Genomic DNA, 64,688 nt, shown 5'->3' with positions numbered 1-64,688 from the left:
CTGAGGGCTAGCTTCTAGTATAGCTGCCATGAGGTTCTTCCAATACAGTGGAATAACTCTATTCTGAGTAGCCCAATGATTTAAAACCTGTCTTATATAGGGTGAATGTATCCCATAAGTCGCCTATAGGAACATTAAAAATAAACAATCTCTATAGGATTATAAGAGGTAACTTTAGGCAATAATAAGGAGTATCTTCATAAAATTTTAAATGGAGGATCCTTTTTTTATAGGTCCCAAGTGACATGTTAATGCAACTTGCCAGTTATTAACAGTGTGGAACAAGCAATTTACCTGTAATTTATTTCGTGGAAAAATAACTTTTGTAAGCTCTTTATCAGTAGGAGATCAATTTTTATGAGCTTTAACCTTAGTAACCACACTATCTAATAAGCTAACAACCCAATCTGTTTTAGGTATTACATTTTTACAGAATTTAACCAAGAATTTCTATAAAGGAACTTAAAGAGCTGAACCAAATTTTTAGCCAGAATAAACAGACCCAATAATATAGTTTAAAATCATGAATTTTGTTTTTAGTTCATTTACTATGATATTAAATGTTCATTTAAACATTAGACAACCAAGAGAAGATACCATTCTTTATACAATGAATGACTAATATCTCTGGGATTGACTTATTACCTTATGCCCTGACTGCAATTGTTTTGTTTTGTTTTTCACTAGAAGTTGGGTTTGTGTAAAATTTTTTCTTTCTCCCATGAAGGGACCATTGATAATGAGTTATCCCCACTATTAGGGAAAAATAAAAAACATCTCCCACAGAGATCTTTAATATTGAGTTATTCCTCCTCTAAGGGAAATATAAAATTTAAGTAAACAAACAACACAATTCTAAGCTCTTGGCCAGCTGTGCTGGCTCAGGCCTCAGCAGTGAGGCTGTCTGCTACCATTCTGTGTAATTCAGAAGCTGCAGCTCTGTACTGACAGACTGGTCTCTGAAAGAGCTCTGAGTTTTAGCTATCCTCAATTCCTTATATCAGAAAGAGCCATTTTTTTTCTTCTTCTGTTTTTTACTGGGAAGAGGCTTTTTTCTTTCCTTTATTTTTTGTTTATGGGGCCTTTTAATTTTTAGGCCTTGATTCAATATTTCCCCCCTTTTTACTGGGAAAATCCTTTTTTCTTGATTAAGCATGTCTCCCTTTTCTATCAGGAAATTTGTTTCCTTTCCTTCCCTCTTCTCTATTGGGAAGAGTTCCTTTTTTTTTATTTCCTTTCTTTCCCTCTTCTCTACTGGGAAGTTTCCTCCTTCTTTTTTATTCGTTGTCTTGGGAGCTCTTGTATTTTTGAATGTGCAGTTAACCTTTCAGTTTTATTTCTAAATCTGTTTCATCTAAAGAAAGAGGAGAGTCATCTCCAGTGTCTTGGCTCTCCTCACTTCCATTTTCCTCCGAAACAGCACTCATATCTTCCTATGAAGGAACATTCTCCTCGGCTGACTGACAATTTCTAGCCAAAGCATACTCCTTTTTACTTCCCTGTACTACCTCAGATCGAGTTTTAAGTGGCTCCTCACTCTGTAGCGGCTCCAGAGCATTTGAAATTAAATTACATAAAGACCAAATTTTAACGGTATGGGCTCTCCTTTCTGACGAGCTCTCAAAGCTCTCCACACTTGCTTCCATACCGTCAGTTTCAACTGGACATGAGAAATTGCCTGAAACCCATGGCCACGCCGTTTAACTAACACCCAAGCTCTGGAGGCTGTTTCTCTTTCTTTCTCCCCCCTTCCCCAGACAGGGGTTCTCTGTGTAGCCCTGGCTTTCCTGGATCTCACTCTGTAGACCAGGCTGGCCTCGAACTCACAGAGATCCGCCTGGCTCTGCCTCCCCAGTGCTGGGATTAAAGGCGAGCACCACCACTGCCAATCCTGGAGTCCTCTTACCCTGAGAGTGACTTCCTCCTGTCCTTAAGATGTCCAGATCCTCTGTCCTTCGAGTTCCATGATCCTCTGTCCTGCTTTAAGCCAGACGTTGGCATGCCAATATGCTGTCTATCGGGTATGAGTTCAAGTTCATGGGGTCTGTGGAATCGAGACACAGACGCACCTCAAGGATGATTCTAGTCTTTATTGGTTGCAGGGGGTCTGTCTCATGGACTGTCCCTATGAACTGGTCCACCCTGCAACCTGAAGTAGAAGCCTCTCCTTAAGGAAAAACTCTGTCCCTTTCTCTCTCCTTCCACTTGTCCTCCCATAAGGTGTACACGCCCCTTCTCTCCCTTCCTCTCTCCCTCTATCTCCCTCTTTCTGTCTCTCTGCTTCTTTATCTCTCTATTATAATAAACTCTCCATGTAGATGCAGTGTCTGGGTTATTACTGGCCACCTTGGCCACCATGCCTGTAGAGTGGATCGCCCAGTGGCTCACCTGGCCACTGCATCTGCCCAGCATGCCGGCATGTTTCCCTGCACTCATGGGATGCCCTTGGGGACCCCCTGCATAATAAATATAACAGCATACCTTCCCCAAAAGGTAAAGCTAAAGGCATTTCCTTTCTGATATCAGATTGCCCTGCTGCCAAGACTTGTGAACACCACGGCTTCCCTTGGTGATTTTTAACAGAATTAACTGAATCACAAATTGCCCTTGGATTTAGGTTTGCCCTTGATGAAAGCTTTACAGATTGTATGTGTCATCCTCCTGCCTCAACCTCTAAAGTTCTGGGATTACAGGTGTGGGACTCCACCTGCAGCTCCATGCCTTAAACTTTTAAAATTATTGGTATTGATAGAAATAAGTTCAGGGTTGAAAAGAAAGAGACCACCACTCCATTGAAAGTGTCTTGACAAGACAAAATTTTACTACTGTTCATGATGGCACACAAAGGCAGAGCAGCAGGCACACGGGGACAGGATGTTCACTCAGTTTTTATCCTACACAGGTGGTGACTGACTGTCTTTTTCCCATTGTCTGGTTTTTTTTTTATAAAGGTTCAAAGTTGGGGCTATAGAGTTGGCTCAGTGGTTGAGAGTTTAAGAATAATTGTTGCTCTTGCAGAGTTCAAGTTCAATTCAATTCCCAGCATCCTCATGGTGGCTCATAAACATCCCATCCACGGGATCTGATTCCCTCTTCTGACCTCTGTAGTACCAGACATACATATGGTACACATACACACATTCAGGCAAAACACTCATACACTAAAATAAATCTAAAAAAAGTTGTTTTAAGAGATGCTAAGGAAATTGGTCAGGAATCAGCTACTTAATTCACTTACATCCCAAGAATGCAACTGGGACTAGGTGTGTGAGTATGTGGAGGGGCTTAAAAACATTTGCATAAAGGTTTGTAACAAGGTGGGGGAGATAAAAAGATTGAAATTCCTTGTCCTAAACAAAGTTTTAGTTTTACACTGTTTGACTTGAAAGACTAATATTTAATGTTTCTTGCAGTATTATACACATGATATCCTTCCACCTAAAGTTGTATAATTTAATAATACATGCCTTGATAATTTCAGTATTTTTTAGACAGGGTCTCATGTCGTCCCAACTGGTATCAACTTCACTTAAAACTGAGGAATTCCTAAGCCTTTTGCTTCTATCTCTGAGATTGCAGGTGTTTACCACCACTTTCCCTGGCAAAAGTTGAGTTATTTTTGGTGGTGATGGTAGTTTTTTTTTTAAATTCTTTTTTAATAATTTATTTTTTATTTTATGAGCATTGACTGGTGTTTTGCCTGAATGTGCGTCTGTATGAAGGTGTCGAATTCCCCTGGAACTGGGTTTTGTTTTGTTTTGTGAATTGCCATGTGGTGCTGGGAATTGAACCCAAGACCTCTGCAAGAGCATCCAATGTTCTTAACTGGCGAACCATCTCTCCAGCCCCCTCACCCCCTTTTTTAATTCTTAAAACAGGGGTCCCACTCTTAGCCTTTGCTAGCCAGGAACTATGTAGCCCAGGCTGCCCTCAAATTCGTGTCAATCCTCTCTCCTAGGTCTCCCAAGTGCTAGGATTCCAAGCACATGCCACCATCTGTTCTGGGCTTTACTTCTGAATGTTCTGGTGCTACAGGGCTCGAGGGGGAGGGCGGGGGGCTCAGCAGTTAAGAGCCTGGCTCTTCAACCTCCCAGCACACAAAGGGCCGCTCACAACCACTGGTACCTCCAGTTCCAGTTAATGAGGGTCTGTCGCCCTCTTCTGGCCTCCTTGTGGCAATACACAGAAATACATGCCAGCAAAAATAAAATCTCAAAAAAAAAAAAAAAAAAAAACCCAGAAAATAAAGTACTGGTACTAAAGATATGACGTTTTCTTAGAAAGTTGTAGAATTTAGCAATATATTTTCTGGTCAATTTAATATATATAAAAATATAATTGTTGATTGATTGATTCATTCATTCATTTATATTGAGATAGGGTCTCATTTTGTAGCCATAGCTGGCCTGGAATTCACTGAGAACCACCTGCTTCTCCCTCCTGAGTTGCTAGGATTAAGGGCATGGTTGCCAGACACATATGGGTGTTTTTTAGGTTTATTTATTTTCATTTTATTTGTATATTTTTGTTTTGTTTTGCCTGCACTGATGTTTTTTTGTACTGCATGTATGCAAAGCCACCCATGAAGGCCAGAAGAGGGTGTAGGATCCCCTAGATCTGGAATCACAACCAGTTGTGAGCAATCATGTGAATGCTAGAAATGTAGGACAGCCAGGGTTGCATGGAGAAACCGTGTCTTGGAAAACAAAACAAAACAAAAACAAAATAGTTGGTTTTTTTTTTTTTTTTTTTTTTTTTTTTTAATTTTGAGATAGCTGGCTATGTTTTCTGGGCTTGTTTGGTTTTTTAAACTGGGATCTATTTATTGCTCATTGTACTTTTTTTTTTTTTTTAAACTGAGGATCGAACCCAGGGCCCTGCGCTTGCTAGGCAAGCGCTCTACCACTGAGCTAAATCCCCAACCCGGTACTTTTTATACGTAATTCATTTTTATTTTTTGTGCATTGGTGTTTGCCTGCATATAAGTCTGTGTGAAGGTGCTGGATCCCCTGGAACAAGAGTTACAGTCAGATGTGAGCTGCCATGTAGGTGCTGGGAATTGAATCCTGGTCCTCTGGAAGAACAGTGCTCTTCTGAACCATCTCTCGAGCCCGGATGGCTATGTTTTTGTTTGGTTTTTGTTTTTGTTTTGTTTGTTTGTTGTTGTTTGTTTTTGCTGGCTATAGTTTTTAAATAATACCTCTCATTTCTTCTTACAACCCCCCTCTGGTGGGGAGTCTTAGGAGGCGACATTATATACAGAAGAAAGAAATGGATTTGGAAGTGTGTAACAGGGAGGGGCCTGTTTCCACGCCTGTGGTCTTTCAGGGCGTCTCGGTCTGAGAGCATGACGTCGTCCTCTCCCCTCCCTTCCACTCCCTAGGTTCCTTGCCCCACCCCTTTTCTTGCACTCGCTCCTCCCAGTCCCTCGTCCCGCCACTCAGTCCTCTTCCTGCAGTGGCCGGGGTCAGTGCCATTTGGTGTCCCTGAGACGGGAATCGCAGCAGTGTGAGCCGGAGTATTTTCCCATCATGCCTCACGCCGGCGTCAGAGCCGCGGTTGCCTAGCTACGGGACGTGCCCGGAAGACGACTGGTGGGGCGGGACTTCCGGCGCTTCTCTTGCATCAGATTCTGGAAATAGTTTGTGGCGGCAGCCGGGGGTCGGGATTCCCAGAGATGGCAGGTTCCTCCGCGGAGCAGAGTGAGTTGTACCGGATGACTGTGGGGCTAGCATGACCCGAGTAGGCAGCGCCATGCTGGGGCTGTGGGGACAGCAATGACCCAAGGAAGCAGTGTCCAGACTAGGGATCTGAGGATAGCCATGGCTCAAATGGGCAGTGGCAGGGCAGGGCTCCGGGAACAGTGATGGCCCAGGTGAGCGGTGGCAGGCTAGGGATCTGGATTTGGCATGGGCTGGAGTGGGCAGTGGTGAACCAGGGATCTGGGGTTGACTGGAACTCAAGTGGGTAGTGGCCAGCCCAGGGTTCTGGGGTGACAGGTCCTTGGGTAAGACTGTGGAAGCAGCCATGACCCAAGTGGGCAGTGCCAGACCAAAGCTCTGGGAATAGCCAGGGTCTCAGTGGGCAGTGGCAAGCCACAGGACCTGGGGAGTGGCTGCCATGACTCCCTGAAGCTAGAGTACCTGCTTGGTGGGGACCTGACTCCTGTTCTATAAATCCATCCCTTCCTCAGCCTCAATTTCTTGATGGGTTAAGGCTAAGGTGCTCTTGGATACTCAGAGATGATCCTGTATCAAATAGCCTGTCTCCAGCTGGTGCCTGGATGAGATATCACCCCCCACTCTTCTGCCCTGGCTGGACTTTGGGGGTGAGGCAGAGGCCCAGATTGTTTTGGTCTTCTGCCCAAGCAGGTGGGTGGAAGGGCACCTGAGGTTGGTACTTAGGGAAGTAGGGCAGAGGAAGCAAGGGCTCCATGTACACATACATGAAAGAGTTTGGGGCTTTATGAAGGCTTTAATCGCCAGTGTGGCCACCACAGGGACCTGTCCAGTCAGAGCATCACTGTCTACTTTATTGCCAACTGGGAGGCTCCTTCGAGAGGCAGTCATTTATGTCACCCAAGGGGTGGCCCAAGGACCTGGGCCTTGGCAAATCTCAGAAGAGTAGTGTCTTTTCTCATTGTCTTTTCAGCAAGTGGGTTCTAGAAAGAACAGACTGTGGCCCAGATCCTGAAAGGTCAGAAGCAAGCCTTCAAAGGCAGAATGCTTGGTGTAGATTTTAGTCTCTGTTGTTCCTATGGCCTGGCTGGATTCTAGGCAGGTGGTTCAGACCACCTGAGTACCCAGTGATGTGGGTTACCCAGATGACATGGCTTCTCAGCCTATGCCTAGTGACAGTGCTACCTACCTTCATATTCCAGCATTCCACTCTACTGGCATGCCTAGATTCCAGCTGTTTCCGAGCAGACCTTAGAAGTCCACCTAGACTCCTGTAACACAGCAGCATGGCCAGCGGCTCCACCCTGAGCTGCTCAACAGGTCTGGGATCACAACTGTGCCCATACTCACAACAACAGGGAAGTGGTTCCTGCCTCAGAAGGTGGCGTAGGCATTGAATGAGTTTGTAGGAAGAGCTTGGAACAGTGCCTGGTATGTCAGAACCAGGTCTGTCAAAAATGAGACTCTTCGGCGTTTGTTTGTTTGTTTGTTTGTTTGTTTAGGATAGGGTTTTATATAGCCCAGGCTGGCCTTAATCTTGGTAAATGATCCTCCTGCCTTCATTTCCTGTGCAGGGATGACAGGTATTGTGACACCATGTCCAGCTTCCTCATTGGCTTTTAAATAAAAATGTATGTGGTGTGGTTTGAAGAGATTGACTCCTATAGGCTCATATATTTGAATGCTGGGGAAGAATTAAGAGGTCATTCTTGTTGGAAGAAGTGTGTCGCTGGTGGTGGGTTTTGAAGTTTCAAAAAGCCTTTGCCATCCCAGTTAGGCATCACTGCCTCCTGCTTGTGTCTCAAGATGTGAGCTTTCAGCTACTGCTCCAATGCCACGCCTGCCTGCCTGCTGCCATACTCCCCACCACGATGGTTATGGAATCTAGTCTTCTGGAACCATGAGCCCCAAATTAGAAACAAGAGATTAGAAATAAGATCTCCACAGAGATCATAAGGGAGATAGATGCACAAGTCCTTAGGGAAGATGATCCAAGAGTCAGAGCCTCCTTGAAAGTCAAGGAATAGCGGTAGTGGGTGTGGTGGCATGCACCTGTCATTCATAATTCTAGTGCTCCAGAGGCAGAAGTAAGAGGATCTCTGGGAATTCAAGACCAGCCTGGTCTACATAGCAGGTTGTAGGCCAGTCAGGGATACATAGTGAAACCTTGTGTCAAAGAACCAAAAAAGAAATAAAAAAGAAACTGGGGGGTGGGGGGATAGCCACTTGGAACATATCCAACAAAACTGTGTGTAGGTGCGTACCAGTAATTCTTACACTCTAGGAGATGAGGCGGGAGGATCACCAGTTTGAGACCAGGTTTGACTACATGAGATCCTGTCTCCAAACAACATAATACCCGTAAGGAATTAGAAACACACAATACAGAGATGGTCTTTAGTTGTGGCTTGGGAGCATTTGAGCAACTGCTTTTTCCTTCACGTTTCCTCAGAGAATGGCCCAAGCTCCAGGTACCATGGGGCAGGATGGGTGGGGAGCTCATGTCAGACACCCGATTTTTCCCACAGTTTAACCATACAGTCTTCATAATCATGCCATGATACGGCGCCCGTCTCAGCACAAGTCCCAGCACAGCTGTAACAGTGCCTGTGTTCTTTGTGATCCTTCCTGTGCAGATGAGCGCCCCAACGACCATCAAGGTGAAGTGCTTGAGTCTCTTGTTACCACAACTAGAGACAGGGCCAGGTATCCCTCGGTGCGGGGACTTCAGTTCCCATTGCAGTGACTCTTGCAGATTCTCTTAGAGAGGTCAGGTTGGCTCCAATTGCCAAGTATGTTAAAGTAGAAGAACAGAGCAAAATGGACCCATCTGAAGGCTGCAGATACTTGCTCATCTGTGCCCTCAAGTTCCCAGGATGTCGTTTATGGCAGTAGCCTCTGGTGAACAGTGAGCGTTTTCTGGTGTTTTGAGCAGCAGCTCCTAGTGGCAGTAGTAGATGGGAACCCCAGAGGGAGCATTGGGATAGGAGAAGCAAGAACAGCTAGAGAAGGCTGAGGGGTACTTTTGCTGGGAGGGAGCAAGCTGCAGGTATGGGTATTGTTGGGGCATCTGCAAGGTGAGGGCTTTGAGGGGCCTCTGCAGTAGTGGCGGTAACAGGCAGAGAGGGTCAGGAGCAGACTGTGGGTGTAATGTCAAGTGGAGGCTTACCCCTGCGAGCTTAGGGAGCTGCTCCTGGAGTGCTTTCTTCCAGTATACCGGGGAGAACTCAGGAAAGGGGTCAGAGGCAGGTGTGAATGCTGATGGGAGGGGCCAGGCTGGGTGCTGCCTGGCTGGCCTTCCACGTTAGGACTGTGGGTCGCTTGAAGTGAGGTGGCTTCTTCACTGTGCTGAGTACTAGCTCACTCTGCGGCTGTTTGGCAGACTCCATACACCGTGTCAGTTATTACCTGCCATCAGAGGGCTCTGCTCTTTGTGTGTTCAGGGGATGAGCTGCAGATCTACCTGGCGGTGACCTGTCCTATGGAGGCAGAGTAGTTTGGGCATGGTGTGTGAAGGCTCCTGGTGAGGCCAAGTTTGCAGAGTGGACCTGGGAGGAATTCTGTTGCCAGGCAATGAACAGCTGGAGATGGCCTCACCAGCTCCCCTGAGAGAGCTGACCTGTTCTAGACATTTCCTCCAGGTGTATCTGCACAGCTACCGTTACCAGAAGGACCACCTCACACATTCTCAGGTACCCTGCTCACATGGCTAGGCTTTGTTCCCCGACAGTGGTCTGAGCTGCTCTACACAGAGCCTTTGGGATCCTGTGGTCTGGCACATTCCTCCAGGGAGCCTCTGGAGTTCTTCAGTGATTACAGTCATCATCATAATACAGGAGCAATTACAGTAATGACAGCAAGGCGGGGCGGGGGGGGCGGGGGAGAGTTGACTTTTTGCCAGAGGTTTGTAAAGCATTCTGTAAGTATAATTGTACTTAGCACTGTAAGGCTTTACAAGGTGGGTGGTGTTAAGTGGTTCAGCCTGAAGAGGGCAGGTGCTCAGCCTGAAGGCTAGGCCCATCTCCCAGAGCATCCTGCAGCCTGTTCCTTCCCTGTGCCATTTCCTGACACTCTAAAGCATTGCAGTGGTCAGGGCAGTGTGGGGGCTTTACTCAGTAGGGGACTTGGTGGGGGCCTAGAGTAGAAAACAGAAGTGATGCGCACAAAGGCGGGCTGGGCGTGGCTCAGTGGTGCTCAGGGACTGTTAGACATGGTCTGCCTACCTCCCTGTGTGGCCTCTTCATCTGGGAAGAGATGTCCTGTTTGTCACCCAGGTGGCATGGAGGCAATGACAGGAGTGCAGTTGGAGGCCCTCCTTGTGGGGCAGTAGACACACAGCACGTCTAGCTCCTTCACCTGTGGCTGAGGGTCTGGAACAAGGCGCTGGTTTTCAAAGGCCACAGCTGGGTCCTGAGAGCTACATGCTTGAAGAAGGGAAGGAAACTGAAACTGGGCATGAGCTGGAAGAACTGGCCCTTGGGAGTCCCCAGCTCTCCGTGACACCTTTGCAGGGACAGGGGTCTGCCTGTTGCTTGGCGTTACTTGGCAGTTGGCAGGTCTGAGTGAAAAGTACCTTTCTTGTTCTTGGATCCCTGTGTCTTTGGGTAGTCTCCAGCCAAGCCATCCACTGGGGTGAAGGCTACGTATCCCCAATGCTGGCACTGTGTTGGGGTCCTTCCTGAGAAAGGCACAGTGATCCCCAAAGCTATAGCTAAAGCGCCAGCTCTCTGCCAGTCCTGCCCTCACAGCCTTGCCAAATGGTTGAAAATGTCCAGACTGAGTTCTGGATGCTGAGATCCCAAGGTGAGCAAAGCAGCTGGAGAGCAGCAGGCAGTGGGGGAGGGGCAGTGCACAGGGAGGAAGGGTGAGATGCCCTGGCAGCAGGCACTGAAGTGGTGAAGGACGTGAGGGGCTTGGCCATGCCTGGAGGTGCATATACCTCCCAAAAGATCTTCAGGTGCCATCCCTGGGCCAGCGTGAGGCCTGGCCTGTGATCCTGGTAAGGCAAGATGTATGGGAGACAGAGATAGACTCTCCTTCTCAGCAGGGAAGGCCATGCTGGTCTGCAGACCTGGTTTGTTAGACCTGCAGGTGAGAGGGGAGCTGGGCCCACACTGCTGTGCAGGGAACTGTGGTGAGGGGTCTGGGTCCAGGTGCTGGCGGGTGGAATGCTCTAGAAAGGGACACGGTTTGGACTGGTCTGAAGGGGATGATGAAGCTTTGGGCTCCTGTGGCCGCATAGAGCCTTGGCTATTTTTGAGTCCCCTGGAAAGGTGGTTCTGTGCGTTTGAGAGGAAGCAAAGCAGGTGGGGACCCATTGGTGCTCATCAGGTCACTTTCAGGAATGTCTGGAAAACCAGTGTTTAGCAGTGTCCTCTTTGAGAGTTGGAGGAGGCTTCCATCCTGGGCCTGGCATGGCCACTCCGCTGTAGCTTCGTGTTTCGTTCTCTGGACCTCTCTTGGGAAGAAACACATCTCTCTGTTTACACTCTGTTGTCTGGTGCAGGAGTGGTAGGCTTAGTCTGCCTGGGCTAGTCAGTGTGTGCCAGGAATAGGAGGGGAAGAATGGGTTAGAGGAGGGAGGCGCAGGCCCTGAGAGGTGTAGGATGGTTCGTGAGTTGTCATCTCCTGGCAGTAGTGGCCTGGGGAGCTTTCTGGGGTTTGGCAGAGTGAGAGGTCATCAGCATGTCCTTGCCCACCTGAGCCATCTGTCAGAGTAGGAAGGTGTCTGTGAGGGATGAGCCTAGGCCTTTCCTGTAGTTCCCTCAGCAAATGAAATCCATGGGACAGTCAGACTTGGATGCTGCTTGTTCATGTGCTGGGGCCGGGCTCCGTCTGGTGCTACCTATTTTGCTCTGCCCCAGCATAGGGAGGCAGGGCCTGGGGGCAGTGCCTGATCCTAACCTCTCCATTCAGAGATACATAGAGCCAGACATCTGGTAAAATGGTGAAATGTCTTCCCCACTGACTGCCGCCACAGGGGCAGGACCTGAGAACACCGTTCTGGTTCTATCCAGCAGAGGATATTTGCTATTTAAAGGGAACGTGAGGACTAGTGGCTCAGTGGGAACAGATTCAGGGCTTGTAGTATATCTTAGGGTTCCTATTGCTGTGATGAAATACCGTGACCAAAGCCACTTAGGGAAAGAAAGGGTTTATTTCAGCTTACAGCTCTGTATTGCTGAGGGAAGTCAGGGCAGGAACTCAAAACACAGTAGAAACCGGGAGGCAGTTGCTGATGCAGAGGCCATGGAGGGGTACTGCTTACTGGCTTGCTCAGCTTGCTTGCTTTTTATTAAATTTTTTCATTTATTTTACATCTTGACCACAGTTTCCCTCCCTCCTCTCCTCCCGTCCCCTCCATCCCCCTCCACCTCCCCACATCCACTCTTCTATTTCTGTTCAGAAGGGGCAGGCCTCCCATGGGTGTCAACAAAGCATGGCATATCAAGTTGAGGTCGGACTAAGCTTCCTCTCTGTATTAAGGGTGGGACTGGGCGGCAGAGTGGGTCTTGGGGGAACAGAATTCAGTGGGTAGTGGCAGTGGTGGTGCAGCCTGCAAGCAGGTCTCTCACTTGCTGGCTGCTCAGTTTGCTTTCTAACACACCCCAAGGCCACCTGCCTAGGGGTGGCACCACCACGATGGACTGGCTTTCAATCACTAAATCAGAGAATGTACCACAAGCTTGTTCATAGGCAGGTCTGGTGGTGGAATGTTCCCAACTGAGGTTCCCTTTTCCCAAATGACTAGCTTACACCAAGTTGACATAATAGCCTAGGTATGATGTAAATGTCCAACCATGATAAGAGTTTAGATTTCTGTCCCCCTGGTAGCCCAGGCAGAACCTTACCCTGGAGTCCTACATTCCCTCAGGGTTGTGGGTAGTGGGAGTCATGACTGTTGTACCCTTTGTATCAGGTGCCCCAGTGAAGGGGTCAGGTGGCCTCAGAGCAGTTCCTTCTGACAGCCCTGAGCACTCTCGAGTGGGCTTGGACAACCTGGGGATGTGGTATCTTGCTTCTGGAAGCCATGTTTGTTCTAGTATCTGCAGGCTTATGCATGCTGAGGGCTCTGCAGCTGCTACCCTCTCCCTGCATAGCATAAAAGTAGCCATTTCATTAATGAATTTGTTTATTTTGCGGTGCTGGGCATCAAATTAAGAGCCTTGTACTCGCTAAGTGAGTGCTCTGCCTCTGAACTACATCTGCCAGATATTTACCTGCCTCTGCCTCTGCCTCTGCTGGGATTAAAGGTGTACACCACCATGTCTGACCCAAAGTCAGCCATTTTAAAGTACACCATCCCTGGCATTTAGAGCACTCACGATACTGCAGACCACCACAATATATATGTCAGACCTTTCTGTAAGTTCCAGGAGGGAATCTGACCTGTTCCCCTGTCACCTTGCCTTCTTCCTCCTGCCAGCCACTGCTCTACATGCCCACCCTGTGGTCCTTCCTTTTCTGGATATCTGACATTCAGGAAAGGGCTTTGACACACACAACTCTCTGGCTCTTGTTCCTGGGCAGCTTTCTGTGCACATGCCTGGCATTCTGTGACCTCTTCCTTTTTCTGTCCAATGCTCTCTACCTGCCTGCTTGATGTTGCATCTCTCCTACCCACTTGCCTGACATCATGTGCCCTTCTGCCTGCTTTCCTGCCTGCCTGATGTCATGTCTTGCCTGCCATCTGGCCTGATGTCCTATGCCCTCTGTCTTTGCAGCTGCCGACTACAGGTCCATTCTGAGCATTAGTGACGAGGCAGCCAGGGTGCAGGCCCTGGACCAACACCTCAGCACGCGTAGCTATGTCCAGGGGTACTCCCTGTCCCAGGCAGATGTGGACGTGTTCAGGCAGCTCTCAGCCCCTCCTGATGACTCAAGGTTCTTCCACGTGGTTCGGTGGTTCAGACACATAGAAGCGCTCCTGGGTGGCCCCCAAGGCAGAGGCGAGCCCTGCAGGCTCCAACCAAGTGAGTAACAGCAGTGAACCTCTGCTCCAAGGTCAAGGGTATAAGGTGCTACAGGACAGTGGATATCCTACTGGAGACTCACCTCCATATTTCAGTCAAGTGTTCCCATGGGGAAGAAGCCATGCTTGCAGGGTCTGGTAGAGTGAAGTGATGTACCCAGAATGGCAGAGCTCAGAGCCACCGTGACCAGGGACCACTTTGGGGCCATGCTGCATGCTGCTACGGGCCTGTCTGGGGGTTCAGTTAATGTTTTGCTCATAGTGGCTCTTAGTTCTTGTCTCTAGTCCCATAGGTTATATATGTTTCTCTTCAGGTGCAATGTCACTAAATATTAGCGCTGTATTCATTGACACTGAACCTTTCAAAAACCAGACATAGGTCTCCTGTCTGTGGTTTAAAATGAAGTCAGCCATGCCTGTGGGTGCTGCTGGGCACAGTTGTTAGGATAGGGAGGCATGACTGGGGAGGCTCTGGCTTGGGACCCAAATGGTTTGTCACCTTGTTCTGACCATATGGAAATGTTCCCTTCTGTGGGTGCTCCCTCTAGTTCCTCATGGCTATAATACCCTTCTCCTTTAGGTGGAGAGGGCTGAGTGCTGACTTACGATAGTCCCTGCTGTGGCCTCCTTGAGGCTTTGCAGACTTGGGGTGGGGAACTTGGAACATGTGGAAGAGTCTGCTAGGGTCTTGATTTTTCTGGATTACCCTAAGTAAACACCGTACTCCAGCCTAGGTGGGGGATGTGGCAGCATAAGTGGTCTTCCCTGGACATCTGCTGACCTTGTGTGTGGCACTGTGTCCCAGCTGTCATATGTAGCATTTTTTGTCTTTTCCAGAAAGCTCAAGGAGTCAGATTGTCTCTACACTATGCCCCAGCTCCAAGTCATGGCAGTAGGAATGAGATCAGGGACCTGGTCCTGGCTTCAGCAGCCACCCATCTATGATTCCTTTATGGTCCTAGGAAGAACTGAACAGGCACACCACTGTCCGTGCCAGTGGACACAGCAGAGCATTACTTCTTAGGGGCCTCGTGACCATGAAGAGAGGGTCTCCCACTACAGTCAGCCACTACTATCCCCTGAGGCTTCTCTGAGGGATGCTTTTGTATGGAGGATAGGCCAAGGACAGCACTAACAGGATTATCCTGCTTCCTCCAGTACCATAGCTGCCTATGAGGCCATCAGGACCTTGGAAGCCTATGAAGAACATGTTAGGTCAAATGTCCCTTAAGCAAAATGTTCAGAAGCTTGGCTGGAGGGAAAGCAGGGTGGACCTGGGCTACCTGGCTTTTGGCAGGCCTAGGCTCCAGAGTCCGGTGTCCACAGCATGCTTCTGTATTAATAGTAGCTCTGTCTGCCTTCATGTGGCTGTGAGGATTGGAGTTCTCCCTGTCCTGGTGTCTCTAAAGTATGGTCTCCAAGTGAGAACACCTCCCCACTTAAAGCGCTGCTCCCCAGGACAGCCCACCATTCCTTCTGCTTGCTGCTCTATACATTAAACAGCCATATCTTGCCTTCACCAGCCTCCCAGACTGGTGAAATTCATATGTTCTTAGCCTTCAAGGTCCCCTCCAACGGAGCCAGCTGTCTTCCCACCAGCCACCCCCCCCCCCCCCGCCTCCTTTCTCCCATCTTGTCACCTTGTCACCATCTATGATTCAGCTTGGAGATCCACTCCATTCCAGGGCTTTGAGCTTGCTTGGGAGCTCTCACCTGGAACTGAGGCTCGGCCCATTTGGCCCCTTAATTCTCCCAGCTCTTCTGGAGGAAGCAGACATACTGTCACTGAGGAAGGGGTCTACTGGAAGCCAAGGCAAGGTTCGAGTTCTTAATGCTCCCTCCTAGGCAGGTGGCCACAGCTGGGGCTCAAGCTGCCTGCATTACCTCATGCTCCTGGGGCAGTCTGTTGCTTCCCAGCAGCTTCTCCATCTTTGGACCTCTAGCCTCTTGCATCCCATTTTCCAAGTGTAGCTATCGTTACTGCAAAGCTGCCTGTTGGGTCAGTGACACTTTCAACATGATGAACATGCCACCATGATGCCTGGCCTGGAGTGGAACTGTTTCCGTATGTATGTGTGGAGTGAGAGATGACCGCTGAATGTGGCCCAAATTTTACAGGCACTCACCTTCAGCCCTCAGCGAAGTAGCCCTTGGCAATGTTTTTCCTGTGAGAATGCATCAGGACTTCCATTTTTGGTGTCACCTCTGGGTTTTACAAGCAAGGACAGTGACTCCAAATCCTTCATCCCATCACAGAGTGAGACTTTCCCCTAAGGATGCCACTGTGGGCTGAGGCTAAAGTTGGTATCTGATGAGTGGTTTGGGTCTTCCTCCACCCTAGTCCGTGACCACCTGTGGCTGGATCCCAAACCCACCCGGAGGAAGGAGCTCCTGCTCGTAACTAGCCGCTGTCCCCCTCCTCATATGACCCATACACTGGGAAGTCCTCCCCTTTGTCCTTAGCCTGTTAGGTACCAGTGCCTTTATTCTGTCTAGTGTGATCTGGGCAAGGATTGGAGCCTGGAAATGGCCTGTGCCCTGAACAAATTTCTCTGTGACTCGAAGTGGACTCAACACATTGACAGGCTCAGATGTGGTGTTACCTATAGGTAGTTGCTCATAGAAGTTAGAGGTGACTGGAGGCAAGAGAGTATCCATGTGAGGGAAGACTGGGTCCAGGTCAGCTCAAGACCTTCCACCTGCTCAGCAGAGGTGAGGGGGGCTGATGGACTAGGCACCTTACAGAGGTGTGTTAGGCTCTTGGCAGGGCTAAGGAGGAGGGCAGGTATGCCCCCACAGAGCACAGGAGCAGGCTGTGGATGATCACATGGTTTCCCGGTGGCTTCAGTCAGCCATACTGGACTGAGATTGTGAGGCTTGAAGCATCACCCTTGTGACATCTTCAAGTTCCCAGGCATGCAGATTAGGGACAGCCTTTCTCAGGGCTAGAACAGGCCTTAGATACATGCCAAGGAGGGACTGTGCCATGTAGTGTCCAGAACAGGCACTGCCTGAGAGAAAGGGGCTGGGCTGTGGAGCCTGTCAAGGCTGTGTGGACCAGCCTGGGTGGAGATGGAGATGCAGCAGGCTTATATCCAGAGGTTAGAGTCAATCTGGCTGTGGGGCCGAACCAGATTTGATGCCAAGGACCCAGATAAGGAGGGGTTAGAGGCCTTTCTCACCTTGACCTTTGCTGCACCAGGTGACTAGGAAGTGGCCTGTGTGTCACAAATTGTCCAGACTCTTACACTGCACAGGCAAAGGATCCTGAGAGCTGGCAGCAACCACGTCTTTTTTGTTGGGATGCAGCACTATGCAGAATGTGAACTGAAAATTACAAACCAAGCCTTTAATCCCAGCACTAGGGAGGCTGAGGCCAGAGGATCCTGAATTTAAGGCCAGCCTGAACTACAAGGAACGTTTCAGAAAGGCCTGGGCTACAAAGTGAGGACCTGTCTCCAAAGCACAGTTCCATTGTTGAACCCAGGTGTTGGGAGCTAGTGGTGGCCTGCTGTGTGACCTGTCTGCTCTTCTGCCTCCAGGTAAAGGCCGGCGAGTGCAGCCTCAGTGGACCCCTCCGACAGGGACTGAGCCCTGCAAGCTCCGCTTGTACAATAGCCTCACCCGGAACAAGGTAAGAAGGATGAGGTGCCCTGTGCCCTTGCAGAGCTAATCATAGCCTGTTAACCACATGGCTCCATGTTTCCACCTCTTGATTCAGGGCCCTTCTCTTACTCCTGTACTGTGGCCTTTGGGACCCAGACAGAGCTGCACTCTGAAAGTAGGGTACAAACACTTTGTACACAGTCTTTGGGAAAGCCTACCTGCTGGCCAGGCGTGAGTGTTCAAGGTCATCATCACAGCCAAGCAAGTGCTGGCAGCTTTCAGGAGGACTCATGGCTGTCTAGATTGTTCCAAGCCAAGCAGATTAGGCAAAATGGCAGGTGGTGTTGGAGCTTGGAGCCCAGCATGTGCCAGGATGCCAGCACAGGCTCTTGACCTGATAGGCTTATCATGATTGGCTCTGCTTAGTTCATGACCATGGTGGCACAGGCTCCAGAAAGCTCTCCAGTTGTAGGCTGGGTTGTTGTTGTTTTTGTTTTAATGTTTTATTTTTAATTATGTGTATATATGTGTGTGTGTGTGTGTGTGTGTGTGTGTGTGTGTGTGTGTGTGTGTGTAGGGGGTGGTGTATGTGTGCATATGAATACAGTGCCCACAAAAGTCAGAGGATTCAGATCCCTTGGAGATGAAATTACAGATGGTTGTTGAGTCCCCCAGCATGGGTGCTAGGAACTGAATTTCAAGTCCTTTAAAGAAGTATGCACTCATCTCTCCAGCCCCCTGGCTGAGTTTTTGGTCAGCACACATGCTTAGCAAGCAGGAGATAAGTCTGGGACAGGTCCCATCTCCTTATGTAACTCACTGATAATGACACCTCCAGAGAAGTCTGAGAGTGTTGGGATGCTCTGGCCTCTAAGCCAGGCTCCTGAGGGAGGGGCAGACCCTGGCTAGCTGCTGAGGGCCTTGTGCATCAGTGCCAGGCTCCTGAGATGGTTGTGTGGAGCAGGTAGGATTCAGGGTGGAACTTGTTAGCTGCAACTTCTGTTAGGTGAGCATTTTCACAGCAGCAACCTTGTTCCCTTACCCTCTCTGAGGAGAAAGGCCCCAGGGAGGAGAGGGTGAGGATGCCCTTGCCAGGCTCCTCCTACACAGCTTACCTACTGTGCCATGACTTTATCAGTGAAACAGGAGACAGGAAGGTCTTGCTGGTTGTGGCTCAGGCCTGTCATCTGAGTTCGTTTTGGTGGAGGTAGGAGGAGAGTGAATTCAAAGGAGAGCTTGGCTCACAGATAAATGGCCCTAGGCAGTCAGTTAGTGTGCTGTTGGTGGCTTCTTTTGCTGTGCCAAGGAGTTTCTTGAGTTTCTGGTGATGGCGTTCCTTGTTTTTTAACAAGGATGTATTTATACCTCAAGATGGGAAGAAGGTGACGTGGTACTGCTGTGGGCCGACTGTCTATGATGCATCTCACATGGGACATGCCAGGTAGGTCTGGTGTCTGGGATCTACACTGCTGGAGGATTAAAAACAGCAGGAAGTGGGTGTGCACAGAGCCTATGGTTGCCATCCTGAAATACACCCAGACACTGTCCCTACCCCAGTGGACATGTGATGTGTCCATGACATGCAGACGTAAGGTATAATGGATTGTAACCCCTTCCCTGCCACACACAGACATACGTGTTCATGGGTGTGACTTTTCACAGGTGATGGCTGATGGGGTAAAGGCCATGGATCCTGCCCCAACAAGCTAAGTTTCCTTAGCCCAGGTGCCTGGTCCAGAAGTGCTGAGGGCTGCAAGGTTTTCAGATTTTGGACTATTTGCGTATGAACAAGGGGTCTTGGGGATGGAACCTACACTGAAACACAGCATTTATTTATTTCATGTATATCTTATATACATAGCCTAAAGGTAGTTTTAATTTGTAGCAGTTTTGTTCATGAAGCATTATTTCATGGAGTGGAGTGGAAGTTTCTATTTGTGGCATCATGTGGGTCCTCAGAACACTTGGGATTTGGGGATGTTTCTGGTTTTGGGGTGCTCAGCCTGTGCATGCTCTTCTTGGAATGTCCAGTTCATGAGCAGTGTGTGCCAGCTGGGGAACTATGCTTTCCACTGTTTCAGGTCCTACATTTCTTTTGACATCCTGAGGAGGGTGCTGAGGGATTACTTCCAGTATGATGTCTTTTATTGCATGAACATCACGGACATTGATGATAAGGTAAAGGGACTAACATGAGAGGAGGCAGGACTTTCAGATGAGAAAATCCAGCTGCAGAACGTGGCTTAGGAGGCAGATTGTGAGCTTGAGGCCAGTCTGGGCTGCTTAGGGAGTTGCAGGGCTGCTTGGGCTACATGGATGGACAGGTGGGCTGAAGGACAGGCAGGCTCAGGTTTGACCTAATAAACACTGAGTCCCTGCTGTGAACTAATAACACACTTTATGCAGATATGCGTGTAGATACTGCTAGATATCTACACATTCGTATCATCGGCTAAGTGTCCATAATTCCTGGTTCTTTATGGAACAGGCCCACTCTGTATCTCACTAGCTGAGGAAGTTGGGGCCTAGTGACCTGTCCTTAGACACCTGGAAATTAACAGACCTCAGCCCCACTTTGCAGGTACAGGTGGAGGGTGGTAATGGTGTCCACAGTGCCACACTGTTTAGGACCTGTGGCTGCCCCCATGCCCCTTCGCCCTCACTTAGAGTTGCAGTGTGAGCAGTGTCCTACACATGGGAGGGAGTGGACTCTGATTGTTACCAGTCTCCCACCTTGGCAGATCATCAGGCGGGCGCGGCAAAACTACCTGTTTGAACAGTATCGGGAAAAGAAACCCCCAGCTGCTCAGCTCCTGAAGGATGTCCATGCTGCCCTGAAGGTAGGCCCTCAACACTATCCTGCCTCCTCCTTGTGCCTCTTAGGCCCTGTGCAGGCCCTTGTCTAAGATGGTGTTTAACCTGGCAGTCATTTCCAAGGCAATACTCAAACCTGCTGCATTGGGGTACCAAAGCTACAGCAGGTGTCATCCCTGCCTGGCTCCTGAGAAAGTCGCCAGGACGGAGTTCTGCAGGATATGATGTGGAGTAGGTGGTCCTCGTGTCACTTAGGGGAAGTATCTGATCTATCTCCATCCCTTTTGGTCTGGACTGAACTGTTGTCTGGTCCTCAGTGCTGGGGTCATAAGCAATCTGATGCCCACTTCTGATCACAGGCAGACACGTGATCTCCAAGTCCTCGTCACATTCACAGTGCTGGACCCCGAGGAAGTGTGTTCTCTCATCTCACCCCTTTGCTCTGAATGAGCCTCCTTTTAATGCACAGACTCTTTTTTTTTTTTTTAATTTATTTATTATGTACACAGAAGAAGGCGCCAGATCTCATTACAGATGGTTGTGAGCCACCATGTGGCTGCTGGGAATTGAACTCAGGACCTCTGGAAGAGCAGTCAGTGCTCTTAACCTCTGAGCCATCTCTCCAACCCCAGTGCACAGACTCTTATCTTACAGTGTCCTAGTTATTTTCCTGTTGCTGTGGTAAAACACCATGACTGAGGCAACTTAAGAGAAGTTGATTTTGGCTTATAGATCCAGAGTGATGAGCCCATCATGACAGGGAGGCATGACAGCAGTTAGCAGGCATGTTAACAGGAGCAGGAAGCTGTGAGTTCACTTCCTCAAACAGAAGCACAAAGCAGAGGAAGCAAACTTCAAGTAGTAAGGTGTGGTTTTAAGCTCTCAGAGCCTGCCCCCGTGACACCCTTTCTCCTGCAAGGCTGCACCTCCTAAACCTCCCTAAACAGCACCACTGCGTTCGGACCAAGTGTTCAACTCCCAGAGCCTGTGGGAACCATTTCTCTTTTAAACCATCATATATGGTGAGAATGGATCATTCTGCTTCCTGTCATATTCCACCCTTAGCAACTACAATAACAGCTGCTGGGATGCTCATGGCATTGTCCCTGAGAAGAAATTAGCCCTGAAGTTAGAGCCTGGCTGACAGGGCTGGGAGCTGGGTGAGCAGGGGCACCCTTGACATAGAGGTGGCCGCCAGCTATTGGGGCTTGCTAGGTGTACATTTTGTTATACCCATTTTGCTTGGGGGGCAACTTGCTTAGTGAAGTTAAGCATCCTGTCTTGGCACACGTGAAGAAAGGCAGCCGATCTGCCTGGGTTAGGAGTTAAAAGTCTGGACACTGGGGAGCACCGTGCCCCGATGCGCTGAGTCAGCTTTAGGAAGTGGGGTCTGCACTGCGCCTGACGTATTTGGTGTGCTCTTATGCTTGTAGCCATTTTCGGTCAAGTTAAGTGAGACAACAGACCCCGACAAGAGGCAGATGCTGGAGCGGATCCAGAGCTCCGTGAAGCTTGCCAAAGAACCGCTGGAGCAGGCTATGCACTCCAGCCCCTCTGAAGAGGAAGTAGACAGCCATGTGCAGGTGAGCTCTTCTGGGTCCTGAACAACCCTTTGTATAAAACGTCACACTCTGCACAAGGTTGATCCACATTCAGAGTCAATGTGACCCAGACCTGCGGCTCCGTTCTCAGGTGCTCAGCTAGTGTCCCATCCCAGCTGGGAACCCCAGCCTCTGGAACCCCATTCCCCAGGCATGGGGCTCAGCACCACTGGAACTGAACTTGGCTTTGGCTTCCCTGTGAGCCCATATTGAACTCTCTTTTTCCCCCGTGCTCCCTCCTTCCACTCATGCAGCCGCCCATCTGTTTGCCCACTCCACAATTACCCACTGGATCTTCCCCCACATTTCTTGGTAGCAGAAAGCAGAGCCGGCAATTGAAGGAGAAGTGAGCAGCAGCTTGTAGTTGGCAGTGGAGCTGGGGCTGCCATGCTTGCCAACTCTCCCACTCCTGAGACAAAAGTGAGGGTGGGCATCCTGCCCTCTGACCCTCCACCATCGCAGCTCTCCTCCGAACACAACCGGCCCTTCCCCTTGGTGCTAGCGCCCCCTGCTGGCCATTCCTTAACTCGAGGAAAGCAGGCAGGAGGACCGTGGCCGGAGGTCACAGAGGTGTGCTCAGGACAGACCTGGCTTCTGTGCTACAGACTTGCGCCCACTTGGGGCCCACCGGAGCTGACCGTTGTACCATTTGCTCACTTTTTCTGTTAGGCTTTCTCTCTTCTGTGTTCCTGCATGACAGATTCTGGTGTTTATGATGAGTCCATGTTGATAACCATGAGGGCCATGTGCTTTCCCTCAGGTTGTGTTTTTGAGAGGGGCCCACGTGTTATTGCCATTCCTCTGGGGCAAGTTTCTCTCTCATGCTTCTGAGGCCTGCAGTCTGGTGACCAACAATCCCACTAAAGTCTTTCCCCAGTTCTTCTACCAGTACCCATCTTAAAAAATGTCACACATTCCAGCCAGTTCCAGGTCAGCCTGTGCTATATATGGAGACTGTGTGTGCACTCGAAAAGTCCTGATGATATGTGTAACATAAACACTGCCATCTTAGCCGGGCGGTAGTGGCACATGCCTTTAATCCCAGCACTCGGGAGGCAGAGCCAGGCGGATCTCTGTGAGTTCGAGGCCAGCCTGGTCTACAAAGTGAGTTCCAGGACAGCCAGATCTATTACACAGAGAAACCTTGTCTCAGAAAACAAACAAAACACAAAAGCTTTCATCTTAACCCTGTAAGCATACATATCTCAGTGCCATGATCAGCCACACTTGTGTGCTGCTGTACCCACCATCCACCACTAGAGCTTGCCACCTTCTCAAACTGAAGCTACTGATAAAGGATAAAGAAAGCACTGGTTGCCCAGGCCTTTGCCTAGACCCGGCACCACATCCTGCCTTCTTTGTCTGGTTGTTTAGGGACCTTGAACAAGGAGGCCTCGTTCTTGTGGCTGGCTTCTCTCAGCACGGTGCCTTCCAGGTTCATCCATGTTGCAGTGTAGGCCAGCATTTCTATCCTTTTTAAAGTGAAATGGCCTTCCGTTGTGCCATACACACTGGCTGTCCACTCGCGTGTTGTTCTACTGTTTGCTGTTGTATTGCTGAAAACATAGTGTACACGTGTGTGTTCAGTCCCCTACCTGCCTTTAAAAGCTTTTCGAATAGGCCAGAGTGGAACTGCATGACCCTGCCTTCATTCTCTGTTCAGCGTTCTCGGGAGCGCCATTCTGTTTACACAGCACGTTTGTGCGTCCTCACCAGTCCTGGGGGCCCTACGCCTTTGGTAATAGCCATCCCAGTGTGTGGGAGGCAGTCCTTCTTGTGGCCTCTGAGTACATTCCCAGCTGCCAGTGGTGTTGTGTATCCATGTGTGAACTGTACGTGGTGTGTTGCCTCTGTGCAAGTTCCTCAGAGTTTCTTTAGGACATATTCTAGCATATAGAATTGCTGAGTATTAGACCATATATTTGGATGACTTTTGGGAGTCCCCAACACTGACCATACATTCCCAGGTTCTCTGAAGGACCCAGGGGACTTGTGTGGAGGTGCGTTGTTTCTGAGATTGGTCACAGTGACACAGGTGAGACACTATCATGCTGAGAATAGGCAGATGCTGCAAGATTCCATACATAAGATTTCATACACAGCTCTGAATCAACTTATACCCAGGACACAGCACGTGCTGCCCTGGAAAGATCAGCCCTGTAGGAACCGCATCTCCCAGGGAAGCCCACAGGGGCCTCGGCTGTCAGGGCTGTGGTTTCTACATCAGCACAGTCAACAGCTTAGACTCCAGGAAGCAAAGCGAGGGTTCCATCCCCGTGGACTCCAGTGTTAGAGCAGAGCCCATGGGGGCTGCTGCAGCAGGGCCAGCTGCTCAGCAGAGGAAACCTGGCCGTCCTCAAGGTGGCAGTCTTGTTCCTTCTCACCTAGATGCTTGTGAGTTCGCCGGTGACCATGCCCAGCATGTGCACCTTCACCTGGCTCACTGGTCTCCCCTTCTTTCCTTTGTGTTAGTCAAGTGAGTGTTTGGAGGTAACACCTGTGACTTGGGTACCTCTCCCAAATCTCCTGAGACAGTTTTGCTGCTTTCTTGTGTGTGGTGATTTGGACCCCTGTCCTGCCCCTTCTGGGGTTGTTGGCTTTTTTCTGAATGGTTTGTAAGCATCTCTGCCCACCAGAGCTTTTCACTTAACTACATTCCTAGCATGCCTGTCCAACAGCCTTCCTGCCACTGCTTTTCAGTGAGCAGAGAGTCTTAGTTTTCATCCAGATTTATCCCTGTTGTTTGAGTCTTGGGTCTCACTATATATCTCAAGCTAGCCTAGAACTCTTTGTGGCCTGGAATTCAGCTCCATGCCTCCTTTTCCGAGTTCTGGGATTGCAGGCCTGCTGCACTGTTGGCAGCCCTTTCCTTTTTGGGGAATGAACATTATTTTGTCTCAAGAAATCTGCCCCGCCATTCTCCTGTGTCTCCTTCCTTCCTTCCTTCCTTCCTTCCTTCCTTCCTTCCTTCCTTCCTTCCTTCCTTCCTTCCTTTCGTTTGTTTTTCGAGACAGGGTTTCTCTGTGTAGCTTTGCCCTTTCCTGGATCTCACTTTGGAGACCAGGCTGGCCTCGAACTCACAGAGATCCGCCTGGCTCTGCCTCCCGAGTGCTGAGATTAAAGGCGTGCGCCCCCACCGCCCCCACCCCCCCCCCCCCTGGCATCTGTGTTTTCTTTCAAAGGTGTAAAGTTTTAGAATTCCCCTGGAAGTCGTGCACATTACTTTGAGTGGTTAAGTGGGGATTCTGCCTTCCCCTAGGCAGGGGATGCTCTCCTTCCCGGGAGCTATGCACCAGGACTTTCTGCATGTCTCCTGTGTGGATTCTGTCGGTTGTACTGTCAGCCCAGCAGGAGCACCTACTGCCAGTCTGAGAGGAAGCAAATGTTGTAGTATGCTGTGGCATGTGGAATGTTCCAGACCAGCCTCTAGGTCTGCTGGCCCTCTGGCTCTGTCTGCAGCACCACTCCTTGCCCATTCTTTGTTGCCTCTTCTCTTCATTCTTTTTTTTTTTTTAAGAATTTTAAAAAAATTTTATTTGTAAGTTTATGTGTGTGTACCTGGGTGACTTTATAAGCACCACATGCATACAGGAGTCTATGAAAGTCCGAAGAGGGTATTGGATTTCCTGGAACTGGAGTTGTTGTGAGCTGCCCTGGGGTGTTGAGAACCGAACCCAGGTCCTCTGGAAGAGCAAGCCATCTCTCTATCCCAGCCTTCATTCTCTGCTCTGTTTTGTCTTACTCCTTAATAGGTGGAGCTCATTTTCTGTTTTAAGTGGGGTTTTTGTTGTTTTGTTTTTTGTTTGTTTGGTTTTTTTTGGAGACAGGGTCTTACTCTGTATCTCTGGCTGTCCTGGAACTCACTCTGTAGACCAGGCTGGCCTCAAATTCACAGAGATCTGCCTGCCTCTGTCTTCCAAGAGCTGGGATAAAAGGAATGGTTAAGATTAAAGGTGTGTACCATCACTCCAGGTCTTGTGTGCTAGTCCTGATAGCATATGCTTAGAGCAACTTTTGATAACCTTTCTAACCTTTTGTAAGGTCTGTTTCTTATTTCCAAGTGGATTGCACTTTTTACATCAACTTAGTTGCTATTTGGGCAAGATTCATTCACCCAGCAGATTGTGTGTGTCCTGTGCGCCTAAGCAGAAGGTTGGCTTCTAGTGTCAGGCTGGGGACACTGTCTTATGCCAGAGAGCCTCTGTATTCTTTGTGCTGCACCGCCTGTTCCTCAGCTGTGTGGTTGGGATTCTGTGTGTCTTTGCTGTTTTTCTTGACAGTTCATCCTATTGATACAGTGGTTAAAAGTCTACTGAGAAGAAGGTCCACTGGTGCTGGATCATTTGCCTCTCCAAACCACCTGCCTTCCCTCCCTCGCTTCTATGCTGGGCTGAAACCCAGGGCTTCATACATGCCCAGTAAGCACTCTGCTACCGAGCCCCAGCCTTTTCTCCTCCCCTTTTTGGAGTGGGGGATGAGTCTCCTTGTGTTACTCACATTAGCCTTGAATGCTGTCTTGATGCCTTAGCCTTCAGATTGGCTAAGATTGTAGGTCTGTGCTACTAGGCCTGCTGTGTGCTTCTTAAAGATCTTATTTTTACCATGCCTTTAGACTCAACAGATGGAGCTCTGAGAGTTCTAGGCCAGCCTAGACTACAAAGTGAGACTTTGTCTCAAACAAATCAACAAACAAAAGGATATTCCTTAGACTAGACTCTGAGTCACATGAAAAATGAGAGGTATTATGTAGTTCCTGCTCCCTGCACAGCTGCTCCCATCAGCAGCACCCCACCAGAGTCATGCCTTTGTTACCATCTGGCAGCCTGCTTTGATAAGTGGTTATTTGGCTTTACGTCAGCTTCCTAACTTTGGGATTACGTAGGTGACCACATGTGCTATGTGTCCTGTGGGTTTGGGCCCATGGGTAAGGACTTGGATCCATCATCACAGACCTAAAGCTGTGTGTGCTCCACCTGCTCCTCTTTCCCCTGAGCTCCTAGTCACTGCTGAACTTCATGTGTCTCCATAGACGAGCCTTCCCCAGGTGACTGGGTTGCAGTTGCACGGAATGTGCCTTTCCAGACTGACTTCACACCAAAATGTGAGAGATTCCCCTCCTCCCCTCCATACATACCACCACCAATCCTCCAGAGACACCTGCCAGGCACCCTGCAGTCCATTCAGTTCTGACACTCAGTGAAGGTGGCCTCAGAGCCTGGGAGGTGAAGGCCTCCCAACTTCCCCTGCCAATCCCAAGTAATAAGCTGTCACCTACCATGTGACTAGACAGCTATGAATCCAGGGTCCCCATAGTCCTCCTCAGCCTCAGTCAGTTTGCCAGGACCGGTCACAGAACTCAGGGAAACAGCTGAGATGCAATCACTGGCTAATTAGTAAAGCATGCAGAAGCTGAGGCCCAGCCAGGTCACCACTCCTGCACGCCCGGCTTCAGCGACCCAGAACTTCCCAACCATGTCCTTTGGCTTTTCTGTGGTTTGTTTTTTGTTTTGTTTATTTTTTGTTTTTGTTTATTGACATAGGGTCTTTTCACAGTCCAGTCTAGCTTTAAACTGATTATCCTCCTGCCTCAGCTTCCTTAAGAGTTGGAATTACACATGTGACCACCACAACCCACTTTCTCTGGTTTCTTGTGAGCCCTCATGATACAGGTATGCTTGATTAATCTATCGAAAGCCACTGATAGTCAGCTCAGCCTTCCATCCTCTCCTTTGTAACCTTGGCGGCTGGAACTCTCTTGACAAGCAGACCCCATTTCAAGGCTATGCCTTCAATGGAACAAAAGGTGCTCCTTCACCCAGGAAATTCCAAACTAGTTAGAGGCTTTGGGTAAGAAACTAGAGACGAGTGTTGTGTAATTATTTCACAGTACCACTGCTGCTCTTAGAAATCTGGGTTCTAAGTTTTTCATGGCCTCATAGTGCATGTCTTTAGCACTGACTGATACTCCATATCCATTGTCTAGATGCACCCATTCATTTAGGAATAAAGCTGCTATAGACAGCTGTGTGTGGGCTTTGTGTGGACCCGCTCTTTTGGATAAATAACAGTGAGTGTGTTTGCCAGATTGTTCGGCAATTGAATGCTTATTTCTTTCGAAGCTTCCAACTGTCTTCTAAAGTGTTGGCACCATTCTCAGCTCCACTGGCCTTGAGAGAGTCCCCACTTCGGTGTCATCAGCAGAGTCTAGAAGACTCTGCCACCGTTGTAGGTGTGGGGCTCATGGGAATTGGGTTGGGTTTACTTACTTTTTGGTGTGTGTGCATGTTTGTGCAGCAGTCAGAAGAGGGAGTCCAATCCCTTGGATCTGCAGTGACAGGCAGTTGTGAGCTACCCGTTCTGGGTGCTGAGATTCAAATTTAGGTTGTCATGGCTCAGCAGCAAGTGCTCTCCACACCCTGTGCTGTGTTTTATTTTATTTTGAGACAAGACCTTTATTTAGCCCTGGCTGTCCTGGAACTCACTATGTAGAGTAAGCTGGCGTAGAACTCACAGAGATCCACCTGGCTCTGCTGTGTTTTAATTTGAGTTCATTGATGGCATGTGTTACCAAGCACCTTTTCCTGACTGTTTTGGAGCTACTTTAAAGAATGTTTTTTAAACTGTTGTTCTCTTAGGGCTGGACAGTGGCTCAGTGGTTAGGAGCACTGGCTGCTCTTCCGGGTTCAATTCCCCACACCCATATGGCAGCTCACAACTATCTGTATCTTCAGTTCCAGGGCATTCATCACCCTTAACATACATGCAGGCAAAACACCAATGCACATTAAAAGAAAAATGGGCTGGAGAGATGGCTCAGCGGTTAAGAGCACTGGCTGCTTTTCCAAAGGTCCAGAGTTCAATTCCCAGCAACCACATGGTGGTTCACAACCATCTGTAGTGAGATCTGGTGCCCTCTTCTGGCCTACAGGGATGCATCAAGACAGAACACTGTATAAATAATAAATAAATCTTCAAAAAAAAAAGAAAAGGAAAGGAAAAGAAAAATGTGGATCTCCAGTTGTCCATTGTTACTTGTAGCAGATATTTACGTTCCTGTGATAAACCACCATGAACAAAGGCAACTTGAGGAAGGAGTTTGGGGGTGTGGTGCAGAGTGATGGCTTATGTTTCCAGAAGGAAAGTCCATAATGATGGGGGAGGCATGGCAACAGGGAGCCAGAGCAGGAAGCTGAGAGAGCAAACTGGAAGTGGAGTGAGGCTATAAACTCCTAAAGCCCACACCCACTGATGAACTTCCTTCCACCTCCCCAAATGGCACCACTATCAGGGACCAAGTCTTCAAATACCTGTGTCTGTGGGGGACATCCTCCTTCTAACCACCACACCGCTAGACCAATTATATTATATTTAATTATATTTTTATTTATTCATCAGGGTGGGTGCACATCCCACTATATGAACAAGGAAGTCAGAGGACAACTTGTAGGAGTTGATTCTCTCCTTCCACCTTGAGGGTCCCAGTGACTGAACTCAGGGTGTCAACCTTGGTAGCAAGTGTCCTTATCTGCTGAACCATCTCACCAACTCACACTGAGTGGGTTTTCTTTCTTCTTTTTTAAAAATAAGGTTGGGCCGGGCATTGGTGGCGCATGCCTTTAATCCCAGCACTCAGGAGGCAGAGGCAGGCGGATCTCTGTGAGTTCAAGGCCAGCCTGGGCTACAGAGCGAGATCCAGGAAAGGCGCAAAGCTACACAGAGAAACCCTGTCTTGAAAAACCAAAAAAAAAAAAAAAAAAAGGTTGGTTGTTTTGTGTGTTTGTTTTTTGTGGATATTGGAAAGCAGAGATGGGAAGGGACCACCCTAGTGACCTGACTTCTTTTTTTTTTTTTTTCTTCAAGATTTATTTATTATGTATAGTGTTCTGTTTGCATGTATCCCTGCAGGCCAGAAGAGGGAGCCAGATCTCATTACAGATGGTTGTGAGCCACCATGTGGGTGCTGGGAATTGAACTCAGAACCTCTGGAAGAACAGCCAGTGTTCTTAACTTCTGAGCCATCTCTCCAGCCCCATGACCTGACTTCTTCTAAGCTCTACCTCCTGTTCTTCACAGGCTGTCAGTGCTGAGAGGCAACCCTGGGGCCTCTTCTTTGATACATGCTGTCATCTCTGCACTGTGACCCTCACAAGTAGTCTTTAGTTAGTTTCTCAGCTTATGTGGAACAAGCTAATTGGAGCTGGCCAGATTTCCTTCTTCCAGGTATATTCTCTGCTCTCATGAAGCTCTGGCAGGTTCCTCATTGGTTGAATAGCTCTCCTGAAGTCAGTGTCATAGGTCACTGTGTGTGGCTAAACCAGAACACTTGAGTCTTGGTAAGCTGTAAAGTATAGAAATCTATTCCTTATAATTACTGAGCCTGGGAAGTTCAGGACCAAGGTATCATCCACTGTCGGGCAGAATGGAAAGAGAGGGTGTGTGTGGGGATGGCCACTTCTGACCCTTACACAGTGCACATTAATTTGTTTACCAGAGACAGGTGACAGTGCTGGCCATGTCTGCAGCCTGGCTTCTGGGGGACATGAAGCCCAGGGTGGTCAGGCAGACAGGCTTTCTGTCTACTTCAGAAAGGTCCCTCCTCCTTCCTTTGTCCCACAGGCAACCCAAGCCCATCTCTCTTAGTATCAAACGGGAGAACTTGGTGGGGTTCCTGGAGGTAAAGCATGATGACTGACCCTCTGGGAGTTGTCCCTGGTGAGGCCACCCAGCCTCTTTAATTATCTGTCACATTGCTGGCTCCATGGCTCTCAACTCTGTATCCTCTCAGCTGAGCCCTGCTCTCCTGGCTGCTGTCACGACCTCACATTCCCTCTGGACTCCAGAGTCTAAAGCTAAGAAGAACCTGTGCTTTAGTTTCTGTCTCATACCTGCTGTGTGGGTGGCACAACACTCCATACTTCCTGCATGTCCTCACTGCTGGGGTTAAAGCTAAAATCCAGTCTTCTTTATCACTTCCATGTTTATGCATTTGGAGGCCATCTGATTGTGGGTTTCAAGTTTAAGGTTGGTTTTTGCTATGAGGTATTTTGTCTCCTGTCATGTGGAAGGCTACTTAGTCCCTAGAAATAACCAAGCTCACAGGCCTCTGTGCCGGATGGCCAGCATGGACTTGAAATCCTGTCTCTGCTTTCTCTCAGCTTCATGCCATTTTTCCCAGGCAGGCCAAATTCCTGAGCCTACCTCTGCCCCTCACTTAGTGACCTGTTTCTGGGACAGCTGTTTATTGAGGACTTTGGGGGTCCAGCCCCTCGATAGTGCCCTCCTAGGGTCTGAGAAGAATCTACAACCAGCTGATAATTAATCTTTGATGAGAAGAAATGAACCTGTGTACACGAAACTCCTTAGTCCATTCGCTTTATTATCTGAGTCAGTTCTCTCTGCAAGCTTCTGTTCTCTTTTAGCTCCTTTCTTGCCTGATTTCTCTCTGTATTCATCTACTGCTCCCTCTACGTTCTGTCTTAATTCTCTCGTCTTAATTCTGCCTCATCTAGGTCCTTATCATCTTGTTCTTACCCATCTCGTTCTTCCCATATGACTCTTCCTCTTTTTCCATCTACCCCCCCCCACCATTCTCTCTGGACAAAATCCTCCTGGTCCCTCTCCATTCTCCATCTCTATGTTCTCCCCAAGTCTCTCAGGAGTCCAGTTATAAACCCAAGCACTAGCAATCCCCTGGTTGAGCAAGGTCACCAGGCTTGAATTCCACGGAGTCATCAAGGCAGGCAAGAATGTTCCTCAGGCAGTGACCACCAGGTTTCTAGTGTCAATGGAGGGGTGATAAGAATCACATAGAGGGGCAGTAATTGTTAATGATCATTTGCAATCCAAAAGGAAAGTGACTAATGAATTAACTAAAGGCTAAATTCGGGTAATATCTAAGAAGAGGGATCTTATGTGCTCAACTGTAATCTTAAACGTGATTGGTAGAAACTGTTAAAAAAAATCTATAAGTTGCTAGGTCAATGGGAGAAAATAAAACTATCTTCTTTTGTCCTTTGGCTCCCATCTGTCCAAACTATCTGCCATTTTTTCTGCAGGGCAGGAGAAGGTGTGCTCGGTTGCTAGGCAACCTGTGTACAGCTAGATGCCTCTGGTGATAGTTAAAGGGAGCTCTGGAAATAGAGGTAAGATTGAGATAGGAGGAAGTTAAGTTTAATTGGCACATCCGCCAGGCCTTCTCAAATGGGTAGTCTGGATGCTTAAGTCTGTTCTTAGAGAGTACAGAGGTATCTCTGATAAGATACTTTCCCCCATCTGGGGATGGACCTGGCCGGATGCTGCCAATGATGATAATTACAGGGAGGCTTGAACTGGGGTTCTGGCTGAGCATAGCTGTCAGCGAAGAAGGTTATCTAAATATTCCTTAGAAGTGGTTAGATAAGGAGTTAAGGTCTACAAAGTTAATAAGACTGTAAGAAAGGAGGGTCCGAGCTAAATGGTGTAAAGCTATTAACATCCACCTGACCTAGGCAGTGTCTCCTTGTGGAATTTACCTTAAATTGGGAGACTGGCATGTGGGCTGTTATTACTGTCAGTCCTTGAAAGTGGCTAGAGGAGATATCTGATTCCAGAGGAAGCCTTTCCTGAGGCTGTTCTCCAAATTCCTTGAATGTGTATGTCCAGAGAGTGACCAGTCCACACTGTTAGCCCTTCTTAGGGAAAAGTCAATGGGGAAAACTATGAAGGCACACATGATTTTCATAACAAGCCAAGTAACACCAAAAGCTTCTTGGAATTTGGCTTCCTCTGAAAGAATTCCTTGATCCCTTCAGGTAGTGACTTTGCCATAACCAGCTGAGTTCTTATATTTCTGTGTCCCATAGCAGTTCCCGTTTTTTCATTTAGTTAAAAATAGAATGTTTAATTCTCTCTGGGGCAGTGAATATGTAGACAAACATAAATTTGGAGATGACTTGAAAATGATAAGTAATGATTAATATTGATATTTGATCAATATTGTATCAGTACTATATATATTTATAATCAGTAGTTTATATAGATGGCAGGCCAAGAATTAGTTTAACCATCTCTTAGGTATAGTTGTATATAGTTAGAACATCTCTGTCCTTGTAAGGGAGCAGAGGAGTAACATAAAAATCTATCATTAGCTAGTATAGCACAATGTGGTCAAAAGTGTCTGAATACTATGATTGTGATTGTCAAAAAGAAATGGTTAGTTTGGAACATTAACTCTATCTATTAATCTTTGGTTAGTGGTATAAATTTGGTTAACCTATATTTTAGGGAGGCATAGTTGAAGAGTTACCTGAGTTAGTCTGAGCATCTGTGGGACCAAGGCTGCAGCTGAAGCTTATCTAATTTAAATTTGTAATCAATGGAATATTAAACCACTAGCTATGAAAAAACAGTAATAACCTGTGTCAGGGTATACATAGCAAGACTTACGTACGGAACAATTGTCATAAGTACTTGAGGAGAATGTCTGGTAGTACATACAATTCAGGACCATGGGCAGAATTTATACAATTAGTAATAGAGCGTTGTTTAAGCGCAGTTCAGTACCTGGGCTGGAGAGTTAAGTTCAGAAAAAGAGGTGACAGTGGGGCTATAGAAGTCTCTCATGGTTATTTCCTGCTGAGATGGGTGAAGCTGAGAGTCTTGAGGCCTGGAATGCAGTGGAAACCCCGGAAGCACAGGCTGTTTCAGGCTCTGTGAGACACGCACGAAGTAGCAGAATTTTCTGTCTCATGGGATGGAGGGTGTGACTCAGGGTTGAGCCGGACAGCCCGTCCGTGTGGGCTAGAGGGTGGAATTCAGACCTACAGCTAGACAGCATGTCTGTGGTCCAGAGGATGAAAATCTGTAACTCTTTAAATGATTAGAATATTTGCTGGAAATAAATAATATGTATTTATGGTAGAACATGCAGCCGAGGAGTTTTAAAGAGGAAACCTTTTCTCTTAGGTGTACCTATGGAATATTAAATGTGTGGTTAGCACATGAGAGAAGGGGATACCAGGCCAGGGAGAGGGAAGGCTCCTCCCCCACCCAGAGAAGACACAGAAATGTTGTAGGTGGGAGATAAGAACTGTAGTTAGGTTGCATTCCTTCCATTCCTTCTTGGCTTGTGAGCGTTGGCAAATTCTGATCTCCTGGAGCTTATAAGAACCTTCTTAATAGACAAAATATTAGACATGTTAGCAATATAACTGTGGTCAATTTTGTCAGAGCAGAATTATGAATCCTTGGAGTCTCAACAAAAAGTCAGGTGGCGCACGCCTTTAATCCCAGCACTCAGGAGGTAGAGCCAGGCGGATCTCTGTGAGTTCAAGGCCAGCCTGGGCTACAGAGCGAGATCCAGGAAAGGCGCAAAGCTATACAGAGAAACCCTGTCTCAAAAAACAAAAAACAGAAAACAAAAAAAAGAGGAACTCTGCTCAATAAATGAGTCCTGGATAAACAGAACTCTAATTTCCTGCTTTGGCCTCCATCATGGCAGGGTGAGTAGGCAAGCTAAAAGCGAAATGCTGACAATCTTTAGGGTGAGGAGGTATGGTAAAGAAGCAATCTTGTGCATCTATGACGATTATTATTTGATTTCTAGGGATGGCCATGGGAGATGGCAAGCCAGGCTGTGAGATTCCCCTTGGTTTTAATAAATTTTATTTAATTCCTTAAGGTCTTGTAACAGTCTATAAGCCTAATTTTTCTAAGTAGAAAATATTAGTATGATTTAAGGGCTGGTGGGGGGGGGCTTTATATCCCCAATATTTAGGTTTTTCCTCCACCAGACAAGTAGCAATTATAATTCTCTCAGCATTTAAAGGTCATTGCTTAACCCAGATAGGAGCATCAGGTTTACAAGTAATGGGGTCAACAGTGGACAGTGGCTCCTAGGATGAATTTTGATATCTTAGGTTGTGTCTGTCATTTATAATTTCTGGAATAATGGGCTCAATTATGCCTTGGGTTTGTTTACCCAAGTTCTTTTAAGTTTAAAATCCATCTGTAGCATTTGAGATGATATTAGACCACAGCAGAGATTAATGGTATATCCATTAGTTACTGCATGTCTCTTCTCCATAGTGCTGTTAGGTGTGAAGGATGACATAATGAGCAGAATATTTTTGAGCTGTTAGCAATAATACTAGGTTGACCTAGGCCTATAAGAAATGAAGGAGTAATAGTCGTCTTAAGTACTTGGCCAATCTTTTCCTGAAATGTAAGAAATGTCTGTGTTTATGTCTAGCAAGCCAATTATTTTTCCCCTCTCTTTTAAGTTAGTTGGTTTGGAATATTTGATTTCCCTAACCCAGAAGGCTATATCACTGGAATCCACACCAGCAGCTTCCTCAGGCCCGGCCCTGCATGAGTCTGAACTGTTTTTGTAGGGGGTTGTACAATGATCTTAATCTCTCCAGAAAAGTCAGAATTGCATACCCATGGGGCAACATTAATACCTTGTACAGCAGAGGAGCTACAACCTCTATTTAGCCCCAGTGTACCTTCTGGGGAGGTCTGCAGACTCTTGTATTAAGGCATATAAGTCCATTCCTAAAGCTTATATATCTCAGACCTCAATAAAAACTTTATCCATAGATCTAACTTAGGCATACATCCTCAATATCTCTAGGTTATTTATTGAGATTCATGTATCATTTATAACATATCTAGATGTTCATATGTTATATTTTTTATCCCAATAAATGGCAATTCATATCGTAAGTTTTTTTTAACCTTTGTAAACATTTTCTATATCTAAACCTTTATATCCCTATAAAAACTTTATATCCAAAAGTATCTATGTATTAAATTCATCAGGAAAAATAAGTGATTGATAATTGAGAATAGGCAATTTAAAGTGAATTTCTTTTAATAAAGGAACAGTAAAAGGTCATTTTGAAATCTGTTAGATGAGCTATCTTTTACTTGAAATTGGATAGTAAGGCAAATTATCTTTAAACCTGATAAATGGAAATATAATCTAAATGATCTGAAAGCATAGTTTGGACAAAACCCTGGCAGTAAGAAGTATGGCAGTTTTGTCCAAAGCTTAGACTTTTTAAATGTTAGGGAGCTAAATAATGAATTGATTGGCCGGGTGGTGGTGGCGGCTGCGGCGGGCACACACCTTTAATTCCAGCACTCAGAGGCAGAGCCAGGCGGATCTCTGAAGAGTTCGAGTCCAGCCTGGGCTACAGAGTGAGTTCCAGGAAAGGTGCAAAGCTACACAGGGAAACCCTATCTCGGAAAAAAATAAAATAAAATAAAATAATGAATTGATTGTATGAAATGTAGCATACTTAGCATGTATATAAATAGAATGTTTTGTATACATTAGAGAATTTGATCATTCATAAGATGATCAACCTTTAATTTGTATCCTAATAATTATCTCTAATAGCTTATCACTTAAGTACAACTTATCCCTAACAGTTTACAGTTTAGGTTGACCAATCAATAAGTTTTATTTCTTAATTATCTTTAATTAAAGTAAACTTATTCTTAACAATTTATGTAAGTTAGTTGTCTTTATAAACTTAGAACTTAGGTTTTATACCCGTCAGGTTTAGTCTTAAAAATATTGTTTGGGGTGTTGGGGATTTAGCTCAGTGGTAGAGCGCTTGCTTAGCAAGCACAAGGCCCTGGGTTCGATCCTCAGCTTAAAAAAGAAAAACAAACAAAAAAACAAAACACAAACAAACAAAAATATTGTTTGTGCTGAAGTTATTTTAATATAGAAACAGGAGCTCTTATTTAAAAACATAGTATATAAGGAGAGTAACAATTTAATAAATCCTTTAAGGTGTATCATGAAATGAGACAAGCATAGTGAAAAACCCCCGAAATAAAACAGGAGGGTTGTTTGTTTGTTTGTTTATTTTTGGTTTTTTTGGTAGCAGCTACAGCCAGTTTGTCCATTCTGTATCAAGCCAGATAGCCACCAGGAATGGCAAGGTGAGGAGAAGGTTGGAGACACAGACTGAAGTGAGCTGAGATGTAGATATCAATCAGATCATTACATTCAGAGAGAAGGCAGATGTTTGGGATTCCAACCCCTAAACTTCTTCCGCAGTCTGATGAATCCATACAGGTCTTAGTAGGGCGTCCCCTAACCAGGACCTGTTTTTTTGCAATGGTTTAACTGAAGTTCTTGTACTTGGCCAAGATTTTTGTAAATTACCAAGAAATTAATAGTCAACCCAAAAAGAGGAAAGAGAGAAAAAGACACTTTTTTAGGAGACCTGGGAGTTGCCTTAAGTTTTTTAACGGGCTCTGGCTGTGAGGCTTGCATTGTTATTTAAATGAAGGTTGCTGGAGTGCGCTCCTACTTAGCTGCTGGAGTTTGAAGGTTGGGGCTCAAGTTAGCCCTTAGATTCTAATAGTTTTAGCAAAAAAAAAAAAAAGGCTGTTTGTAGCAGGAAGCTGCTGCTACTGTGGAGAACATAGTGAACTTCATTAGCTCTAGTTTACTCTCTCAGGAGGTCTGATAGTGTGATAATACTGTGTTACCTCCTTACAAGACCCCAAAGGAAATAAGGCAGGTTTCTCCCTAAAAGGGAGGGATTAGAATTCCTGCTGCTTATCATAGTCTGCCAGTAAATCCATTCTATAAGGTCAGCGGCTTTTAGCGGTCCACTAAAATCTTTCCATATGTTTTTTAGGACCTTATGGGATTAAAATAGTCTGTTGCTTCCATATCTAAGCCTGTAAACAGACTGGAGCTGACTGAAATGCCTTTTGTCTTAAGCCTGTGTCCTGTAACTTCCTTCTATCAGAAGCTGTTTCTCTTCAGACTCATTCTGACTTTTTTTTTGGGGGGGGGGTAATTCATGGCTACTCAACCCTCCAAACAGTGTGTGTGTGTGTGGGGGGGGTGTTGGTGTCCCTGGGATCTGCGGCATCCTTTGGTGAGGACTAATTGTAGCTGATACTCCAGAGGTCTCCAAAAACCGTACCTCTCAAAAGAGTTGGGCCTCTAACTGGGCAACCCTATGTGAAGCGAAACCTCTCTCCCTGGATATGCTCCAAACCTTACTTCCTATCAGTCCCCTGAGTACCTAACAGTTAAATCTGTTTGTGGTGCCAGGTATCAAGGACTATAGGGGTCCAGCCCCTCGATAGTGCCCTCCTAGGGTCTGAGAAGAATCTACAACCAGCTGATAATTAATCTTTGATGAGAAGAAATGAACCTGTGTACACGAAACTCCTTAGTCCATTCGCTTTATTATCTGAGTCAGTTCTCTCTGCAAGCTTCTGTTCTCTTTTAGCTCCTTTCTTGCCTGATTTCTCTCTGTATTCATCTACTGCTCCCTCTACGTTCTGTCTTAATTCTCTCGTCTTAATTCTGCCTCATCTAGGTCCTTATCATCTTGTTCTTACCCATCTCGTTCTTCCCATATGACTCTTCCTCTTTTTCCATCTACCCCCCCCCCACCATTCTCTCTGGACAAAATCCTCCTGGTCCCTCTCCATTCTCCATCTCTATGTTCTCCCCAAGTCTCTCAGGAGTCCAGTTATAAACCCAAGCACTAGCAATCCCCTGGTTGAGCAAGGTCACCAGGCTTGAATTCCACGGAGTCATCAAGGCAGGCAAGAATGTTCCTCAGGCAGTGACCACCAGGTTTCTAGTGTCAATGGAGGGGTGATAAGAATCACATAGAGGGGCAGTAATTGTTAATGATCATTTGCAATCCAAAAGGAAAGTGACTAATGAATTAACTAAAGGCTAAATTCGGGTAATATCTAAGAAGAGGGATCTTATGTGCTCAACTGTAATCTTAAACGTGATTGGTAGAAACTGTTAAAAAAAATCTATAAGTTGCTAGGTCAATGGGAGAAAATAAAACTATCTTCTTTTGTCCTTTGGCTCCCATCTGTCCAAACTATCTGCCATTTTTTCTGCAGGGCAGGAGAAGGTGTGCTCGGTTGCTAGGCAACCTGTGTACAGCTAGATGCCTCTGGTGATAGTTAAAGGGAGCTCTGGAAATAGAGGTAAGATTGAGATAGGAGGAAGTTAAGTTTAATTGGCACATCCGCCAGGCCTTCTCAAATGGGTAGTCTGGATGCTTAAGTCTGTTCTTAGAGAGTACAGAGGTATCTCTGATAAGATACTTTCCCCCATCTGGGGATGGACCTGGCCGGATGCTGCCAATGATGATAATTACAGGGAGGCTTGAACTGGGGTTCTGGCTGAGCATAGCTGTCAGCGAAGAAGGTTATCTAAATATTCCTTAGAAGTGGTTAGATAAGGAGTTAAGGTCTACAAAGTTAATAAGACTGTAAGAAAGGAGGGTCCGAGCTAAATGGTGTAAAGCTATTAACATCCACCTGACCTAGGCAGTGTCTCCTTGTGGAATTTACCTTAAATCGGGAGACTGGCATGTGGGCTGTTATTACTGTCAGTCCTTGAAAGTGGCTAGAGGAGATATCTGATTCCAGAGGAAGCCTTTCCTGAGGCTGTTCTCCAAATTCCTTGAATGTGTATGTCCAGAGAGTGACCAGTCCACACTGTTAGCCCTTCTTAGGGAAAAGTCAATGGGGAAAACTATGAAGGCACACATGATTTTCATAACAAGCCAAGTAACACCAAAAGCTTCTTGGAATTTGGCTTCCTCTGAAAGAATTCCTTGATCCCTTCAGGTAGTGACTCTGCCATAACCAGCTGAGTTCTTATGATATATTTCTGTGGCCTGCAGCAGCTGTTGAAATCTAACCTCCTGCTTTCTGTTGTGGAGTGATCTCAGCCAGTCTACCTTAAAAATCAGTGTAGCCCAGGCTAACCTCTGTTCTCATTCCTTAGTCTTCCAAGTGCTGGGATTACAGTGTGAGGCCCAGTGTCTTGGTTTGTTTTGGCCTCTTACGTGGTTGCTGCGCTGTGGGCTTCCAAGTAGTACAGCTCAGAACACAGAGCACGCTCCCAGCTATACACTGTGGTCTCTTGTTTTTCAAGTTTCTGTTAGTTTCTGTTAGTCTCAGTCTCTCATCACTAAAGTCAGATTCACTCTCCTGACTTCCGGAACATCCCTTGGTCCTGTCACCTGTAGCTGTTAAATCCAGGTTTCGGGGCTGGAGAAATGGCTTAGTGGGTAAGAGTAAGTTTGGAGTTAAAGGCATGCGCCAACCACCTTTAATCCCAGCACTTGGGAGGCAGAGGCAGGCGGATCTCTGTGAGTTCAAGGCCAGCCTGGTCTTCAGAGCGAGTTCCAAGACAGGATCCATATCTACACTGAGAAACCCTGTCTCAAAAAACAAACAAACAAAAAGTAAGCTTGGTTCCCAGCAGCACACGGTGACTCACAATGACTTTAACTCAGCTCCAGGGCATCTGATGCCCCCTTCTGGCCCCATTTATACCTATACTCACATGGCAATCGCATACGTCTGAATAAAAATAAACCTTTTTTTAAAAAGTGCAAATTTCTGGTGTCCCCTAGAGCCACTGCTGGTAGGTGCTGGCTGGACTTAGTGGCCTGCCTTTCCAGAGATCCCAAGAACACTGTCAGTGTAGGCTTCAGGCCACATACATGCCTCTGGTGCCATGACCTTTGAAAGGGTGAGCTTTTGATGGCGCCCACTTTCCTGGGGATGGGCTGCCCATGGAGCCAGCTTTCCCCTGGACAAGATGGAGTGTGACTAGCCTCTGAGTCTTCTCTGTTTGAGAGTTCTGGTGGGAGCCCCAGCTGTTGACTGCTTAGAATGGTGTCCATTTCGGTGTGGACTCAGAGGGTTTGCAGGAGATGCTCCTTGGGTACACTTTGCTCCGAGCCCTGGGGCTGCCCTGCTGGCTGCCAGTTCCCCATGTCAGCAGGAACTGAGGACAGGACACTGTCCTATAAATGATTTTCCTGTTTCTTCTGTCTAGCTCCTTCTAAAGACACTCTGGGGGCTTTCTGCTGTCTCATAAGATGCCCTGGTGTGCATGCACTGCCAGCCTGCAAGCTGTCCCCTGAGTTCTGTGAAGTCCTTTCAATGTTTCCCTGGACTCCTGCTTCCTTTCCTTCCCCGGTTTCCTGTCAGAGGCCCAGCTCTGCTCTGCCCTTCTGGTCTCAGCCAATTTTAGGTGACTTCTAGTTGCAGTTGAACTTTCTTTTGGGCCGGCAGCACAGAAATAACAACATGGAGACTTATTATTAATTATGGAAGCTTGGCCTTAGCTTAGGATTTTCCCCAACTAGCTCTTATAACTTAAATTAACTTGTTTTTATTAATCTATATTTTGCTACGTGGCTTGATCACTTCTCCTCTGTACCGTGCATCTGACTTCACTGTCTTTCTGGTGTCTCTGCCTCTCTTCTCAGAGTCCTTTCTCTCTCTGGCTGGAAGTCCTGCCTAACTTCTTACTGCCTGGCTATTGGCCATTCAGCTCTTTATTAAACCAATCATAGGGCATCTTGGTAAAGACACATCCTCATGGTGTAAACAAACATTCTACAACATCAGGTCCCACTCACCACATGTCTCTAGCCCATGACCTGTCCTCTGGAATGTTCGGTAGTTAGTAGACTTTATCTCCAAGTTTCAGTTGTTTCTCTGGTCACACCTGCCTGGTCTATTTCCATATTTTCTTGTAGCTTGCTGTTGCTTGTCATCTGAAGGCTGTATTTTCCTAGATGTGACACTTGTAGACACTTACTACTTACCTGGAAACTCCCTCCTTCCTTCCCTCCCTCCCTCCCTCCCTCCCTCCCTCCCTCCCTCCTTTCTGTGTTGTTTTTTTGAGATAGGTTCTCTCTCTAGTCCTGGCTATCCTAAAACTCACTCTGTAGACCAGGCTGGCCTCAACCTACAGAGATCCTCCTGCCTCTGCCTCCTAAGTGCTAGGATCAAATGCATACTACCACACCTGGCTTCCTCATTTATTTGTTTGTTGTTGTTGTTTGTTTGTTTGTTTATGAGATAGGATCTTGCTGTATAGTGCAGGCTGGCCTCAAATTCATAGCAGTTCTCCTGCCTTAGCCTCCCTAGGCTTAAAGTCAAGGCATGAGCCCCCCTGCACCCAGCTTGCTTTTGCCTCTTCTGTATCCCCTGCCCCTTCATGTGGGGAAGAGTGAGCACCCTGAAGAGATCCACCTTGCTACTTCCAGGAACGCTGACAGCAGTGGCAGCCTGTCTGGCTCCCTCCATCCTTTCTTGCTAGTGTCCCGAGCCCTCTGTCCTCCGTGGTGCCTTGCTTTGCCAGGTCATCTGCACTTTGTCCATCTACCCTTTACTCTTTGCCTTGTGCTCCTGTGATGGAGTGCAGACTCCAGTGGCCTCACAGCCTGACACTGCTGAAGGTAATGTGCTCAAGACATTCATCCTACATGAGTACAGTTGGAGCATGTTTCACACCAACAGTGGGAATGGCAGCTCATGGATCCTGCTCTACAAGGCTGGCTTTGACCTCAGGGTACTGATCGGCTCCTACCATCTGTGTGTGCTTGCATGAAACCTAGCCCATGTGTGGCTATCCTTTCTCTTAGGTATTGCTGGAGGAATCAAAGGACTTGCTCTCTGACTGGCTGGACTCCACAGGTGGCAGCGAGGTGACTGACAATTCTATTTTCTCCAAACTGCCCAAGTTCTGGGAAGAAGAGTTCCACAAAGACATGGAAGCTCTGAATGTGAGTGTCTTGGATTGCCTTGTCCTTGCTTTCTCAAGCCAAGCCCGGCTTTCCACGTTCTGATTTTGGTAAAGCCACAAAGCCTGTGATCCACAGTGTCTTCATTTTGCAAGATCAGTGAGTTGAGCTTGGATGAGGGGTGAGGAGATACTTCCCCTTGATTTAGTGTTTTCATGTGTATTCCCGTGCCTGGTGCTTAGAACTGCCTAGAAAAGATGTCAGAAATCTGGGGTGGAAGCCAGCTGTGGTAACACAGTCTCGTGTTCCCAGCACTCAGGTGGCAGTGGCAGGAGGATTTCAAGTTCATGGCGAGTCTGAACTGTTGTGTGATCCTGCCTCAAAAATAAATAGCTTGCCAGGCAGGGTGGCACACGCCTTTAATCCCAGCACTTGAGAGGCAGAGGCAGACAGATATCTGTGATTTCTAGGCCAGCCTGGGCTACAGAGTGAGTTCCAGGACAGGCTCCAAAGCTACACAGAGAAACCCTGTCTTGAAAAACCAAGAAAATAAAAGAATAAATAAAATAAAAAATAAACAGCCTTCAATCCCAGCACTTGGAAGGCAGAGGCAGGTAGATCTCTGTGAAAGACCCTGTGTCAAAAAAAAAAAAAAAGAAAAAAAGAAAGAAAGAAAAGAAAAGATAAGCAAACAAATCAACTGGGTAGGCCTCCCAGAAGGCAGGACAAGTCTGTGTCACCGTCCTCATGGCTACCCAGATGCCATGCTCAGGCATTTTAGGGCTCCGCCCCTGCCGGCCCCAGACAGGGAAGGAGCAGATTTTTCCAGCCCTTACCTTTTATTTTGAAACAGGGTTTCAATGAGCTTTCCATGTGGGCCTTGAACTTGTGATTCTCCTGCCCTGGTCCTCCAAGTAGCAGGGATGACACAGCTGAGCTGTCGGTTCTGACAGTCATGCACTTTCCAGGGAGTGTACTCAGTGGAGGCTGAGGCTTTCAGACTGTCGGGAGAAAGCGCTGAGACTCTATCCCCACAGGTTCTCCCTCCTGATGTCCTGACCCGGGTCAGCGAGTATGTACCAGAAATTGTGAACTTCGTCCAAAAGATTGTGGACAATGGTTATGGGTGAGCATGAGAAACCTCCCCTCCTCTGCCAGGCACACAGCTTTATGGGGAGAGAGAGTCTAGGTGCGGAGGCCACACCTCACTCCTCAGCCCTGAACCTGACCTAACTATGCACTTCACTCCAGCTCTGCTACAAGAACTTGGCTTGCTTTAAGGATGGAGCCCTGGCCTGGCTCATGACATACATGGTATATGCCATTGTCACAAGCCTTGAAACTGGGAAAATTGAGTCAGTTAGCAAACTGGAGAGGCAGAACTGGCCAAAAGCTACCCAACAGCCATTCTCTCAAAGTACTGGTAGTCCTCATGACTGCCCAGAGGCCCATGCTCAGGTGTCCTAAGGCTCCCCCGCTACAGGCCCCAGGCAGGAAAGGACCAGGTCTTTCTGTCTACACTGTCTGTTTTCCCACTAAACCAGCCAGGGTGTGGAACATCATGCTATCTGAGCAATGAGAATTCTTCTGAGTGGCCCAGTGCCCTCCCCTGGATGTTAATCAGGAATACCTGGCCCCACATCTGCTTGGAAGCCTGACAGTGATGACCATAGGTCTTTGGGGCCAGAATGGCATGATAGTAAGCTAGGACCCTGAGGGGCCCCTAGAAACACCAGTACCATTTAGACACTTTATGAGTGTGTGTCCTATTGCCTGGTTGTGATTTTAGTGTAGACACTACCAAGCTCAGGGTTACTGCTCTAGCATGTCTGACAACTGGAAGCTTTCCCACATCACTAACATGAGCCTTTTCAGAGGTTCCTCAAAGGGAGTTATGGATGGGGCCCTGGTGCTGCAGGCAGCCCTAGGCACTGGCTGACTGCATTCCTGGACCTGGCCTCAGGTCACTTCTCTACTTGTTGGCTGCACAGGTTAGAGAAGAGAGGACTCTTCACAGTGCCTGCTACAGAGCTACCTCCAAAGTGACAGTACTGCTCCCTCACCACATGTGACCAATGGCTGCAGGGCAGCAGGAGACACTGGTCCAGCCAAGTGGCAAGCCTGGGTCAGAGAGGACACTCCTCTGTGCTAGAATATGTTAGAGTCACGTGGAGAGCCGTGACATGATCACAAAATAGAATGCAGACAGAGTGAGGAGAAGGTGTGTCATGGGGTTGTGTGAGTGGGGGTGTAATCAAATGGCTACAGTACACCAAGCAGAGGGTCTGTGAGGGACACCTTACCTGATACTGAGGCCAGCCACCTCTGCCTCAGGAGACATCCCTGTTTCTCCTCCTCAGCCCATGAAACTTGGGCTTCTGGCCAGCTGCAGAAAGCAGAGGCTTGGTGGCCTTGGCCTTGGTCCTTCTGACCCTCCTTGCTTTCCCACCAGTGCTGTGGTGTGTGTGTGAGAGACCCCTTTCCTCTTGCTTTCTCACCAGTGCTGTGGTGTGTGTGTGTGACCCCTTTCCTCTTGCTTTCTCACCAGTGCTGTGGTGTGTGTGTGTGACCCCTTTCCTCTTGTTTCCAGCTATGTTTCAAATGGGTCCGTCTACTTCGACACAGCCAAGTTTGCTGCTAGTGAAAAGCACTCCTATGGGAAGCTGGTGCCTGAGGCTGTTGGGGACCAGAAAGCTCTTCAGGAAGGGGAAGGTAGGAACACATGGACAAGCAGAACTGAGCTGCTCTTCCTCACTCGCGCGGCCTGCACCAGGTCTCTACCTCTTGGTCATGGTGGGTGCCCACGTACACGCCACAGGCACATGGAGAGCAGGCTGCTTCCCTTAAAGGAGTCCCAGGACTTTTCTACTCAAGACAGCATCGCTTAAGAAACAGAGAGGTTAGCACTCACTTAAGAAACAGAGGTTGAGTTGGGGATTTAGCTCAGTGGTAGAGCGCTTGCCTAGCAAGCACAAGGCCCTGGGTTCGATCCTCAGCTCTGGCAAAAAAAAAAAAAAAAGAAAAGAAACAGAGGTTAGCACTGCACTGTCCTGACACAGAGGCCCTGGGCCTTCAGCTGCTGTGACAGGCACTTGGCACAGAGGCCCTGGGCCTAGTCCTAAGCAGTTCTGACGGGGCACCTGACACGGAGGCCTCAGAGCCTGCCCTATTGTGACAGTGTGTGGCTTAGATGTGTGTGCAGTGATGTGTGTTTGGCGATCTTGTTTCAAGTATTTTCAACACAGGTGTCAGTGTCTTCCTAGAACCGCATGAAAACACTTTTCAGAAGTCTTTACCACAGTGAAGTTACGGACAGTCTCACAAAACCCAAAGTTGGGAAAGCACACTGTTAAGATGAGTAATTTTCATGCCAGATACATCTCCCACTGACCCCTTGTTTCTAGAGGTTGAAACATAAAAATGTAGGCTTTGTATAGAAATAGCAGCTGTGGGGCTCCATTCTAAAGAAATATCAGAATTAAGAAGCTCAACAGAAAACACGGAAACCTCGACAAGAGAGAAGCTAAGCCAGTTTAGCATTGATCCTGGGCCCAGTGGTGGATAGGTGTAGTGTTCAGTATTAAAGAGGTGACTCACAGTGATAAAGCTGAGAGGGCTTCAGGGCCATGCACTGACACTGCCGAGAGCCAGCCTTGCATACTTTGCAGAAACAGAGAGCTTGGGAGGCAGCAGTTAACAGCAGAGCAAAAGTTTCAAATATGCTAACAGACATGATTGAAGGAATCATAGCATCTTTCCCTGTTTAAATCTTGTTTTTAATGTGTATAGTATTTGCTTGCGTGTATGCCTGAGCACCATGTGTGCCTGGTGCCCAAGAAGGTTAGAAAGTAGGAGTGTCAGACCTCCCTAAATTGGAATTACAGAAAGGTATTGAGTTACTGTGTGGGTAGTGGGAACTGAACCCAGGTCCTCTCAAAGAACAGCCAGTGCTCATAACCACTGAGCTATCTCTCCAGCCCCTAGACCACAGGCCTGGTGCAGAAGGAAGTCTGAGAGGAGTCCCAAACAATCCTCTTATTATCTGAGCAAGGTGCAGGTGTGCAGGCCTCCACACTACAGGGGTGGGAGACTGGCAAGCTACCTGAGGTTTCTACTCCTGAGTCCCCCAGAGGAAAGGAGCCGCAGGGGCACGGGAGGCAGGTGTAATGCTGACCGCTAAGCACACATGGCTGTGAATAAGCAGAGAGGAAGGAGATGAGCTGGGCAGTCAGCTGGCAGAGAAGAGCAGAGCATGAAGGAAAGTTAGTGAATGACTTTGTAAGCTAGGCGCTGGCTCTCTGCAGACACATTAAATGACATGGAAAACCTGGCTGCCAGCTAGATTGTGTGGAAGAGGCTAGCCGAAAGAGCATGATGTGGAACCTCGAGAGCTGTGGTTCTGGATGCTTCTTGCTGGCAGAGGAACAGCAGGAAGGAGCTAGAGCTAGGCTGAGGTCTGTCCTGGTGCCTTGTTATCTGCATTTCTCTTGAAAAGAGTATTTTCATTCTGCAGATGAGCGCACCAGAATGTAATAGTGACTGTCTCTGGGCCCAGAGGTGATGCCAGGAGTCCTGCTCAAGCATTCTGCATTCAGTACATGTCCCACATCTGGAGCTGGTGTTTCAGGATGCCCTAGCAGTGCCTCCCTCCACCACAGCTTGGGGACAGCAAGCCTGGGCACTCAGTTCCTGAAAGATGGAGCTACATTTTAGATCCAAGTTAGCCTTCTAGAATAGCAAGGATCAGGTAGACCCTTGCAGTCCAGGCCTAAACCTGAAGTGGAAGGAACGTGTTCATTCTGTCTAGTCACCTAACATAGGCTTGATCATCAATGTTGGGGACCAAGTCCCCATCTCCACAGCAGTTCTATCTGCAGGTCCTTCATGTACTTGGTGACAGTGCCGTTCTCTTGGGTCTCCAGCCATCTTATACTTGTGTGCTACTGTCCAAGTACTTCTAGCCAGTTGGTTCCCTCCACCACTCCATGGGGTCTCAGAGGATCTGGCAGGAAATGCACCCAGCAGGCACCCTGCTCTCATGATTGAGGCTCTCCTCTGCCTTTTCAGCTGGTGCTTTGTGAATCCAAGAGGGGGTGTAACACTGTTCGCAGCTTCCACAAAGTCGTGCATAGCAGCTCAGCCACACCTTTGCACTTTTGGAAACCAGCATACTGGCAGCTATGTGTGCTGCTGACCCAGGGTGCCCCAGTGAGCCACACACCCATTTAGCTTCAGCCCAGAGTGCAGTGACCTCTCCTACAGACATGGAGTTCAGAGCTGAAGAGGCAGATGCGTCTCTAGAACTGCCACAGTAGCTGAGACCCCAGCTCAGAATCAGACTTAAGAGCTGATAGGGCTGGGCAGTAGTGGTGAACGCCTTTAATCCCAGCACTCGGGAGGCAGAGGCAGGCGGATCTCTGTGAATTCAAGGCCAGCCTGGGCTACAGAGCTAGTCCAGGACAGGCTCCAAAGCTACACAGAGAAACCCTGTCTCGAAAAAACAAAAACAAACAAACCAAAAAAAAAAAAACAAAACTAGCTGATAGGCAGCAATTGCTACCCATGTCTGTCACAAGTTAATTGGTTAAGAGAAAGGTTGGCCGTAGACACACAGAGTGGCCTTGAGGTCAGGTGCTAACATTCCTGTAGGCATCTGCGAATGACCCTACCCTCTTAACCATTCCCATTCACAGGTGACCTGAGCATCTCCACTGACCGCCTCCGTGAAAAACACTCTCCCAACGACTTTGCCCTGTGGAAGGCCTCCAAGCCAGGGGAGCCATCCTGGCCTTGCCCCTGGGGAAGGGTGAGTGAGCCACTGTTGGGAGCAGGAACAGTGAGAAGAGTAGTGTCACAGGCTGCTAACATGGCTCCCATAGTCCTCTAATAGGCAGCTCTGGTGCTGGGTGGATGCTGGGAAAGGATGGACAGTGCTACTGGGACCAGACCTGGTTCTGGAGCAGTGGAGAGCTACAGGCCGAAGTTAGCAGCTTCTCTTCTCGGGTCAGTTTCCTGAACTCTTAGTGGGTGCAAGCCAATTGACTGCCTCAGGCTTCTGCTCTGGGTGCCTATGCCTGTAAGTTGATGTTGTTGGCGCTGGAGGTCTAGATGACAATGTGACAGCCTTGTGGCAAGTCTTGTGTGTGTGGCTATTTGCCACTTGTTGAGTGCTTGGGGATTAGAAATAATTCCCAGGCTTTAGCTAAGCCGCAGCCACAGAGACTGACTTTGAACTGTATAAACAGATTTTCCTTTAGTTTGTCCTGTGAAGATTTAAGGCCATTGCAGTGAGGTTCAGAGGCTTAAAGGCCTGGGCAGGTCTGGAGTGGTCAGCGGGGCCCTTTGTGTCTCTCTAGGGTCGACCAGGATGGCACATAGAGTGCTCCGCTATGGCAGGCACGCTCCTGGGAGCCTCAATGGACATTCATGGCGGAGGGTTTGATCTCCGCTTCCCCCACCATGACAATGAGCTGGCGCAGTCAGAGGTAGGTAAAGACAGTCGCCTTGCTAGAAAGGGAGCATGATGTCCTTCCTGCTCTGTTGGAGAGATGTCAGCAGCACCCTAAGGAAGAGCCTTCTGATGGACTTGGCATCCATCTTGGGAGCTGAGGGAGAGTTATATCCTAATCATTTTGTCTGAATTCCAGTGGTAACAGCTTGACCTTCAGTAACAGACAGGCGTGGGTTCAAATCAGTTGTATTCTGCTGGCAGATCATCAGGGCATTCCCTTCAAGCCCCAGGTGCCTGCCCCACTTAGGAGAGGTGGCATCTACCTCATTCATGGGGCTCACAGCAAGACACCATGTATTGAGTGTCTAGAACCTCTTGACAGGTGAGGCCTCACCATAACAGCCAAGCCTTCCTCCTGTCTCTTTGTACTCAGGCTTACTTTGAAAATGACTGCTGGGTCAGATACTTTTTACACACGGGCCACCTGACAATAGCTGGCTGCAAGATGTCCAAATCACTGAAAAACTTCATCACCATTAAAGATGCCTTAAAGAAGCACTCAGGTAAGCAGAGCTCCTGCAGAAGCCCATGGCATGGGTACCAGCAGCTGCTTAGGAGTAACAGTAGCTGTGTGTCCGCTCCCCAGCTCGGCAGCTGCGGCTGGCATTCCTCATGCACTCTTGGAAAGACACACTGGACTATTCCAGTAACACAATGGAGGCTGCACTTCAGTATGAGAAGTTCGTGAACGTGAGTGCCCAGTTCTTGCTGGAGGTGGAGGCCATTGCAGGTGGTGTGGGTCTTCTGATATAAGCCACGGCACAGTGATGCCACTTGATGCCCCTTCCTGAAACTGATAGCTGCAAAGTGAAGGCCATGTTCACATGTAGGACATTTCATTCTGACTCAGGCTTCCTGCTCTGGGAGTTGTCACGTTTCTGTCCCAAGGAAGAAGTGTTCTGTGTCTTTTGGACCTGTGTGCATTGTGCTGACAGATCTTCCCTCAAGTGATATCACGTCAGTAGGACGTCAAGTCTATAGGTAGTAGGTTGTCCAAAATCCATTAACCTGACTTCCATAACTTCAGGAGTTTTTCTTAAATGTGAAAGACATCCTTCGAGCCCCTGTAGACATCACTGGCCAGTTTGAAAAGTGGGAAGCTGAAGAAGTGGAGCTCAATAAGAAGTAAGGTGGAGCCTTTTCCTTGGGGCCAGAGAGAGAGAGAATGTGTGTGTGTGTGTGTGTGTGTGTGTGTGTGTGTGTGTGTGTGTGTGTGTGTGTGTTCGTTCTGGGCCTTCTGAGGGTCTCTCTACCATGGCTTGTCCTGTAGCTGATGATGTGGCCAGGCCCTGTCACATGTCAGAAGTGCAGTACCTGCTGATGGCAGCGGCTCTGATTGTTGGACTCTGGAGAACTTCTGTGGTGGAGCATCAGGTCTGACTCTTGCTTCCTTTCCCTTCCTTCCTTCCTTGCTCAGCTTCTATGACAAGAAGACAGCAGTTCATGAAGCCCTGTGTGATAACATTGACACCCGCGCTGTCATGGAAGAGATGCGGGCTTTGGTCAGTCAGTGCAACCTTTACATGGCTGCCAGGAAGGCTGAAAGGAGGAGGCCCAATCGGGCTCTGCTGGAGAACATTGCCATGTACCTCACCCACATGCTGAAGGTGAGTGAGCCTGGCAACAGGAAACTTAGCTTCCGAGTGATGCTGGAAGCTGCCTCGTGCTGCCTGACAGCATCCTAGTCTGGAGCCTCCCTGAATTGTGATTAAAGCCTCAGAGCCATCTGTAGTCACAGCTGTTGGTCCCTGCTAAGCAAAAACCAGTGACAGGACCTTATCTTGTGCACCCAGGCCAGTGGAACTTTCCCTTCCTCACCCTCCTGTCCTTGTTGTCCTCTGGTGGCTTTTAGCTGGAAGAGGCTCAGAGCAACAGCTCTGAACCAGGGTGCACCATGGATGGATCGGGCACTTTGGGATAGGGTGACAGGGCTTGATGCTGCTCTTTCCTGCTTCTCCCCAGCCAGTCATGGGGACCCACTTGGCTACCTGTCCCCAGAGATGTCAGGACAGTTCTTGAGCTACTGGCCATAGGTAACACCTCACCTCTTGTTCATCTTGTTCATCCCACTCACAGTTGAGTTCCGTCTATTTCTTCCCTCAGATCTTTGGAGCCATAGAGGAGGAGAGCCCCCTTGGTTTCCCAGTTGGTGGGTCTGGAACCAACCTGAATGTAAGTAGAGTGCACCAAAAGGGTCCCAGGTGGCCAGCTGCTGCCACCCTCTGTATGCATGCCTGCCTGTGTGTGTGTCTATGTGTGTGTAGAGGTCAGAGGTCAACCTCAGAAGCCACCTGCGTTGTTTTTTGAGCCAGGGTCTCTCATTGACTTGAGACTCTTAGGCTAGGCTGGCTAGCCATAAGCTCCAGGGATTCACCTGTCTACATCCCCAGCACTGGGATCATAAGCATGTCCCATCACCCTGGCTTTTTCATGTAGGTGCTGGGTTTGAACTCAGGGCCTCATGCTTGCCCAGTAGCACTTCACCGACAGCGCTGTCGCTCAGTCCTCCTTTATAAATTTTAGTTACTTCTAGGTTGTTTTTAATCCTGCGTTGTAAATGCTGTGCAGATGGTTATATTGTGTGGTTTGGGAAATGATGGTACATGTTCAGTACACACACATAATTGTTTTTCCTCCAAGTAGTTCAACCTGAGAATATGGAGTGTGGATGCTATAATCACTGGGCACATTCTTTTTTCTTTTTTTGGTTTTTCGAGACAGGGTTTCTCTGTAGCTTTGGCGCCTTTCCTAGCATGCGCCACCACCGCCTGGCAAATGATGTGAATCTTTTTTTTTTTTTTTTTAAGCTGAGGATCGAACCCAGGGCCTTGTGCTTGCTAGGCAAGCACTCTACCACTGAGCTAAATCCCCCACCCGCACTGGGCACATTCTTAAAGGTCATGTGATCACAAACCACAGTGCTATCCTGGGGGAATTCCCACTATTCCACTGCCCCTCAGAACTGGGCAGAACCCCATGGCAGGCCAGGTCCAGTTCTCACACCAGTCCAGAGCCCACCACATAGCCCAAGCCCCTGTTCCTGCAGCCAGTGCCAAGAAAATGTAAAGCTGTGGTCCCATAAAGCATCCAGGTGCCAGTTTAAGCATGCAAGGAAGCGCCTGTTAGAACAGACCCGTGCACACAGCTGGCTTCAGCATTTGCAGGTCTAGTAGGCTGACAGACACACGTGTCAGTAATGGTCCTTTGCAGCGTGAGGACAGCTCATTTATGATCCCCTCCACCCTCCTCCTGCAGAGAGTGCTCTTTAATTGCAAAATTAAGACAGTGTATATCAATGTTTAGACGGAGCATCTGCTGCGCTAATGCTCAGTACAAATGGAAAGACAAAGCTGTCTCAGAGCTGCTTCCTACTGCTGCTTCCCAAGGGGCCCCTCCTCCACACAGGGCTGCAGCCGAGAGCCCCGATCCCGTCAAGGAAGAGGTCTCTCTGAGTCTCAGAGTGAGCTGTTGGTGTGGTGGCTTCTAGACTTTGCCAAATAGGAATCACTGCTTGGGCTTTTTAGAAATTCATACAAGGCTCCTCTGTCCTCTTAACAAATATGCTGCCAGCTTTCTTTTTTTTTTCAGAGCTGAGGACCGAACCCAGGGCCTTGTGTTTGTTAGGCAAGCGCTCTACCACTGAGCTAAATCCCAACCCCCCAGCTTTCCTTTTTAACATTTTATTTTTAATTGTGTGTATGGGGGTGGTATGTGCATGTGAGTACAGGTGCCCTCAGAAGAGGGCATCAGAGTCCCTGGAGCTGGAGTTACAGGTGATTGTGAGTTACCCGATACAGGTGCCAGGAACTGGATCCTCTGCAAGGCCACCAAGTGTTGAGCCATCTTTCCACTCTTTTCTTTGAAAACAAAAAACAAGATGTAACTCCTAGTGGAAGTCATTCTGCCTTTGAAATTAAAAGTAGTTTTTAGTCTTCGACAGTGCTGTGGTCTTGGGGAGGCATCTTAAGATATATCACATCATGTATCCCCAGATGGTCGCATTAGTCCCTTGATGTTGGCTTATAGGAAATAGCAGCCACTGATGAATGTAGTAAGCCTGTGAGGCCAAGCATCCTCTACTGCACAGCTCCCATGGTGAAGATCAGTTTAAAAATGCTGTGTGAGTCAGAGAGGCAGACCTGGGCCTAAACCTCTTGTGTTCAGGTCGAAGCCAGGCAGTAGGATACTAGCTCCAGGACTGTTGGAGACAGACCCTTCCCTCTACCAAGAGGCCTTATTGGGTACTGGGAGCTACGTTGGTAGTACGGTGACTGGGCTATTTAAGCTGGTCAAGGGGGTTGGAGATAAGGTCTAATTCTACTCCAGAAGTCCAGAGCCTCTGCTGTAATTAGACAGTTTTCCTCAGTCTGTCTGGTAGAAGGCCAGGCCTAGTTAGCTCAGAGTTCAGCTCTCTCTTACCTTCCAGCCAATGTTTCTACACTTCTTTATCTTGGTTCTTGAGCTATAGTGTAATCTGAGACCCTTCTCAGAAGTCCCAGACCTTTTTGGTCCTGGAGATAAAGAACACTGTAAGATGGCGCTAGAGTAAGATTCCTATTTGGGTATTGCCCACTGTGGCTCTGGGTCCCCTGCTTTATCCTCAGTGTTACTGTAGGTAGTGACCCTTTGTACAGTTATTAGTGTGAGTCTTAAGTTAATAAGATGACTAGTCCTCGGCAGGCTCACATGTGACCACTTATGATCCGTGTATCCCAGTGGCCCATTGGAGATGGTAAGGACAGATTTCTGACAACTGTGTCTGTCCTGAGGAAAACACATTGTGTCAGCAAGGGACAGAGTAGTGACTACTGAGTGTATCCAGCTAGAATCCAAAGGTGCTTTTTGCTCCCTGGCCCACATTACTTTTATTAAGTACTTTTATTAAGTATTATTAAGGTTGGCAGTATGGTGGCTAGCTTCTTTAAGCTATCCAAGAAAGCTGGGGATAGGGTCTAGCTCCACTCCAGCACATGTAACTCATCATACCACCAGGCATGACAAGGACTTGTGGGCTTCAGGACACGGGATACAGCTGTGTGTAACATATGGCATATCCACTTAACTGTTAGGTATTCATTTACAAATACAGTAATGGCTCTCATGACTCAAACTCATTCTTTCCACAGCTCGAGTCCACCGTCATGCCCTACCTACAGGTATTGTCGGAATTCAGAGAAGGCGTGCGGAAGATTGCCCGTGAGAAAAAAGGTGAGGCCCCATGCTGGGTACCTCACACCTTGCCGCTCACCCTCTGCCGGGTGCCCTGTGACAGCTGCCCATGTTCTATATGTGTATAGCTCCATGCCAGGCTGGACCATTGTACTAGGTCAGAGTTACCTTTGACTTAAACATCTCGAGGAGAACCTTTCCTTAGTCCTGAGGGTCAGGTGTCTACATAGCTCTTGTTCTGAACAGAGGCAGGCTGGAGGACCCTGTGCGCAGCTAACATACACTTGCCCTTGGCTTGCATTGGATCTCCTTTCTGTTCCTGGTGACCCAAGAATGGCTTGTTCTATTGCAGTCTCAGGTTCTTGGAAAAGCTCCTGCTGAGGCCAGAGCTAGAGTCCTATCTCTGCCCTACCTGGGGCATGGTGGTGCCAGGCTACCTATGCACACCCATCCTTTCATCCTCCAAAGTTAGGAGGTGTATGATTTGAGAGACAGAGAATTACTCAGGGTGCCAAGACCCACACCATCATTTGTGCCAGGTGGTTCTGGGGAATCACCTGCTGCTGGCACAGGTATCCCCAGTAGGTACCCTGACTTAGAACCTTGTCCAACGAAGATTTCTTTGCCTCACTAGGCACCACACTAATTATGAAGTGGCTTGCTTCTCGACAGGAATGTTACTGGCTATGACAAGGGTGGCCTCCAACTCGGAAGAACCTCTCCTCTTCTAGTAGGCTTCCATCCTGGTTCCAGACTCAGCAGGCAGTTCCAAACCTAAACCTCCATGGCATTGGGGACCTCAGCAGCCTGGGCTGTGTCCTCTGAGTCATGTAGGTAACAGTACCAGGCTTTTCCCAGTAGGGACTAGGCTCCGGCAGGCATAGAGCTGATCGAGGTGGATGGTGTGTAACAAAAGTCATCTTCAGATCGGCTCCCAGCATTCAGTACAGTGCTCTCTTGTGCAGCTCCACCTCCCATCACTCCAGCGTGCACCCTCACTGGACACAGTGCCGCTGCTGCCGCTGCAGACTGCCCCATTCTGGCCTTTCATGAAGCATGGCGTCTCTGAGGTCTCTCCATGCCACAGCTGGCATCTGTTTTGTTCTCTCTCAAGGCTCAGTGGATGGCTGGCTTCTGTCCACAGATCTCACTTTCTCTTTGCTTCTTTCTCGAGAGTAGTTGTGAACGGTGCTTGCTGCGAAGGACAGCATGCCAGGCACTCACTGGGAATGGATTTCAGTTTTTCTAGGCTTGCCCATGGGAGTGGGAATGAGGGGCACCTGGGTTCCTGATGGCAAGTACTGAGGACATGCCAGCTTCTTCTTGGGGGCCGGGCTATGCCATGCTCCTGAGCATCAGCACAGGTTCTGGTTTCCTGCCTCCTACTTTCTGCTACTTTCTGGATTGATCTCTAGCCCTACCTTCCTCTCCAGTTCTACCTCTCTCTCTCCTCCTCTTCCACTTAAAGAATATGTGTGTGCATTTCCACATATTTCCACCTATGCCTTTCCACACGTGTATGGAGGCCAGAGGTCAAGTTTAAGTGTTGTTCCTCAGGAGCCTTCCACCTTATGAGACAGATTCTCTCACTGGGACCTGGAGTTACTGATTCAGCATGGCTGACTGGCCAGCAAGCACCAGGGACCTGTTTCCATCTCTCCTGGGCTGGGATTGTAAGCTCACAGCATCATGCCTGGCTCTTGGTGCTGGGATTTGAATATGGGTCTCCATGTTTGTGTAACAAGCACTTTCTATCCACTGAACTGTTACTTCCTAGCCTCTCTGTTATTTTTTAAAATTTTTATTTATTTACTTACATGTTTTTGTGGTGGTGATGCTAGCTAAGGCCAACTTGGAAGGGAGCCCATAGACTGCAGATGTTCACATTTCTAAGCAGAGTTTGCCTCTTAAGGAGATCCTGTAAACAGGACACGAAGCCTGATTGACCCATGCAGTCTTACTTCACATGCCCTGCCTTGCTGTAAGCTTGTGGCCATAGAGGGACTTACCTGACCCTCTTGGGTGTATTTTCTTCAGGGAAAAGAAGGTCTGTTATGGCCAGAAGACCATCTGGGGTGATAAGAGTCCTGTAGGATGCTTGGTTCGTAAGTGCAAGGGGAATTGAATCTCAGCCTGAGCAGATAGAAATCTGTGTTGTGTCTGCTGTAGACCATGGTGCTGGCCTTAAAAAAAACCCAGTCCCTTCCTTTAGTGCTTGGCCTTCCAGTGTCTGTCCTTTCACCCACCACAGGTAATACATCTGGTCATTGAAAGTTCTAGCACCGGCAGAGAAACTGTCTCAGAGGTTAGGAATGTTTATGCCCTCAGTGGCCACATCCACAGTCCTTTGATTCTCACCTGCTCTGTCTGCTCAGCTTCTCTGTCGCCTGCTCTTTGTCTCTCAGTTTTTCCTGTGTGTTCTGGCTCAGCCTTGTGGCAGCTACATCTGTGGTGACTGAGCCAGGTCTGACCAGACTCATCAAGCTCCCTGCTGAACCAGATCCAGTGTCATCCCTGAGGTTGTGTGTGGGTCCCTTTCCCTGTTTGTGGCCCCTCCGTACCTGCACCTGGTGATCAGACTTGACTATCATCTCTACGTGAGACAGGCAGCATTTGGAGGGCCACCCCAGTCTCCAGGCCCAGCCTAAACCATGAATACCCTTCACTCCAATGACATTCTGTTTCAGCAGGGCATTGAGAGCTGTGGGAAGCTGGGTCTTCTCAAACACTGAGGAGCTCATAGCCCTTAGACACATGCACAAAACTGCTGAGGTGGCAGTGTCAGGGGAAGGAAGAGCCATTCAGGACATCAGGATGACTCAGGGCAGAGACCTTGAATAGATGTAGCATTGGCCTGCAGACATGCATGAGGGGACATGGCCTCAGTGCTGAGTCAAGCTGGTGATAACCAGGGCTTCTTCGACTGTTATGGAACCTTGTCATTGTGGGACAAAGTTTGGCCACACCGAGCTCAAGGCAGTCTGACTACTCCCTGCTCAGCATCTCTGGGAGCAGTCCACAGAGTGTTTTCAGACAGGTCCTGGCTCCCAGCACTAGGCTGCAGTACTAGAACAACTGATTGTCCTCATTGGACCCTGTGGGTTCACCAGGAGGGAGGCTGTGGGTCTGTGCTCTACCCTGGATTTATGTGGTGGTGACGGCAGCGGCATGACTAGCCTCCTGGCTTTCCTGTCTTCTCTGCAAATCTGGCAGCCAGTACCCACTTGCCAGCACTGGAGGGAGCACGGGTTTGGGGGGCCTGGGCCTTCTATAGTCTAAGGGAGGTGCTCTTTCTTGCCTACAGTCCTTGAGGTTCTGCAGCTCAGTGATGCCCTCCGGGATGACATCCTGCCTGAGCTCGGGGTGCGGTTTGAAGACCACGAAGGTGGGTGACCCCTGAGCTGCTCCCTATGGACAGGGCAAGTAGCTGGTATAGGTAGGTGGTGAGAAGGATGCTGGGAGGTGGGGTGGCACAGCAGTAGTCTAGGGGCCCAAACAAAGTAGGTGTCTTCTCAGATGTGCCCTACCCTTCACCCCATCTCATCCAAGACATTGTTGATTGCTTGCTATGGTAATGTGTTCATTTCCACAAGGGACCTGGGCAACCATTGCTCGTTTTCTACCTGCAGCCTTCCCTCACACTTGTAGGGAGACAAACTGCATGTACCCCAGTCTCACTGTGTGCTTTCTGACTTTGTGGAGCCTTTTGCTACACGGAAATGTTTTTTAATCCCACCTTTTTACTATTCAAAGAGTCATACAGGACAGACATAGCACTTGTCCAGGCCACCTGTGCTCGTCTGAAGGTGACTGACAGCTGTGACCGACTTGAGCACTCAGCTCCTTTCCTTCAAGGGTTTGCTCAGCACATCAAAGTGTCTTTTTTCTTGAGGAGAAGGAAAAGGTGGCAGAAAGTGCACTGTTCTTAATATTGTTTTTCTGAGACAGCATCTTCCTGTGTAGCCCAGGCAAGGCTTGATTTTGTGACAGTCCTCTTGCCTCAGTCTCCCAAGTGCTGGAATTGCAGGTGTGAGCCACAACACCCGCTAAAGTGATGGGTTGAATTTGATGAGTCCAGACAGGCAAGGTTTTCCCATTTTGCCCTGGTTTTGTGTTTTTGCAACACTGGTATGGAATCCCTGGGCTATGAACCGTGCTAGGCAGGCATTCTACCTGATCTGCAACCCAACCCTACTTATTTTGCCTTTTACCAGTTTTCTTCACCTGTCATTGATTTTTGCCTGTGTGAGCCAGAAGGCAGAGTCCCAGATCCCCGGGCAGGAATGGTGTTGGGGCCTTAGCAACAGGCTCAGAGGTAGAGCCCGGCAGGCAGGCAGGCAGGTCACAGTCGTTGTGTCTCACTGACTGTCTGCTTTCAGGACTGCCAACAGTGGTGAAGTTGGTGGACAGAGACACGTTACTGAAAGAGAAGGAAGAGAAGAAAAGGGTAAGTAAAATCAAAGCGATGGGGCTTGAGTTTGCTGAAAATGAAAACACTGTAGTGCTGTTTGTTCTTATGTTGCTTTAAGAATGGATGCTTGTGCTTTGGTTAAAATTCTGATCCTTGGGGGCATGGTGACACAACTCCTTTAATCCCAGCACTAAGGAGTCAGAGGCGAGCAAATCTCTTGAGTTCAAGGCCAGCCTGGTCTACAGAACAAGTTTTGAATAGCCAGGGCTAGACAGAGAAACCTTGCTTCAAAAAGCAAAACAAACAAACAAAACATTCTGATCCTTATAAATGTCATGAGGAAAAGTTAACTGGGTAAGTAACTACTTTAGAAAAGTGATCCCTTGGCTGTGTGTGATGGTACATTCCTTTAATGCCAGCACTACTTGGATGCAGAGGCAGAGGCAGGTATTGCTCTGTGAACTTGAGACCAGTCCATAGTTCATTCCAGGCTAGCCAAGGTTACGAAGTGTGACCTGTCTCAACAAAATATAAAGGGGGCAGTGGTGGAGTTAGCCATTTATTCTATTGTGTTTTGTTAAAACAAGGGTTTCATGGAGCACAAGCTCAGGATTTAGCCAAGGCTGGTCTTGAACTCCCGATCCTCCTGCCTTCCCCTCCCAAGGATTACAGGGGTGCACCAAGATTCCCATTTCAAGTGGCCTGTTGGTTTTGGTTGTTTGTTTAATTTTCGTTTGTTTATTTTTAGTGCAGTGTGAATATTTATGGGGCGGGGGGCGGTAGGCAGGGCAGCTCAGCCTTTGGTGTAGCTCTTCTCCTGGCAGCTAGCATTGCTCAGCTCCTCCCGGTTTCTCTGAGTTTACATCTCAACCCTCCACAAACAAAAACCTATTTCTATTTGTGTATGCATATGTGTGAGTGTCTGTCACAGGCGTACAGGTATGGACCCGTAGAGGCCGGAAATGGACATTGGGTTCTGCCATGGGTGCTAGGAATCATGCTTGGGTCTTCTGGAAGACCAGCAAGTGCTGTCACTGCCACTGCTGAGCCTTCTTCCATCCCACCCTTTTAAAGATTGACTTTGTTTTTACTCTTTATGTCCAAGTCTGTAAGTGTATGCCACAAATTTATGGGTGCCCATGGAAGCCAGAAGAAAGTGTCAGATCCCCATGAAGCTGGACTTACAGGTGGTGGTGGCCTGCCTAAAAAGGGTGCTAGGAACAAAACTCTGGTCATTTGCAAGAGCAGCAAGTGAGTTGACTCTACGGGCCCCTGTCCTCTTCCTGAAGAACTTGAGTGCCCACTTGGTCCTGGAGACCTTGATCTCCTGCAGGACATGAAGGCACACACCTGAGTCATGGCCTGCAGGAACTTGGTGTGTTTGGTGAGGTTCTGGTTATGCCTCGACTTGCTGGAGTTCTCTGTCACCTTGTTGAGGCCCATGGCTATGGAACAGGGTGGAGTCATGGCTCCTGCCCTTCAGTGGCAGCATGACAGGAAGGACAGTACTGTGTGGAATAAGTGACCTGTTGTTAAAAGGGATCCCTCAGCTAAAGTGGAGGTCATCACTATGGAAGTGCATGTATGCTACTTGGCTCTCACCTAGTGCCAAGTGTCCTGTGTGCTGTCATGTACTGTGCTCAGTCTGTCTGTCTGTCTGTCCTCCAAGTGTCCTTCCCCCTGTCCCCACTCTCAGTGATGGGGATGGCCCCTGCATGTAAGGACTTGGGTGACAAATGGGAGAAAGAACAGAAACGTGTTGCCGTAGTAAGTGTAGTGATACACATCTGTAACCTCAGTACCCAGGAGCTGAGCCAGGGGGATTACCATGAGTTGGAAACTAACCTGAGCTATACAGCAAGACATTTTCAGAAAAGGAAAAAAAAAAAAAAAAAGACTCACTCTCCTCACGTTGGGGTCATTATGCTCCGTGGGCCAGTCACAGGCAGGCACCATGTTGGGTGTGCACCAGCTTAGAGAGCAGGCTCAGGGCAGCTCTCCCAGGGACCTTTGAGAAAGGGGCAGAGTTGATAGTTGGGTGGCTGAGGGCTGATACACAGGGTCAGGGAAAAGCACCACAGGTAGGGCCTGGCAGTACAGCAGGGTGGGCTCAAGTGCTTGTCTCAGGTGTGTGCTGCTTCCCCAGGCTGAAGAAGAGAAGAGGAAGAAGAAAGAGGAGGCGGCCAGGAGAAAACAGGAGCAAGAAGTAACTATTTCACTTGTTTGTTGGGGGTGTAGGGTCTCCTGAGCAAAAATCACACTTTTACTCCTGATGTTCAGTTCTCTGTGCCTTCTTTGGGCTCGGACAAGGCACCCTGAGGAGCCTCCCAGAGGGAGCTGGCCTCTGCCTCCACCCCTCAGATGGTGTCCTGGCATCAGCAAAGGAACGTTGCCCTAGGTGGGTCCCCAGGGCCAGCAGCTCCACGGTCCTGACATCTGAGGAGTGCTGCAGCCCCTCAGGCCTCTGGATGCTTAGGTGGTCTTTCTGCTCCCTGCCTGTGGCTCTCCTCCCAGTCTTTCTGCTGGGCTTAGGTTGAGTTTAAAAGCTTGGAAGCCATGTGGTAGAGGCGGTAGAGTGGGCAGCATGGTGGTGGCAGGCCTGTGTGACACGTATATTTGTGTGTGTGTATTGTGTGTTCCAGGCAGCAAAGCTGGCCAAGATGAAGACTCCACCCAGTGAGATGTTCCTGTCAGAAACCAACAAGTATTCCAAGTTTGATGAAAATGTAAGACAACCCCTCACTCTTCAGACTTTGCTAGCCTACATCCTCTAAACTGGAGTCCTGGGACTTTCAGCCTTGGGCCAGTGGGTCTCCTGTTTGGAGAAGGCTGTCGGGGCAGCTGCCAAGGCAAAGGCTGAGCTAGGCTGTCTCTGCCAGTGATATGGTGAGCTCTGGCCCCTGGCACTGAGTATGGCCCCAGGTCCAGTTTAAGGTGACAGAAAAGAAATCTTCAGGTTCTGTGGGGACCCTCCCAACTGCCCAAAGTGCAAATTTATAACCCTGCCTCATCTCTGGAGGTGCTTGGTGTCCCTTAGGTGTCTCCCTGAAGGCTCTTGGATTCATCACTACATAACCCTCTCAGCTGAGAAGTTATAGGCCCTCCTCACCCTAAGAAAAGTGCTCCAAGCCGGGCGGTGGTGGTGCACACCTTTAATCCCAGCACTCGGGAGGCAGAGCCAGGTGGATCTCTGAGTTCGAGACCAGCCTAGTCTACAGAGAGAGATCGAGGACAGGCTCCAAAACTACACAGAGAAACCCTGTCTCGAAAAACCAAAAAGAAAAAAGAAGAGTTCTCCAGACTTGTGCCACCTTCTCTCGTCTCATCTGCTAGAATCCCACTGCCAGATGAGCACACTTGACTGAGGGGTGACCAGACAGCCACACAGAGATGTAGTGACACATACTTGTGATCCCAGCACTTTGGAGATGGAGGCAGGAGGATCTCGAGTTAGAACCTAACCCCTATCTTTTTTTGTCTTTTTTCTTTCTTTCTTTCTTTTTTTCTTTTGTTTTGTTTTTGTTTTGATTTTTTTTCGAGACAGGATTTCTCTATGTAGTCTTGGAGCCTGTCCTGGATCTTGCACTGTAACCCTGGCTGGCCTCAAATTCACAGAGATCCACCTGCCTCTGCCTCCCGAGTGCCGGGATTAAAGGCGTGTGCCACCACTGCCTGGCTTTTTTTGGTTTTTTTTGGTTTTTCAAGACAAGGTTTCTCTGTGTAGCCTTGACTGCTATCCTAGAACTCTGTAGTCCAGGCTGGCCTCGAATTCACAGATCCACCTGCCTCTGCCTCCCGAGTGCTGGGATTAAAGGTGTGCCCCACTGCTGCACAGCCAATCCCAATCTTGAGATTTGTCCCCTGTCTCAGAAACACACTAGACAAACAAGGACGTGGATGCTGACCCTTGGTCTAAATACAGCTAAGTCAGGGAGAGAGGTGTTTTCTCTCAGCAGGGATGAGGCCTGCAAGGAGAAGGGAACTGATGGCATCTCTGTGGTCCTTGCAGGGACTGCCTACCCACGACACTGAAGGCAAAGAGCTGAGCAAGGGGCAGGCCAAGAAACTGAAGAAGCTCTTTGAAGCCCAGGAGAAACTGTACAAGGAGTATCTGCAGATGTTGCAGAACGGCAGCCTCCAGTGATGCCACAGCAGCCTGGGAGGGCTGTACCTGCCAGCCTGGCCACCATAGACTGAGGCCACACCCACTCAGGCCCCGTGCCCTGGTCATGTTTACAGCTGTTCTCACACCTGAATCAGGAGAGTGGCGGCTCTGGGACACTGATAATAAATTCTTCTGAATGGTGAAGCCTGTTCTGCCCTCTCAGCACTTGGAGAGCTGGCCTATGGGTGCCTGGTCAGCAGCTTACAACTTAGGCCACCTAGTCAATTGAGCCCCTTCAGCCAGCCTGCCCGAGGAATTTCCCTCACATTGGCGCGCTGGGCTAATCTCTGCTGTGTTGGCGCATTTGGTGGTATTGGAAAAAAGCCGAATCAGCCCAACCGATCCCCCTGAGCCTCAGACAAAGGCTGTTCAGTTGGCTCTCTGGCTCCGATGAACACACACTGCGGGTTTCCCAGAGCAACTGGCAGGGCAGCAGCAGGATAGTTGCCCTGTGGGGTGGGGCTCTGGCAAGCTGCCTGGGACTGCTGTTAGGACAGCAAGCCCAGATCAGCACCACTGGCTTGTGAGATAAGGGGTCTTCAGGGCTAGCCTCAAGTGTGTTTCCTTCCCGCCTGCTCCCATCTGGTTGCTCGCTGCTGCTGCTAAGAATCAGCACCCATGCTGAATGTGTCTGGCCTTCTCTGATGATAAAAAAGGGTATGGGCAGCAGCCAGAACCTGCCTGGCACCTGTAAAGGCCAGCTCCAGAGACACCAGGGGCAGGTGTGGGTTCCAGATGCCACAGAGCCCATGTGGCAGGTGTGCTGCCCCTTTGTCCTTGTGACAGACTTTGTTGAGAACTGTCTTGGAGACACCTGTACCAGCCGGGGGTACCATAGGCATGTGTTGTGGGGTGTAGTCATGTGAGACTGCAAGAGGCCATACAAGGTCCCTCAGATAGTCACAATCAGATGGGATCATCGGAGTGTGCACCCAAGGACCTTAGACTCTGTGGTCTCTCTTGAGGCTTCCGAGTGACTGCATCTCCCACCTGGAAGCTGTGGTTCCACAGGTAGCTGCCCTGAGAGAGAAGGCACTGGATGGCTTTTTAGGATGGTGTCTCACAGGTCAGCACCGTCCCTCCTTAGGCTCTGGTTAGAAGCATCCCAAGTTTACCCATTGTCACCAGGAGGAGAGAAGACAAGTTCCCAGAGAGGGTGAGGGCTGGAGAGACCACAAAGTCAGTCAGCATTGAAGAAGAGCTTCCCTGTGTATCTCAGCTGCAGTAGTACTACTATACTGAGCTATAGCAATAGCAGTTTGACTGTTGGCATCTACAAGTATCAAACACACAGGCAAGACTTACACCCCACTGAGCTTACACCCCAGCTATAATCTGAGGCAAAGCAAATGGAATGTCAGTGGTAAGAGCCAAGAGTCTCATGTAAGAGTACAACCCAAGAAGGAAAGGAACAGCAGTGCATTGTCAATTGGACAGCAGGATGGAGGCACCAACACTGTGTCCCTCCAGGCAGTACAGATGGGCAAGCTGGCAGAGTGGAGCAGCAGGGCAGCCTAGGCCTTACATGTTTTCCCTCCTACAGCAGTGGGCACAGTCATGAAAAGTAGTCTGCCCACAAAGGAACAAGGGACAACCTAATGACACCTAGCCGTCAGCTGGTTCTCGAGGGTGTTATGCTAAGGGAGAAAGTAGCAAATCTCCAAGGGTCCCACCTGTCTGATTCCCAAGTGATAATTTCAAATCCAAGCTGCAGAAACAGCAACGATAGGACAGCCCTGCCTGTGTGACATGCTGTAGAACCAACCACTATTGCTGCCAATGTCTGCCTCTGGCATTGATCTCATTCTCTGGTTGTGCAAGATAGAACATTTGGAAAGTGTCAGAGGCAGGGGTGGTAATACAACTGGTATTGCTGGAAGAGGAGACAGATAGCCATACATGCAGAGAAAGGGACACAGGAACACAGAGGTAGAGGCTTTTCTGGGTGGGAGCCAGGCCCTGCCCCAACCCTGGTTCTACACAGCCCGTGAGAATGCGTTTCTGGTACTGCAAGCTTCTGGATTGTGATACTTCCTCACAGCAGCCACAAGAAGCAAACAGACAACCATTCGCCACCCCTGCTCTTTGTAGCAGATAAACAGAAGCATGAACTAGTGTTTTATTTGACAAGCAGAGCTCAGAGGAAGTAATGCAAAGGACCAGCTAGTGTGTGAAAAAAACGTTCAGTAGTGTAATTGAAGCTGGGGAAACTCAGTAT

General features: G+C 48.4%; 1 protein-coding gene across 3 annotated transcripts; it reads left to right on the top strand.

Annotated features, from left to right (window-relative positions):
• The first annotated feature begins 5,599 nt into the window (after positions 1 to 5,599).
• Cars1 (cysteinyl-tRNA synthetase 1) lies at positions 5,600 to 63,087 on the top strand. 3 transcript variants are annotated; one of them, XM_036199860.1, is made up of 23 exons: positions 5,600 to 5,702; positions 13,403 to 13,651; positions 17,193 to 17,284; positions 18,609 to 18,697; positions 19,338 to 19,434; positions 19,998 to 20,096; positions 21,504 to 21,653; positions 42,116 to 42,256; positions 43,252 to 43,340; positions 44,805 to 44,926; positions 47,908 to 48,020; positions 48,571 to 48,699; positions 49,099 to 49,228; positions 49,312 to 49,415; positions 49,753 to 49,850; positions 50,143 to 50,332; positions 50,829 to 50,897; positions 53,852 to 53,933; positions 57,199 to 57,279; positions 58,274 to 58,341; positions 60,452 to 60,511; positions 60,948 to 61,031; positions 62,315 to 63,087. In XM_036199860.1, exons 1-23 carry the CDS (start codon positions 5,678 to 5,680, stop codon positions 62,447 to 62,449), a joined length of 2,496 nt encoding a protein of 831 aa, XP_036055753.1. In that variant the 5' UTR covers positions 5,600 to 5,677; the 3' UTR covers positions 62,450 to 63,087. The 3 variants fall into 3 exon arrangements, with proteins under 3 accessions (XP_036055753.1, XP_036055764.1, XP_036055769.1); XM_036199871.1 differs by lacking the exon at positions 13,403 to 13,651; XM_036199876.1 differs by lacking the exons at positions 5,600 to 5,702; positions 13,403 to 13,651; positions 18,609 to 18,697 and having other exon boundaries at positions 17,230 to 17,284; positions 62,315 to 62,614.
• The last annotated feature ends 1,601 nt before the right edge of the window (positions 63,088 to 64,688 follow it).

This window comes from Onychomys torridus, chromosome 1 (genome assembly GCF_903995425.1).
Source record: "Onychomys torridus chromosome 1, mOncTor1.1, whole genome shotgun sequence".
NCBI classification, from domain to species: Eukaryota; Metazoa; Chordata; class Mammalia; order Rodentia; family Cricetidae; genus Onychomys; species Onychomys torridus.
The sequence above is the reverse complement of the archived record's forward strand: the minus strand, read 5'-3'. Positions and strand labels throughout refer to the sequence as shown.

What these genes read in the sequence shown, in the direction of transcription:
- Cars1 (XM_036199860.1), top strand. Translation starts at nt 5,678, where the DNA reads ATGGCAGGTTCCTCCGCGGAGCAGA. An exon ending in AAGACATGGAAGCTCTGAAT is followed by an intron (nt 42,257 to 43,251) that starts GTGAGTGTCTTG and finishes CTATCCCCACAG; the next exon opens with GTTCTCCCTCCTGATGTCCT. An exon ending in GGCCTTGCCCCTGGGGAAGG is followed by an intron (nt 48,021 to 48,570) that starts GTGAGTGAGCCA and finishes GTGTCTCTCTAG; the next exon opens with GGTCGACCAGGATGGCACAT.